The sequence below is a fragment of the Triticum aestivum genome, chromosome 7A (assembly GCF_018294505.1).
Source record: "Triticum aestivum cultivar Chinese Spring chromosome 7A, IWGSC CS RefSeq v2.1, whole genome shotgun sequence".
Taxonomy (NCBI): Eukaryota; Viridiplantae; Streptophyta; class Magnoliopsida; order Poales; family Poaceae; genus Triticum; species Triticum aestivum.
Window position 1 is genome coordinate 387771572 of NC_057812.1, and position 72089 is coordinate 387843660.

General features: G+C 49.5%; 1 protein-coding gene across 1 annotated transcript; it reads right to left on the reverse strand.

Annotated features, from left to right (window-relative positions):
* Positions 1-24661: 24661 nt before the first annotated feature.
* Positions 24662-39375, reverse strand: LOC123146968 (cingulin). The gene is made up of 3 exons (XM_044566224.1): positions 38996-39375; positions 26515-26640; positions 24662-26405 (listed from the first exon to the last, which is right to left on the reverse strand). Exons 1-3 carry the CDS (start codon positions 39284-39286, stop codon positions 24885-24887), a joined length of 1938 nt encoding a protein of 645 aa, XP_044422159.1. The 5' UTR covers positions 39287-39375; the 3' UTR covers positions 24662-24884.
* Positions 39376-72089: the final 32714 nt, after the last annotated feature.

The following is a 72089-nucleotide window of genomic DNA, read 5'->3' on the forward strand; positions in this document are numbered from 1 at the left end:
ATCATAAGATTATTCATGCTAGAAACTTCCGTGTGCAGCCACAAGCTATTATGAGCTCTAGTATAGTGGAGTTAGCTGCATGACCTCTTCTAGTGGTAGGCTAGCAGATGTAGGGGATGTAGGTTGGTACGGTCTACCCGGGGTTAGAGTTAATGCTTCTGAAAGACTGTGTCTTGGTCATCCGTTTCTCAAACACTATGTAGTGCGAGAAATCCAATGGAGGAGGTCGAGTCTTGTGGGGAAAAGTGCGCAAACCTCTGCAGAGTGTACAAACTAATCATGATTAGTCGTCTCCCCGGTTATGGACATCTTGAGTATCTGGTTCTTGAATTATCATGTTGATCTCATCACTTTACTTAATTAATTTGTTGGGTTATAACTATTACTTTGGGATTGAGTTGGAGGAACCTTCTCAATAATTTTCAACCAACTTTGTAGTTAAATAAAATATATTCCTTTGTTGTAGGGAAAAATTGGCTTTTCGCAAAAACATGATAACCATAGAGCTTTTCTACCAGCCAAATATGCATGTAGTGATAGCCATTAGTCAGCATTTCTCTACGGTGTGAATTTGCCAGTACATTCAATATACTGACCCTTTGTGGCTGCAACGTCTCATGTTGCAGGATTCTTACGACGAGTAAGTGGTACGTTAGGGTTACGATTTCTACACTCAACTTTGCCGTTGGTGTTGATGGGAATCCACAACCTTTGTTACTTCCGCTATATGGATTGAGGTAATAGTATTTACGTTACTTTATACATGTGATTTACCTCTGTTATAAATCCTCGAGTATTGTGTGTGTCAGCATACCGATCCAAGGATGACACTTAAGCATAGAGACTTGACCGTCTGAGGTCGGGTCGCTACATTAGTAGTTAATGGTCAATAACATCATTCTAAGACTGATCGTGCTACCTAGTCCTTATTTTCGGTGCACTCTTCGATCAATGAGTTAGGATTGTGTCAATCCCTCGCTCCCTTGATCATATCGTCTTGCCCTGAAAAGCAGGATTGATCTCGAGCTTAGTAACATATCGGTGGTTCGTGATTTTCTGAATATCTTCTCAGAAGTATTACCAGGTTGTCCCTTGACCGTTATGTTGAGTTCGTGATCAAGTTGGTCTTCTTATAAACCACCCTTTCTCCAAGGATCTGTGTTGGATACTCCTGAACTAGTTGGATAAGCTAAACAATAACTTGGAGAGTTGGAAGATAAAAGCTTTGTCTGACTTAGTACATTCCAAAAGGATATCCATGTGTTTGTGTGTGTCGAAGAAAGATGATATCTTCATCGATCGATCTTCGTGATCAGTTGTTGGATCTATTGTCTGATGTAAACCTTGATTTGAGGATGGGCTATCGTCAAATCAAATCAGAACTAACGATGCATGTAATGTTGTCTTACTCGCGGTTGTCCCACGAGCATACACCATTATATCTTTTGGGTCTGACCAATACTATCGCCTTGTTCACATAGTTGTGGAATTCCATATTCATGGAAATCTTGATGACTTGTTGGTGATCCCATCAGCAGCATTTTATCTTCTCCATGATTCATGTTGAACATTAAGCTAGTGTTGGAAACTTGTGTAAGCATTTTCTTCGTGTCCCGTTCATGAAGATTATGCTTGGATGGAAGAAGTGACTTCCTCAAATTCATGTGCATTATATGCAAGTTGCCGCCGTGAATCCGAGAAAGATTGTTTTTGCTTCCTCTGGAATCATCCCAAGTTAGTCACGCATATGTGCGAAGTACTCTATGGTTTGGTAGGTTGGCCGCCTCCATTCCATATGTGTTTCCTAGCACACCAAGCCACTAATTGATTTTCTCAAGGAAAAGGAGTCTGTTGTGTTAATTCTAGGTCATGCACAAGACTCCGGTATCCTCAAAGATGGCTCCCAACCAGGACTCGGTAGTGTTTTGCTGTAAGACTTCTATGTGGTCACGCTTGTTTTGAACAATGTGTTCACATGTATCTTACAATCCAGCTCATGTTTGGAGCTTGCTATCATAGTTCATTTCTTCAGAATCTCGCAACATCTTCCTGTCGATTTGTGTTGCAAACTTTCTTTTCCAGACATGTTGTCTGAAATATCCTATTACCAACCACATCTGAATCTCAAGCAGATATGATGGTTGGAACTTTTCCAAGATCTATGATGTAGGCTCCGGCAAGGTTGATGTTCTGGATGACACACCTAGCCGGAAGATCTATTGTTGTGGTATATTGAATCAGCAATTTGACCATCTTCTCCATGAGGATTTCGTATGATCTATACTAAAAGTTGATCCTTATGGATGTTTGTGCTCCCGAAGTCTAACCTTTACTTGATGACCTTATTGATGATGCTTTTAAGCATGATTGTGGTGACTAGTACATCACGAAGAACATTAGAAGCGACGTGCTAAATGTCTCTTGGTCGATCATCCAGATTTCATTTCCTTGGCCAGTCAAGGTGAAATCCGAGAAAGTGTTGTCTTCCTTTGCATCTGCATTCTCCCTCATTATTCATCGTGGTAGTATGATGTGTTGACAGGATCCTTGGCACGGATGTTGGTAAAACCCCGATGAATATGGAAATGCTCAAGTTCTTGAAAGCATGCTCGAACACTAGGTTATACCCTTGGTATCAATTGGAATGTACCTTCCGTTTGCTGAGTTGTCCTGTAACTCTAGTTTCCTTCCAAACTGAGTATGCCATTCCTTCGGACTCCCTCAAATGATCGTTTGTGAATTGCCTTAGTCTGGTATGAAGAGGTTCAATGATCTCTGTATCAAAAGCAATTCTTTTTGCCACTTAAGGGAATAATTCTACAAGTCATCCTCCCTAAGGTGCCCCGTTATGGAATCATGGCAATTAACTCCTCGCTACTTTGAAACCATGCACCATCTTACTCAAGCGTGGAATTATTGCCTACCAAATTGAACCCTTGTCATCTGCTTTTTTCCATTGCTCCAGATGTGTGTTTTGTGTCTCAACTCAAGAGATGTTATCATGTCTCATTCCATGAGTTGATCTTGAGTTGCTCGATCTTCGAGAAGATCGATTCCTGTAGAGTTTCTTTCTGTCGTCATCGTGTTGGACAAAGATCTCGAAAGCAAAGATGTCAAGATCAATATGGTGCAACGAATCAACATTTCCGAGAAGGGCAGTTGGATCATGAAGATTGTGTAGTTTTGTGTCCCCTAGTCTTCTTACCTTACATCTTGAATCTCGGGACGAGATTCTTGTTTAGTGGGGGTGAGTTGTGACAACCCTAGATTCATGTTTGTAAATAGTGGCACTACATCCATGCATCATGTCTAATTTTATTTGAAATTTGAAATGGGGATTGATGAAACCCTAGCACCAAATCAAGCTAACTAGTTCAAGCTCGAAATATTTTCAATGAACCCAAAGTGCCCTTCAAAAATGTTCATTATTTATGAAAAAGGTGAAAACCCTAACCAGAGATGTTTCACATTTTTCTATGGCATTTATGGTCTCTGAATTAATCCAATAAGTATTTGCATTGGAGTTATAAATTCATATACTTATATTTTTAGCTCCAATAATTCTGAATCATTTTGTGGGTCGCTGGAATAATCCATTTAGCTCCCACAATAATTTTCAGAAGCAGAAAAACTGGTTTGGTTTGAAAACTAAATTCAAAACAAACTTGCAAAATAGGAAACAAAACAAAATTAGAAAAACAGAGAAGAGAGAGAGCTCACCTGGCACAGCCCACCTGGCGGCCCAGCTGGTGGCCCAACCCACTGGCCGAAGTGGTCGTTTTCAACCTCTGCCAGTACGCAGAGGCGTGTCGACGCCTGCGCAACCGAGGCCTCCACCTCCTCCCTGCCTGGCCTCCGTGCGCTGCCCTCTCTCGCCTGGGAAACGGGCAACATCGCCCCCCTCGCCCACTCCCTTGCCTCTCTACTCTCTCCCGCTCGCTCCCTTGCTCTCCCCTCATTGCCGAAGCCGCCATGGCGACCCGCCGAGAACCACCGCGGACAGCCGCTCCCTCACTCCATCTCCCGTCCCCGAGCTCTGTATCATCGCCATCTTCATCCTCGCCGAGCCAAGCATCGTCGGACGCCCTGCAACGCCGGCTCCATCATCTTTTTCTTCCACGGGCACCGAACGCTGTCGTCGTCGATTCGTCATCTCCGGTGCTCCCCCGAGCTTGTGGTGACTGTCGCTCAATCCTGTGTGAGATCCTCCTTGTTTCCCCCCAACCCTAGACCATTTGCTCACCGTTTCCATTGGATTCGTCAAGCCCGATACCTCACCGCCGTCAGCCATGACGCCGCCGTGGCTAGAGCCCACCCGCACCGCGTATGAGCGCGTCACCACGACCACAACATCTGTAGGAGCCCATAGCACCCAGTCGTTCTTGCTCCCATGCACCACAGCGCCATTCCCGAGTCCATCCGAACTCCGGCCGCCGCCTGCCGTCGTTGTAGTCATCATTTCGGGCCTCCTCTCGCCCAGCCTCATGCTCCGTTGGATGCGGCGCATGTCTAGCAGCCCGTAGGGCCATACCGCGAGTCGAACGGTCGTCGAATGGCGAATCCTGAGCGCCTCCACCGCTCTGTTTGGTCGCCGGCGGCTAACTGCCTGTGCGTCTAATGTGGAACAGTCATTGGTGGATAATGACGCCCTAACTAACCCCCTAGAGTCACTGATAGTGGGCCCTAGTGCTTGTTAATTAGATTATTTAGGTTTAATTAAACCCTGTTAGCCACTATGTGACTGACATGTCGGCCCTAGTGTCAGGTTTGACATGGACCGACCCTGTTGACTTGCTGATGCCACACTGTTGTCATGCTGACGCGGTAACCTATTTCTGGAATTTAACTAAATCTAAATGATTTATTTATTTTTCAGAAATTTGCCTAATTTTCAAAAATTCATAGTAAATCAACTATAAATCGAATTGAAAAGATTTCTATATGAGAAAATAATCAAAAAGCCAATCTTTCCATCTGTACCATTATCATGCATGTTTCAACAACTAATACTCACTGAATTGTACAATTCCTTAAATGGCATTTTAAATGCTTTAAGTGAACCTTACATTTGAACCTTTGGTTCAAATGAGTTTCTTTCAACATTGCTATTAGTTGCATTAGCTCAAATCACAGCATATTGCCATGTCATGACCATGCATCATATTGTGCATTGCATTGATTGTGTTCCTTCTCTGTTTGTCGGTGTTGTTCCCTCTCGGTAGTAGACAATTCCGACGTTGCGATCGATGACACTGATGAAGACACAATGCTATCATCAGGAGTGCCAGGCAAGCTAACCCCCTTTGAGCATTCCGATACAATCCCACTCGCTCGCTTCTGCTCTCTTTTACTGCATCAGGACAACAACGATTCAACTGTTACATGTTGCGGTAGTTGGACCCATTCCTCTGCATGACCTGTCTTACCACAGTAAATAGTTGAAACCCACTAGCATGAGTAGGAGTTGTTTGAGCCATGATGTGCCTACTCATTCATGTTTGCTTGTTATGCCTGGTATGCTTAGAGTTGTGTCAGGTCTGATCCATCTGGGATGGATTGGATGGTGATGAACATGTCCTACTGTTGAGAGCTAATTTGGTAAAGGTAGCGATGAGAGCCATGTAGTAGTACATGGTGGGTTGTCTCATTGAAACCGTCCTCAGGAACTGAGTTCTGTGTTTGTGATCCAAGGCAGTTACTACCACACATTGGGCTCCGGGCACTCCAAGCTCTCTCGATTATTCATTACCTTGATCTCTATCCAGGAGTTGCAACTAGTTTCTGGTGTTTGTAGGTTGTGTTAGTAGTCTACCAAGTGGCACCCGGCCAAGTGGGCTTGGGACAGACTAGGCACAGTGGCATGGTGTACCAAGTGGCACCCGAATGGAGGGCCTGGGAACCCTGCTCACATCGTTTGGGGCCGTAGTGGAAACCCCAGCCGGACTTCCTTGCGGATGGAACTCGAATAAGCGATAAACCTGGACTAGAGACTTGTGTGGTTAGTCAGGTCATGGCTGACACCCTCGCCGGGCTTCTGCTTGAAGGTTGTCGAGTACATGTCGTGTAAACAACGATAAATGGTGAGAGCGTGTGTGAAGAAGTACACCCTTGCAGGGTAATATGATTTATTCGAATAGTCGTGTCTGCGGATATGGACTACTTGGAACGCTTATATGGTTCATAGATAACTTGAAGTGGATACTCTAAAATGCGCAAGATAGGCGTGAGTGCTATGGATGGCCTCTCGTAGGGAGACAGGAGCGGATTCATAGTGGTGTATTGATATGGTGAATATCTGGACTCATGTGCGCCACCTCAAAAGAGTTACCAACAGTCGTAGTATAGGATAGCCACTGAGTCAAAGCTGGCTTGCTGCAGTTAAACTTCACCACCCCTTTGTTGATACTCATGCATATGTAGCTAGTTCTGATGTAAGTCTTGCTGGTACATTTGTACTAACGTTTGCTTAATTTATATTTTCCATAGGAGACTTCAGTCTTGCTAGTAGTTCCGCGTGGACTTCGACGTTCAGCTTGTTACCTCGGCTACGATCTTGTACCCTTGTGAGGGTCTCGCAGGTCTTCTCAGCCTTTTTCATTTGTAGTTGTCTGTACTCAGACTTGTTATGCTTGCGTTGCTTGTATGCTCTGTATGTTGGGTCATGTGACCCGTGTTTGTAATAAATGCTATGTGGCTCTTCTGGGCCTTTATCTATATGAGATGAGTTATGTTGTGATGCCATGTTGTACAGCACATACTTGCATATTATGCGCACTTGTAACGTGTATTGCTATGTGTGGGATCCGACACCTGGTTGTTTATTCTTCGTACCCTCTCTTATGGGGAAATGTCTCCTAGTGCTTCCACTAAGCCATGGTGGCCTGCTACTGCTCCAGAACACATGGGATGATCGGCATGTGTCCTTCTTTGCTCCTGTGTCTGTCCCTACAGGGAAATGTCACGCGGTGCTTACCGGAGTCCTGCTAGCTTGCTACAACCCGGTTTCACTCGCTGCTGACCGACACGTGCATTGTTGGGTCATGTATGTCTGTCCTTGTAAGTTTGTGCCACCTTGGGTTTATGACTAGTCATGTCGTCCCGAGTTCTCTGTCATATGGATGCTAGCGACACTATCATATACGTGAGCCAAAAGGCGCAAACGGTCCCGGGCCAGGTAAGGTGGCACTCGTGGGGATACCGTGCGTGAGGCTGCAAAGTGATATGATGTGTTACATGCTAGATCGGTGTGACTTAGGATCGGGGTCCTGACACTACCATGGCAGGGTGCCACTGGCAACAAGTGATTGTGGATGTTTCTGGTGGAGGGATATTTGCAAGGTAATAAAGAACTTCAGGGACTCTTCTTAGGCCTAGATTAATGAGGGGGATACTGCTCTTTTTTGGTCTGATCACTGGAAAATTGGTGAGGAGGTTACTACCATGCAGACCAGGTATCCTAGGCTGTTTTCCTATGTTAAGGACCCTTGGATCACTGTCAAAGAGGTTTTTGAGACTCAAGATACTTTTGGAAATTTTCATCTTCCATTGTCAGAACAAGCTTATGAGGACCTTAGCATTTTGCAGTCTCTGATGGAGAGTCATGGTAGAGTGGCAGGATTGAAGGATGTATGGTCTTGGAAAGGGTATACAAAGGAGTACAAACCCAAGATGTTGTACTCTCACACTTATCTATCTCAATCCTTTAGTCCCTTGCTCACTTGGATATGGAAATTTGCCTGCACCATGAAAATAGAAGTCTTTGCCTGGATGCTCATTATGGATAGACTAAACACTAAGGATATGGTGGAAAGGAGGCATTGGCATATGGAAGATGGAGTGAATTGTGTGCTCCTCCCTCCGGATACCAGAGAGACAAGGGACCATCTACTCTTCAAGTACAATTTCAGTGTGAGGGTGTGGAACTATCTTCAGATAGATTGGTCATATGGTGACTCAATGAATGAGCTGGTTATTCAGGCCAGGAGAAGTTTTGACAAGCCTTTCTTCACTGAAGTGGTTTTCATTGCTTGCTGGAATATCTGGATTATTAGAAATGGCAGAGTGTTTAGGAATGAAAGGGCCAGGTTTAATAAATGGAGAAGTGCCTTCATTCATGACATCACCCTTATGCAGTACAGAATTAAGTCTGCAATCAAGGATGAACTCTTGAGATGGATATCTTTTCTGCCTCCTTGAGGTCTGATGACCCATAAGTATAGGGGATCAATTGTAGCTCTTTTCGATAAGTAAGAGTGTTGAACCCAATGAGGAGCAAAAGGAAATGACAAGTAGTTTTCAGTAAGGTGATGTCTGCAAGTGCTGAAATTGTAAGTAGCAGGGTAGTTTGATAGTAAGATAATTTGTAACGAGCAAGTAACAATAGTAGTAACAAAAGTGCAGCAAGGTAGCCCAATCCTTTTGAGGCAAAGGACGGGCCAAAACAGTCTCTTATAGTAGGCAAAGCATTCTTGAGGGTCCATGGGAATTTCATCTAGTCACTTTCATCATGTTGGTTCGATTCGTATTCGCTACTTTGATAATTTGATATGTGGGTGGACCGGTGCTTAGGTGTTGTTCTTACTTGAACAAACATCCTACTTATGATTAACCCTCCCGCAAGCATCCACAGCTAGGAGAAAAGTATTAAGAATAAATTCTAACCATAGCATTAAACTTTTGGATCAAGTCGGTCCCTTAAGGAATAGCGCATAAACTGGGGTTTAATCTTCTGTCACTCTCGCAACACATCATCTAATTGCTACTCCACAATGCATTCCCTTAGGCCCAAATATGGTGAAGTGTCATGTAGTCGACGTTCACATGACACCACTAAGGGAATCACAACATACATACTATAAAAATATCGAATACATATCAAATTCACATGATTACTTGCAACTTGATTTCTCCCGTGACCTCAAGAACAAAGGTAACTACTCACAAATGATAAACATGCTCATGATCAGAGGGGTATTAAATAGCATATTGGATCTAAACATATAATCTTCCATCAAATAAACCATATAGTAATCAACTACAAGATGTAATCAACACTACTAGTCACCCACAAGTACCAATCTATAGTTCCGGTAACAAGATTGAACATAAGTGATGAACTAGGGTTTGAGAGGAGATGGTGTTTTTTTTTGCGAATAAGAGAGGAGATGATGTTGTTGAAGATGTTGATGGAGATTGCTCTCCCCAAGATGGGAGAGTTGTTGGTGATGATGATGACGACGATTTCCCCCTCCGAGTGGGAAGTTCCCCCGAAACTTCCCACTCGGAGGGGGAAATCGTCGTCGTCATCATCCGAGTGGGAAGTCCCCCCGGCGGAATCGCTCCGCTGGAGGGCAAAAGTGCTCCTGCCCAAGTTCCGCCTTGAGGCTGCGGCGCTTCATCCTAAAAGTCCGCTCCTCATTTTTTTCTAGGTCAAAATGACTTATATACCAAAATATGGGCACCAGAGGTGGGCCGAGGAGGCCACAACCCCCAGGGCGCGCTAGGGGGCCCTGGCGCACCCAGGTGGGTTGTGCCCACCTTGTGGGCCCCTCTAGTAGTTATTTGCTCCAATAATTATTATATATTCCATAAAAAATCCTCGTGAAGTTTCAGCTTATTTGGAGTTGTGCAGAATAGGTAGTCTGACGTAGTTTTTCCAGGTCCAGATTTCCAGCTGCCAGAATTCTTCCCCTTGATGTGTACCTTGCATATTATGAGAGCAAATGCATTAGAATGACTCAAAAAGCATTATTATGCATAAAAACATTATAAATGACAGTAAAAAAACATAATGCAAAATGGACGTATCAAGGTCCTTTGTTGCTTTTATTCTCTTTTCTAGTTCCTTACTTTAGTCCCCCTGGTTACAACTTGTAATCCTTGTATTTGTACTTGTAATTCCTATTCTATTTGTACTTGTAATGCCCCACAGTTCCAAGCCAAAAAAATCTTATCATGACATTCTTTTTCTCGTGCCAATTTGTACAACTTTGAAGTTTTCTTCTATATCAACATGCCTAACCTGAAAGAAGAATTTTTTTATAAAGGGCGTTTTTATTGATTCAGAATGTAGCATCAAGAGGATAGAAAACACAATGAGTAACACTGGCCTCTGCATAGCAAAGGTGCACACAGCCAACGTCAATACACACACATAAAGAAATACACCGCTTAATAGCAAAGTCATATAAGACCGAAGTTATGTTTAGGCGGAGAAAAAGGAAGAGAAAAATAGAGCAATGGTGATCCACGTCGAGCAACTACTGACCAAAACGAAGATGATGTGTACGTCCATGATCCGGACTTTGGACGGCCGCCTAGAGTAGTCTACAGAGCCAAGAACCAATGCCACTCGTGTGACGTAGATCAACTGTTGAAAGAGGTTGGCACTGCCAAAATCCCATATTGAGGACGCTTTGACGGTCCTAGTCCTTTGTCGCAAATGTACATCAATGATATAATGTGTGCATGGCCATTGGCCCCCAAACAATACACCATGAACTGACACTGCACCGCCATGGCTGCAACTTGCCTCCGTAAGCTCCGTCATGGCCTGACCATCTGCACCTCCAGCCTCAACAACACTGTCGTGGCGCACCATCTCCACTATGATGTAACGCTGCCACAAAAGATCACCGATGCCTGCCATCACCTCCATGCCTCATCCACCCACATCTAGGCACCGGAGAGACAAAGAAGCTGCAGCAACGGTGCATACCACTGGTCCCATCAACCAATCCATCTCCAAAACGATGCCCTCAAGATAGTCACCACACAAGAGTGACATCATCGTCCGCTCCGAGGGTCCTAGGGGTTCCCCTAGAGAAATACAGTTTGAAAGAAGAGAACGACCGCATTGACGCCTTCAACAAGGCAACGATATGCCCAGAGACGCCGTCGTCAATGGCCCGGACCGCATCCGAGCCCAACTTTCGCTTGTCGTCTCACCTCCCAAACACATAGGTCGGCTGACCCATGTACCACCACCCATGCCATCATCCTCGCAGCAGAGAGGGCTCACACCAGGGCCGTCGGCCGCGGCGGTGGCGCCCATCAGATCCAGACTAGTTTGGTACTGGCCGCTGCAGGAACGCCAACATGCCAAGCAGAGCCGCTGGGGCGCGTCACAAGCCGAACACTGAGGAGAGTCTGCATCAGGCCTGGCCGAGGGCCGGTGCTCGTCGGATCTGGACTTCCATATCGTAGGTGGTGTGCTACCTGTGTCATGGAGAGGGGTCGATTGCCACCGGGACTAGCATGGATGTCGGGATCGGACCCCAACACACACACCTCAGCAGGGCATGTGATACCGCATCTTAGCGGGGGACTCCGGCGATGGGAACCGCCGCCGCAACAGCCGAGAACCACCGGGGAAAGGCGCCACGTGTCGTGGTTCTAAGCCTGACAGTAGAGTGGGGGGTAGGTATGGAGAGGCAAGGTCCTAGCTATGGAGAGGTTGTAAGCACAAAGGATGTACGAGTTCAGGCCCTTCTCGGAAGAAGTAACAGCCCTACGTCTCGGAGCCCGGAGGCGGTCGAGTGGATTATGTGTATATGAGCTACAAGGTGCCGAACCCCTCTGCCTGTGGAGGGGGGTGGCTTATATAGAGTGCGCCAGGACCCCAGCCAGCCCATGCAGGAGAGGGTTTAAGGTGAGTTAAGTCTGGGGCGTTACTGGTAACGCCCCACATAAAGTGCCTTTACTATCATAAAGTCTACTTGATTACAGGCCGTTGCAGTGTAGAGTGCCTCTTGACCTCCTGGTGGTCGAGTGAGTCTTCGTGGTTGAGTCCTTCAGGCCAGTCGAGTGAATCCTCGTTGGTCGACTGGAAGGCGACCTCTTCTAAGGATGTCCTGGGGTAAGTTACTTGGATCAGGTCCATGACCCTACCCTAGGTACATAACCCCATCATTAGCCCCCGAATGGATTGAGGCTTCGAGTGAAGAAGGAGTTGATGTCGTTTCCGATTAACCTTTGCGCTCTGGTTGTGCGCTGTTCTGGACCAAAGAATCTCTTCGTCGACAGGAAGCAACTTGCCTTCAGTCGACTCGATCCATTCTGTTTTTTGCGTCGAGTGATCTTTCAGGCTTCGACGATCTCCGAGCGACGGATCGCTGGAAACGCCGCGCCTGACAGACTGATTTGCTGTTCGCGGATTCCGCGGGATGCGAAATTTGGGGACGCGCGCGAAGCGGGGCGGACCGCGGCGTTCGGATGGGACGGGGCATGGACGCCTCGATCTCCGCGCCGCCCTTTTTCGCCACGTATCCCGTCTGCATAACTGCTCCAGATATGATTAGATCGACCGGGCCCACCTGTCATCCACTCGGAAGGGACCTTATAAATGCGCCCGGCGAGGATTTCTGTGCTGCGCCTCAGCATTCTCTCCTCTTCTCTGTTTCCTTCTTCTCCGCCCAGCGTGCTCGCTCTCGCCCCCGCACCACTTCCCTTCGCGCATCTCGCCGGCGACCATGGCCAAGGAGAAGACGGCGGCGCTGGAGCGTGCAAAGAAGGCGTCGGCGTCGGAGAAGGCGAAGGGGAGATCCACCAGCCGCGGAGGGTCCTCGTCCAGATCCCGCCTGCCGAAAGGCTGGGTCCAAGGAGACTGGATCCAGTCGACCATCACAGAGAATGACCTCCTCGACATGGCCAACGAGGGCTTGATCCCCCACGGAGCTGCGAGGCTTCCGGGGAAGGAGTGGCAGCCTCAGCCAGAAGAGGGTGAGTGTGTGCTTTTGGCCACCCATGTTGATCGTGGGTTTTCCTTGCCGCCGAGTGTTTTCTTTCGTGGCTTCTTGAATTTCTTCGGAGCGCAGCTCCACCACTTTACCCCAAACTCCATTGCCTATCTTGCTGCGTTCGTGTCCATGTGTGAGGGTTTCTTGGGCTGTCGACCGCACTGGGGTTTGTTCAAACATATATTCACGTGTCGCTCTCAGACCGTGAAGAAGGCGAGCCCAGGCGACGAAGAGACCCGAGTCGTCCAAATGTGTGGGGGTTTGGGGATCCAGGTGAGGAACAAGAGCACCTTCCCGCCCATGACCTTTCCCGAGTCAGTCAGAGGCTGGCAGTCGACCTGGTTCTACTGCCGGGACCAGTCGACGCCGGGACAGTCGAGTGGACTCCCACAGTTTACCATGGACCGAGTGAACAAGCCCTCCTCCCTGAAGTTGATCCCGGAGGAGAAAGCTGATGTGAAGATGTTGATGGAGCGCGTGGTGCAGTTGGTTCGGGAGGGAGTGACGGGCATGGATCTCCTGGAGGTCTTCCTCAGGCGTCGCATCCAGCCCCTTCCAGTTCCGGAGCCACTGCATGTGGTTGTACTGTGGGACCGAAGACGAGACTAGAGTCCATCCAGAAGCAGTCGACGATGTCACTCTGGAAAGATGGATGGCAGCCGTCACCGGAAACAAGGACAACCCACGCGGAGCTAGAAGGATTCCTCCAGTCGACCACAACAGCGATCCAAATAAGGTACACTTGCCCTGCTCTCCACTGCATTCTTGTCGCATTCATCCCTGTCTACTCTGCCGACTGGTCGACTGATCATTGTCTTGATATCTGCTAGGCCCTCACCGAGCTGTACTCGATGCCCAATGGGGCACAAACTCCGACTGAGGAGGGTGAGGCGAGTGGGGGCGAGAGCCAGGACAAGGAGGAATGGGACTCGGACGTTGCAGGGGACGACGACGACGATGATGACGACGACGACGATGATGATGACGCCGAAGACGAGGAGGAAGAGGAGGAGGTCGTGCCACCGCGCTCGGAAAGGCGGTCGAAGCTCGTCCACGACCCTTCGACTGAACGTGGCAAGGGGGTTGCGACGCAGTCGACCAAGCGCCCTAGGACCACCTCTCCAGCACTGACTGAAAAGGCGCCGAAGCAGCCTAGGGGGGCTCCGCCAAAGCCGACCAAGCTCCTGCCGAAGATGAAGGTGTCCATCCCCACCATATCAGGGTGATTGTGTCGTTTGAATCTTCTCATTTTGTGTGAACTTTGTCTCTGGTCGACGCTAAAGCTAGTCGACTGATCCTTTGGAGTTGCAGTGCTGCTACTTCTGAAACCTCTGCTCGGGCTGATGACCACGAGATGGAGGACGCAGCGACTTCGAACCCAGGTACTGTATTCTTGACGCCGTTCTTAGTCGACTGACTCGCGATCTCTGATTCTGATTCTTCTCCGCAGCTCCACCCAATACTGTTATCAATCTTCCTGATGATGACGAGGATGAAGAACCACTGGCACGCAGGAGGAGTCGGAAAGCGTCCGCCAGTAAGGTGCTTCAGGATGTGACGGCGCCTGAGATTCTGACTGTGGAGGAAGAGAACACCACTCGACACACGGTGTCCTTCGCAAATCCGCTGACGAGTGCTCAGCAGCCCTCCCTCTTCACGACGCACCACGTCCCAGAGGACCAAGCTGGCGCAGCGAAGGAGGCAATACGCCAGGCGGGACTCATGATGGAGCAGCTGAAGACCATCCGGGATGCGAGCCAGGCAGCTTATGACGCCAGTTCTGCCCTCCAAAGCAATGTCCAGGTCAGTCGACCGCTGTTTGTTCTGTTGGATATGCTACCAAAAACTTTTCTTTTCCGGAATTTATAGTAGTCACCCACTGGGTGTGTCGAATAAACTCCGTGTTAGCGGGGGCACGCTGAGTGCACCCGCTGGGTGTAGTCCCCAAGGCTAAGGTCGACTGCTGGCAGTCGGCCTTAGGCTTTATGATGTCGATCTTTCTGTCAGTCGACTGGTCGACTGGATTTCACAAACCGGTGGGGGCACGCTGAGTGCACCCACTGGGTGTAGTCCCCGAGACTGTGGTCGACTGCTTGCAGTTGATCACAGTCTTAGAGAATGCATCTCGCACTTTTTTTTTGAGGTCGACTGGTCGACTTTGTCTTCAACAGGATTAGTGGGGGCACGCTGAGTGCACCCACTGGGTGTAGTCCCCGAGACTACGGTCGAATGCTTGTATTCGGCTGTAGTCTTAGAAACGTGTGTTTTTCCCTTTTTCACTCGGAAGTGAATTATATTTGACATTTAGTCGATTGGTTCTTCGCAGAACTCTTGTGATCTTGTGGCTCGCTACTCAGAGCTGGAACACAAACATACTCAAGTCGAGCTGAGCTTGAAGCTGGTTCAGGAGAAGCTGACAAAGGCAAAGGAGGAGACCGAAGGTATGTTTGGTGAGACCCTGACGACTGCTTTTCCCTTGCTTGTTTCAAAATCTGATCTTGCTGCAACTTGCAGGTAAGGTAAGGGAGGCCCAACAGAAGAAAGACCTTGAGCTAGCTGAGAAGATCAAGCTTGCTGACGAGAAGTTAGCTTCAGTCACCAAGCTCGAACAAGACAATACCAATCTGAAAGCTGCTCTTGGGATTGCCAACAAGGAGATCAGTCGACTGAAAACTGATAAAGCTGCCCTGACCGACCAAGTCAGCAAATTGACTGGGAAGAAAACTGATCTGGAGGCTTTCCTGAGTGGGCTTGCCAAGAAGCTGTTTCTTATGCTTGAAGGTAAATCTCTATGCTTGGCAGACGTTTCCAATCGTGATTTTTCCATTCGACCATCCTCTTGACTTAGTGATCACCCTTGCAGAATTTTGTCAAAACTTTGAAGAAGAAACTAACCGACTGGAGCCAAACCTCGACCCCGTCAATTCTCCGGTGAACGACGAAGTCGCCATGGATATTTTCCGACTGGAGTCTCGTGTTGCAGCTGTCGTGGACTATCTCGCAAGGCTGAAGGCCGCCACATCTCGCATCGACTCGACGCTCTGGCCTGAGGAGACACTTCAGAATGACCTTGAGTCGCTGATGGCCCGCTTGAACACGATCCCTGGTCGAGTGCAGGAGTGGAAGAAGTCCTCGGCTCGGTGTGGTGCAGATGTCGCTCTGTGTCTGGCCCGAGTCCACTGCAAAGACGCGCGAGAAGAGAAGCTGGCGGCCCTTCGGGTGGCCAATACCAAGAAGCACGACTTCAGGTCCTTTATGGAAACTTTCCTTGCAGCTGCCACTCGGATCGCCGACGGAATTGACCTTGATGAATTCGTTGCACCTTCCAGCCCTCCACAGGAGGGGTAAAAAACTTCTTCTGGCTCGATACTTTAAATTTGCCTCGGTATGCCGAGTGGGATTGTAACCGACAAACCTTAACGGGCTTGAAGCCTGAGCACTTTCGGTTCCTTTAGATGTCGATTCAAACTTGAATTTGGTGCTTGAATACGATTGTCTTCGGCTCGAGATGTCTTTTGCAGGTTCAAAGCAAGGCGCCTTTATTGCAATCGACTTATCCTGCGGTCCACTTAGGCGAGCACTGGGCCGCAGCTAAGCCTCCGAGTGGAAGTCGGGCTTACCACTCGGTAGGATTTTTATAACTTAGGCGAGCACAGGGCTGCAGCTAAGCCTCCGAGTGAGGGGGTCGCTCTTCACTCGGTAGGATTTTTATAACTTAGGCGAGCACAGGGCTGCAGCTAAGCCTCCGAGTGAGGGGGTCGCTCTTCACTCGGTAGGATTTTTACAACTTAGGCGAGTGCTTGGACTGCAGCTAAGCCCCCGAGTGAGAGGGTTGCTCTTCACTCGGTAGGATTTTTATAACTTAGGCGAGTGCTTGGACTGCAGCTAAGCCCCCGAGTGAGAGGGTTGCTCTTCACTCGGTAGGATTTCGATAACTTAGGCGAGTACTTGGACTGCAGCTAAACCCCCGAGTGAGAGGGTTGCTCTTCACTCGGTAGGATTTTTATAACTTAGGCGAGTCCTTGGACTGCAGCTAAGTCTCCCGAGTGAGAGGGTTGCTCTTCACTCGGTAGGATTTTTATAACTTAGGCGAGTGCTTGGACTGCAGCTAAGCCCCCGAGTGAGAGGGTTGCTCTTCACTCGGTAGGATTTTTATAACTTAGGCGAGTCCTTGGACTGCAGCTAAGCCTCCGAGTGAGAGGGTTGCTCTTCACTCGGTAGGATTTTTACAACTTAGGCGAGTCCTTGGACTGCAGCTAAGCCCCCGAGTGAAAGGCTGGCTTACCACTCGGTAGGATTTTGATAAACTTAGGCGAAACGGATTCGCGGCTAAGCCTCCGAGTGGGAGTCTGGCTCACCACTCAGTAGGATTTTTACAAACTTAGGCGAAACGGATTCGCAGCTAAGTCACCCACTGAAATAAAAAGTGACAAAAATTATGGAGGGACTATGACACTATTATTTTGAGGTCCATGAACTACAGAAGTACTTTATTGCAACTCATCCGAGTGATAAAACTTAAGTGTAGAATGGGCGGAGTAGCTCCGCGTTCCAAGCTCGGGGCTCGTCGATATTACGCTCGACGTTGTAAAGACGGTACGCCCCGTTGTGGAGGACTTTGGTGACGATGAAGGGGCCTTCCCAAGAAGGAGCAAGCTTGTGTGGTTTGTGCTGATCCACTCGGAGAACCAAATCCCCTTCCTGGAAGGCTCGACCTCTCACATTTCTGGCGTGGAAACGGCGCAAATCTTGTTGGTAGATGGTCGACCGGATCAGAGCCATCTCCCTTTCTTCCTCTAAAAGGTCGACTGCGTCCTGCCGCGCCTGTTCAGCCTCTGCTTCGTTGTAGATTTCAATTCGAGGAGCATTGTGGAGAAGATCACTCGGCAAGACTGCTTCAGCTCCATAGACCAAGAAGAATGGAGTTCTTCCGGTCGACCGATTAGGTGTGGTCCGCAGTCCCCAGAGTACAGATGGAAGTTCGTCGACCCAAGCTCCAGCCGCGTGTTTGAGATCACGCATCAGTCGAGGCTTCAATCCCTTAAGAATCAGTCCATTAGCTCGCTCTGCTTGTCCATTCGACTGCGGATGGGCGACTGATGCGTAGTCGACCCGTGTGCCCTGGGAGTCGCAGAAAGCTCTGAATTCCTCTGAGTCAAAGTTCGACCCATTATCTGTAATGATGCTGTGCGGGACTCCATATCTGAATATTAGTTCCCTGATGAAGCTAACAGCAGTACCGGTGTCAAGGCTCTTGATTGGTTTAGCCTCGATCCACTTGGTGAACTTGTCGACTGCCACCAGTACATGCGTGAAGCCACTTCGTCCTGTTCTCAAAGGACCGACCATGTCCAGCCCCCAGACTGCAAAAGGCCAGACGAGTGGGATAGTCTTCAAAGCTGACGCAGGCTTGTGCGACATATTCGAGTAGAACTGACATCCCTCGCACTTATCCACTATCTCTTTTGCCATCTCATTCGCCTTTGGCCAGTAAAATCCGGCTCGGTATGCTTTGGCCACGATGGTCCGAGAGGACGCATGATGACCACAGGTCCCCGAGTGGATATCTTTGAGGATGAGTCGACCTTCTTCTGGTGTTATGCACTTCTGACTGACTCCAGTCGCGCTTTCTCTGTATAATTGTCCTTTGATTATGGTAAAGGCCTTAGATCGACGGACGATCTGTCGGGCCTCTTCCTCATCCTCCGGAAGCTCTTTCCTCAAGATATATGCGACATACGGAATCGTCCAGTCGGGAATGACCACCAAAACCTCCATGATCAAGTCGACCACCGCTGGGACTTCAACTTCAGTCGGATCTGTGGCACTCTTGGGCTGTGGAGTTTCTTCGGTGAAAGGATCTTCTTTGACTGACGGAGTGTGTATATGCTCCAAGAACACACCACTCGGAATGGCTTCTCTCTTGGAACCTATCTTTGCTAGATCATCAGCTGCTTGATTTTTCAGTCGGGGTATATGATGGAGCTCCAACCCCTCGAACTTCTTTTCCAGCTTCCTCACTGCACTGCAGTATCCAGTCATGGCTGGGCTTCTCACGTCCCACTCTTTCATCACCTGATTGACCACTAAATCCGAGTCGCCATAGACCATCAGGCGACGGACGCCGAGTGAAATGGCCATGCGCAACCCATATAAGAGGGCCTCATATTCTGCCTCGTTGTTGGAGGAATCAAAGTGAATCTGGAGCACATATCTGAGCTTATCTCCTCTGGGGGAAACCAGGACAACCCCAGCACCGGAACCATTCAACATCTTAGAGCCATCAAAGAACATGGTCCAATGCTCCGAGTGAACTTCAGTCGGCTGCTGCTGTTCAATCCACTCGGCGAGGAAATCTGCTATTGCCTGGGACTTAATGGCTTTCTTTGCCTCAAACTTGATATCAAGGGGAAGAAGTTCAATCGCCCATTTAGCCACTCGACCAGTTGCATCTCTGTTGTGCAAAATCTCTGATAGTGGAGCGTCGCTGACGACTGTGATGGAATGGTCAGAGAAATAATGAGCAACCTTCTTTGTGGTCATGTATATTCCATACACAAGCTTCTGATAATGAGGATATCTCTGCTTGGATGGAGTCAAGACTTCAGACAAATAATACACTGGGCGCTGAACTTTGAGAGCTTTTCCTTCTTCTTCCCGCTCGACCGTTAGCACAGTACTGACGACTTGTCCTGTGGCTGCGATGTAGAGCAACAGAGGCTCTTTGCTGATTGGAGCAGCAAGCACCGGCTGGGTGGAGAGCAGAGCTTTTAGCTCGGCAAACGCTGCATCAGCTTCTGGAGTCCACTCGAACTTGTCTGCCTTCTTCATCAGTCGGTAAAGAGGCAATGCCTTTTCACCGAGTCGTGAGATGAATCGACTTAATGCGGCCAAGCATCCAGTAAGCTTCTGGACATCGTGCACTCGCACAGGGCGTTTCATTCGGAGAATGGTGCCAATCTTCTCTGGGTTAGCGTCGATTCCCCGTTCGGAAACGAGAAAACCGAGTAACTTGCCACCAGGAACTCCAAATGTGCACTTTGATGGATTGAGCTTGATATCATACCTTCTGAGGTTGGCAAATGTTTCGGCGAGGTCAGCGAGCAGGTCGGACCCTTTTCGTGACTTGACAACAATATCATCCATATAAGCTTCCACATTCCGACTGATTTGAGTGAGTAGACACTTCTGAATCATTCGCATAAATGTGGCTCCGGCATTCTTGAGGCCGAATGGCATGGTGATATAGCAGAAGCACCCGAATGGAGTGATGAAAGCTGTTTTTACCTCATCGGGCCCGTACAGACGGATCTGGTGGTACCCGGAGTAAGCATCTAAAAAAGATAACCTCTCGCATCCCGCGGTCGAGTCAACGATTTGATCTATGCGAGGGAGAGGAAAGTGATCTTTCGGGCAGGCCCGGTTGATGTGCTTGAAATCAATGCACATTCGGAGCGACTTGTCCTTCTTAGGAACCATGACGACATTAGCGAGCCACTCGGAGTGGTATATCTCTCGGATAAATCCTGCCGCCAACAGTCGAGCCACTTCTTCACCAATGGCTTTTCTCTTCTGGACGGCGGACCGCCGAAGATGCTCTTTGACTGGTTTGGCAGATGAGTCGACTCTTAAGCGATGCTCAGCCAGCCCCCTGGGAACACCTGGCATGTCAGCGGGCTTCCATGCAAAAATGTCCCAGTTCTCACGGAGGAACTGGATGAGCGCTTCTTCCTATTTTGGGTCGAGTGTCGTGGAGATGCGGGTCGGAGCTGCTTCGGGGTCGGTCGGGTGAATGTGAACAGGCTTCGTCTCACCGGACGACTGGAATGCAGACTCTGTGGCGGGCTTCTTGGATCGCAGCAAGTCACTCGGATCTGCGTTTTGCTTGTATTCTTCGAACTCGACTGCTGTCACCTGGGAATCGGCAATCTTGGAGCCCTTCTGAAAGCACTCTTCTGCCTTTTTCCTATCACCGGTGACAGTGATCACACCTTTGGGACCGGGCATCTTCAATTTGAGGTACACGTAACATGGTCGAGCCATGAACCGTGCATAGGCTGGTCTCCCCAAAATGGCATGATATGCACTCTGAAAATCCACGACCTCGAACGTCAACTTTTCTTTGCGAAAATGCTTCGAATCACCAAACACCACGTCCAAAGCTATCTGGCCGAGTGACTCGGCCTTCTTCCCTGGTATAACTCCATGGAAGCTCATGTTACTAGTGCTCAGTCGGGACATCGGAATGCCCATACCTTTCAATGTGTCTGCATACAATAAGTTCAGCCCACTTCCACCATCCATCAGCACCTTTGTCAGTCGAGTGCCTTCGACAACTGGATCGACCACCAAAGCTTGCCTCCCAGGGGTGGCAATATGAGTCGGGTGATCAGATTGGTCGAATGTGATGGGTGTTTGAGACCACTTCAGATAATTTGCCTTTGCTGGGGCAACCATGTTCACCTCTCGGTTAATCACTTTCAGTCGACTTCTGCTTTCCACATCTGCAAAGATCATCAGAGTGGAGTTGATATGCGGATATCCTCCCTCACTGTCCTCTTGTCTTCGGCCTTGTCCGACTCCTTCTCCTTGTCCTTAGACTGTTTTCCCTGAAACTGCTGGATCAGGAGTCGACATTGGCGAGTGGTGTGCTTTGGGTAAATGATATTCCCCTCTTCGTCTTTCTTCGTGTGAATGTGACATGGCATGTCCATCACGTCGTTCCCTTCTTTATCCTTTACCTTCTTGGGGTTCCAGGATCCTTTTGGTTTCCCCTTAAACTTTCCTTGAGTCACGGCCAGAGCCTCTCCAGGAGCTGCCGGTTCAGCCTTCCGCTTCTGTTTCCGACTGGTGTTTCCTTTTTCCGACTGACTCGGCTTGTGCTTGCCGCTTCGGAGTCGGTCTTCTTCTTCGCCGTTGGCGTACTTGGTAGCAATCTCCATCATCCGACTCAAGGTCATGTCACCGGTTCGACCAAATTTCAAACTCAGTTCTCTGTTCTTGACACCATCTTTGAAGGCGCAGACTGCCTGATGATCGGACACATTCTCCACAGTGTGGTGCAAAGTGATCCACCTCTGAATATACTCTCTGAGAGTCTCATTAGTTTTCTGCACGCAGACTTGCAACTCTGTCAATCCAGCTGGTCGCTTGCAAGTCCCTTCAAACGTTCTGATGAACACTCGGGACAGATCTTCCCAAGTGTAAATGCTGCTAGGAGGTAATTGAGTCAACCATGCCCTGGCAGAACCTTCCAGCATGAGAGGCAAGTGTTTCATGGCCACCTCGTCGTTCCCACCACCGATCTGAACTGCCACTCGGTAGTCTTCAAGCCAAGTTTCAGGCTTAGACTCACCAGTGAACTTGCTGACTCCTGTAGCCAACCTGAAATTGGGAGGAATAACTGCGGCTCTGATAGCTCTGCTGAAACATTCAGGACCAGAAACATGCAGTCGACTGTTTGTGGGTACATCTCTGTCGAGTGCACCTCGATGGGCTCTGTTCCGGTCGACCAACCCTTGCACGATAATGGACCGCGCGTCGAAGCCTGGTTCTCTAGGGTCAACTGGAACCCTACGCCCTGTACTGTACTGACGCCTATCATCTGGCTGCCGAGGAGCGTAAGACCCACCCCTCGGAGGGGAATAGGGCACTCGACGCCTATCATCTCGGTCGAATCTGTCGCCATATTGATCTCGCCGATTCTCGCGCCCTTCGTGCCGCGGAGGCGATCTGGGGCTGTGAGCCGACTGAACCGTATTCACAGTGACGGATCGACTGTGAATTCTGTTGCGCGACTGAGACACGGCTGAATTCTGATCTCCTGCTGCCCGGAGCAGATCCCTGATCTGCAGCAAACCTCTGCCAGCTTCCGACTGCGAAGGCTGGATGGACTCTGCTATACGGGCCGCAGCTGCTAAATTCTGAATTGGGGTTCGATATACCTGAGTCGGCGGGAAGAGTTGACGTCGACTGGTGTCGGGAACTCGTTGCCGCGCGCGCTCGTCGAGTGCTCGCTGAAGGTTCTCCAGTCGAGTGCGCTCGGCCAAATTGGCCAGACGCGCCTCCTCCAAGGCACGAGCCTCGGGGGTTTCTCCTGCGATGGGAATACGCAGGGGATCCTCGTTCCTGCGGCGAAGTTCCTCTCTTTGCAGAGAGTCGAGTGGCTCGGGCTGGTACTCTTCGTAGCCTCGTGCAGGGTCGCCGCCGTCACCTGCTCCACCACCACGGGCGAAGCCAGGAGGGCTGTGGGGCCCGTCGACCATCAAGATTTCCGCCGCTGGATCACTGCTTCCGCACTCGGATGCAGTCTCTACGGAGCCAGTCGACTGATCGAACAAGCCGTAGAGAGATTCGTTGGGCTCGATTGCCGCAACTTGGGTAGTGGCCGATTGGCGAGCCACCGCGTGACTCACCCATCGCTGAAGCCTCGACCGGCCTGAGCGCTTGCGCTGGCGGGAGACCGGGAGGGTGGACGATGGAGGAGCCGACCGATACTGGGTCGACGGTTGCCGCAGCAGAACGCCGCGGACACATGCGCGAAAATGCGTCGCACCGCGGACGGGGAGCGCATCTACGTCGAGTGGAGCCTCCTGGAGCCATGCGGAGTCGTCGGCGATGAAGGTGAGAGTGCCGAGACGGATCTCTTGACCCTCGACCAAAACTCCAGCAGACACCATGATGAAAGTACTCGGAAGAATCGCAACTTCTCCACAAAATCGCTAAAACACCTGCCCCACGGTGGGCGCCAACTGTCGTGGTTCTAAGCCTGACAGTAGAGTGGGGGTAGGTATGGAGAGGCAAGGTCCTAGCTATGGAGAGGTTGTAAGCACAAAGGATGTATGAGTTCAGGCCCTTCTCGGAAGAAGTAACAGCCCTACGTCTCGGAGCCCGGAGGCGGTCGAGTGGATTATGTGTATACGAGCTACAAGGTGCCGAACCCCTCTGCCTGTGGAGGGGGGGTGGCTTATATAGAGTGCGCCAGGACCCCAGCCAGCCCACGCAGGAGAGGGTTTAAGGTGAGTTAAGTCTGGGGCGTTACTGGTAACGCCCCACATAAAGTGCATTTACTATCATAAAGTCTACTTGATTACAGGCCGTTGCAGTGTAGAGTGCCTCTTGACCTCCTGGTGGTCGAGTGAGTCTTTGTGGTCGAGTCCTTCAGGCCAGTCGAGTGAATCCTCGTTGGTCGACTGGAAGGCGACCTCTTCTAAGGATGTCATGGGGTAAGTTACTTGGATCAGGTCCATGACCCTACCCTAGGTACATAACCCCATCACCGCGCGCCGCGAGAGCTACCCCACCACCGCCGTCCGCGGCACGGGCTTAGCCTGGCCGCTCCTCCGACAGCGGCGAGGGGTTAAGGAGGAGAGGGGAAGCTGCACGGTGCACCGGCTAGGTTTGGTCAGTTTCTCGACCAAAGAAGATAAATGGAGGCAATATTTAGTCGAGTGTCAGTTTCTCGACCAAAGAAGATAAATGGAGGCAATATTTAGTCGAGTGGCAATCCACCGTCGCGCCCTCCGTTTTGGACTGGTGCCAGAGTGCCTTTTAACTTAACTGTACCCTTCTATCAATGAAAGATAACCAAGCTTTGCATATTCATGAAAAAAAGCAAGTTGACAACAAGAATTTGCACGGAGATCCCATTTGCCAAAATTGCCATCCCTCTTGGACTCTGATTAGAGCGGCGAAGAGGATGATGGGTGAATAAAATCCAAACAGGCCGCAGCCAAGAGAGGGATGGAAAATTAGAGCGGTGAGGGTGGAGAAAGTGGAGCGCTGTTGGCCCTCGCGCGCGACATAGAGGAACAAGGGATGGAGGCGGAAGAGTCTCTCCCCTTCACCTCTTGCTCCTCGTATCTCTCCATCTCTCTCACATTGTGGGGGTGGCAAGGTGGCCGAGCCTGAGCAGCTAACAGGAGTGAGGAATGGAGGAGGCCCTGACCTCTCATGACGTCGTTAGATCACACATCAATGACGACGCATTACTACAGATTTGTTTCAAATGTAGTGGCACTTGAACTAGGGCTAGATGAGCATAGGAATCTACCGTAGGGCTAACTGTGTAGTACACACGTTACAAGAGATGGACTTATTTCATGGCGTAGATTAAATGAAATTGCAGGTGACGAGTTCTTGGCAGCTTCAGGTTGTATGGTTGAGCACGCGGCGAAGCTGGATCTTCTGGCTCTCCATCCGAGCTTCTAGAAGCTTTGCTTTCAGGCTGTGCCTCTGGACCAGCTCCATGCAGCCTCTGAAGCCACGGTTCATCGAGTCCGGCGACGGCGAGCTCCATGGTCCCATGCTCGGGGAGCTCTGTCCCATACCCCGATCTGCAGCTTCGCCAGCGTCATAATACATACGTCTGTTCAACGAGTTTATTAGATCCACCTCCACATCCACCTGGTGGATTTCATGGTTTTCCCGAGGGCAAGGCCTCGAGAACTTTGATATTGCCGACTGTTTCTTCTCGTGCTCCACAACTTTGATATTGCTCAGGTCATTCTGCCAGACCTCCTCCGAATTGTCTCCACTCGTCCAGGAAATTCTGTCACATACATTGTTGACTGAAGGTTCGCTTCCATTCCCGTTCCGTGAAAAGCTTGAACCCTGAAAGTCTTGGTGGCTTGTAGTCTCCCAGCTGCTCCCATCTTCTATTTCACTGTCTTGGCAAGGGCTTCTATTGGTTAGGTTCTCCAGGCATACATCAGCCATTTGGCCGCTAGCTTGTTGAATTTCTAATTCATCTAGTGAAGACCTCTGCACCTTGCATCGTCCGAGCTCTTGGCTCGGGCGGATCTCCTTGAATATGGCTAATATTTCCTCCAATGCTGCAGGCGGCTCATACTTGAATTGAACCTCCAGGTCCCTCACCAAGCTAATTTCCCTTATAATTTTCTCTGCTTCTCGTACTAGAATGCTGCTGTCTCCCTTGGCACAACCCAAAGAGGCGACAAAGGCCTCAACATCCTGTTGCAATTTGCTTAGCTCACCGTATTTGTCTTCCAGAGTGAGCCTTGCATCCACAAGTTTCATCTGCACCCGCTCTTCCCGCCACACATCGGCCATCTGTAGCAACTTTCTGTCCTCATCCACCTCCTCCCGCAGTTTCACAAAGTCCCGCTCCAAGACTTCAATATCGGATTTTTGTTCCTCGACCTCCCTCACCAGTTTGTTGCACACCTCCTCAGTCATTTCCCGTGTCTTCCTCTCCTTGTCATACTCCTCCAACAGATTATTGGCTGCCAATTTGACCTCCTTCAACTCATCAACAAGCTTCAAGTTAATATTCTCTAGTTGCCTCCGGTTCTTCTTCTCATGGTCGAGGTCTGCCTTCATATCCTCAAGAATGGATTGGGCCTTCTTGTGTTCTCTCCTCCGCCAGGTTGCTTTCTCCTCCCTCAGTTTCTCCAACAAGCGGTCAAGCTGCTTCTTAGCTGAAACACGCTCAGCTTCTAGCTTGCCCACCCTATCTTGTGCACACTGGAGCTCCATCTGGATTATATTAGCATGAGTTTGCCCTTGCTGTTTTTCAATGAGATCAAGTTGGTTGGCAATCACATAGGCACCATCCAATTCACCCCCCTTTACGCTCTCAGATTTCCAATTCGTTGCATTCTCCAAGCCGGTGATCGGCATCAAACCTGAGGCGAGATGAAGTTTAACCTACACAATTAAATCCACAAAATTAATTATACACCAGTTTAGGTGCCAGTGAGCAAGCCGCGAATGAGTCAAAGCCACAGGAGCTTAACGAAGTAATTTCTAGCATTACTTTGTGGAGTTCTCCGCTGTGTTGCTCCAAAACGGAATTGGGGCTTGAAGTCTCAACCTTCAGACCATGTTTGTGACCAAGATGATCCTTCCTGAGAAGCTGGACTTGCAGATGTCTCGGTATAAACTGCCATACAAGTAAATGTGACCAAGAAGTGAGTACAGGAGCAACGAATTGTCAAAGTCTAATGAGCAATCATCCTTCATTTTCATTCGGTCAGAGCAGCAAGATGTTATATGGCTAAATGAAAAAAGATCTAAGATTTATCATAACTTCTCAGTAAAGAAAACACATAGCATATGAAGACAACAGTTATATAAAGATGTGCCGATAAAACTCTAGCAGTTCCACTGTTTGGGATCAGCCAGACTTTTTCAGCAAAGAACAGTCTCAGTGCACCGCATAACACCCTCCGAATTAAATCAGCATGAGCCAACCCACTCATCAGATATTTCTGAACCCCAACAGACAAGGAAGAATGTGTTGCTCACTTAATCGACTGCAGCAACATGGTAGCTGAAAACTAGATATAGTTGGCAATTTACATAATTAACTAACTGGACCATGAGAAATTTTGTACTGCATTGTAAGAATTAGGCACTTCACTTTAAAATACAACATGAGTGGAGAAAATGGTAGAGGAAACTTGTCAGCCAAACTTTCTCTTTGTCACAATCACAGAGTAGTACTTTACACTAAACCACCTGGTGAGGTGATAGCAACCACTAAGAGCATGGTTAATAGTATAGCCAACTGCTGGCTATACGATCTTGCCACATCATCTATAGTCAAGCTTATAGCCAGCAAGTACAATAGTTGCATATGAATATGTACTATTTTATTGATACATTGCCCACTTCCCATTTTCACAAAGTGTTTAGGAGCGCGTGCTACAGCCGGCTGTTAATCGGTAGCCCGCTTCTCTTCTCTCTCCTCCATCTCACCAAAAATATAATATTTAAGAGTTAAATACACTGCGGGTGCCTTAACTTGTCCAGTGCGGTCAGTTTGGTGCCCAAAGTTGCAAAATACACAAAACTGGTGCAATAACTTGTCCTTATGGTGCAAATACGGTGCCTCATGGCTCCCCTCCCTCCCCGCTCCTCCTAGCCCCCCCACCCTCCAGCCCAGCCGCCGGCGAATCCCCGCCGTCTGCCCACCCAGCACCTCCCCTTGCCATGGCGGCCCCAAGTGCTGACCCTGTCGAGCCCCGGGCGACCCTCTCCGACGACCGCGTGTCCTCCGGCGACCGCTGGTACGATTCGGAGAGCGAGTCCTCGGCCCGCTCGTACAGCGACGTCGCACGCACACCGCCGGCTATGCCCGCGCCGCTCGCTCTCCTCGCTCCAACACACGCCGTCGACCAGCCTCGACTGCCCGTTGCGAGCCGCATCGGCCCCCGCTCCGAGGTGCACCGTGCCCCTGGTGGCGTCCAGGTCGATGCCAACGGCTTCCAGCAGCCGCTGCGCCGGAACCGTCGCCGCCGCCCCCGCCAAGACGACGAGCCCAACACGACTCCATGCCAACGGCGCAGCCCATCCCCGGAAGAGGTCGCCGGACTCTGCTTCCGCTGCCTCGACCCTGGTCATCGTGTTCGGGACTGCACCAACGACATTCGCTGCCGCCGATGCCTGGAATCCGGCCACGACTGGCGCTCCTGCCACCCACAGCGCCGGAGAGCCGTCCGGGCCGACCCTGACCGCGCTCGCCTTGCTGCTCGGGCGCGGGCGCCCCAGGCCGCGCAGCCACCTCCGCCTCCTCCCGCCGCCTCGGCTGCTGCGCCCTTGCCGCGCGCGCCGGAGCCGGTGAGGATTATCATGTCGCATTCTGTGGAGATGGAGGAGGCCGAGGAGGTCCTGTCCCGTGCAATGGTAGCCTCCATCACCGGCAACAGGCCGACCGTGTCCGCTGCCGAGGTGGCTGATGTGCTCCTGACCTCCCTCGAGCTCGAAGACGGCGACTTCACGGTACACGCTCACCACCCCGAGGATTTCCTGATCCTGTTCAGCTCGCGCACGACCATGCGCCGCCTCAATGGAGACCATTTCATCCGCGCCCCGCGGTTCAGCCTCTCCGTCCGGCCGTGGAGCAAGCTGGCGCATGCGGGCTCTGGCCAGTTCGAGTATCGCGTCGAGCTTGAGCTTCGGGGCATCCCCGCTCAGGCCTGGCATCTATCGACTGCTGAGCACATCCTGGGGGAGAGCTGCTGGATCGAGCGGCTTCATCCCAACACGCGCTCCAGAGAGGACATGGCCACATTCCGGCTGGCAGGGCGCGCGCATGATCCGGCCAGCATCCGCCGCGCCGCTGTTCTTGAGATCGTGGAGCAGATTCCAGCAAGGGTACGTTCGGAAGCGCCTACCATCAGGACCCTCACCTACCCAATCTCCATCGCTCTTGGTTGGGCGGAGAGGATCGGAGCCCCTGCGCCTAGCAATCAGGGAAGCAATGGACCTGGCGCTGGTGACGGAGATGGCACCGGAGGCGGCGCCGGAGACGGCCACGACCATGCCCGAGGCAATGGTCCGGGCCGGGCGCGTCGACGCGGCCGCAAGCGCCGGCGTACGGAGGCGCCACTTGTCGGACGCGCGGATGGCATGACCGTAGACACCTTGGGCTAGCGCGCTAGGGGCCGCTCCGTGCGCGCTGATGGCCTGTCCGTCGCGCATGCATGGCCGGTGCCACCAACCGTCACTACGCCGCCGTCCGTACGGGTTGGGAGATGCTCCATGGGCCCATGGCCAGGTCAGCACGGTCGGGCGGATCAGCAGGGCCCCTCCAACCCACGTCAACGTGCCAGAAAAGGAAAAGGGAAAGGATGGCAAAGGCAGGCTTTGGCCGCGGGCCAGACTGGCCCTGCCGCAGCCGCTGATGGAGACGCCAGGAACGGGCAGGAGGGGACAGCGGGTGGCCCCCAGATCGATGCGTCCGCGCATCCCACCAACGCAGAACCCCGCCATGTGTCCAGCATGGCACTCCCATTGGCGGCAAGCACCCCAGAAGGATCAGGAGATTCAAACACCGCCCCATCCCCCGTGGAAGATTGCGTGGATCCCGCAACTAGCTCGCAGGATCCGAGGGACTGTCGGGACCTGCCCGATCTGCGCGAGGTGCCAGACTCGCAGCCCGTGACGGCTAGTTGGTCGGGGCAAAGCGGCTGCTCGCCAGCTGCGCCACCTGACGTGGCCACGTCTGCCCCCGCGGACCGGTCCTGCGGGACCCACGAGCGCACTACTGGGAGCGCGGATGCATGCCCCGCCACGAGCGCGGTCCCCCCTGCAGAGGCAGCCAGCCCACCACCCCCGATGATAATCATGCAAAGGCCCCAGGCCCAGCAGGCCCTGGCAAGGCCCAGCTCAGAAGTGGAAGCCCGCACGCCTGCCTCCAATGGTCGAGGCCCAATCACTCCCGCTGAGGGGCGCTTCGCTTCCCCGCCGATCACCATGAGACGATCACGGGCCCGTGCCCCCGTGTCGCAATCTTGACGCTGGGTGAATTCCTAGCGGCTGCAACCAAGCACATCGCCGCAGCCTTGCCGACGCCCAGGAGGAGGCCGCGCGGGCCTCTGAACTTCGCCCCACGCCGCGGCCAATTCATCCCCGACGGCGGCGCCCCCTACAGCCGAAAGACGCGCGCATGTCCAGATCTTGCGCACCCTGGGGATCATTGGGACGAACCAAAAGATTTCATCCGCCGAGATGCAAACCTATGAGGGCATGTTCGCAACACCCATCCCGCTCGCGGTGCTCAAGGCCATTGCTGCCCTGGTCGATCGAGAGATCCTGGAGGGTTTGACCAGCCTGCCGACCACACCGGCACGGGTCGAGGTTGCGTGTGAAACCTAGGAGTGGCGCACGGTTTCGCTCGTCGATCCAATATTCATGGATCACGGCCTCAGGATTGTAGTGTGGAATGTGCGTGGCCTTAACGCACGCGCTCGGCGCTTTGCCGCCTGCTCGCTGTTGGACACCACGGCTGCCTCCATTGTATGCCTATAGGAAACAAAGATGGAATTGCTCTGCTCGTCTGTTGTGCTCGACACCCTTGGCTCGGAATTTGATGATTACACATACCTCCCGGCGAATGGCACGCGAGGCGGCATTCTTCTGGCTTGGAAGAGCAGGGTTGTATCTATCACGCACCCTCTGTTCACCACAAACGCCCTCACCGCCACGGTGACCACGGCCACGGGCGTACCCTGGTGGCTTTCGGTCGTGTACGGACCCCAGGATGACGCGGACAAAATTGCGTTCCTGCAAGAGCTCCGGGACATCCGTGCGGCTTGCCCCGGACCATGGATGCTATGCGGAGACTTCAACCTCATCCTACATGACGAGGACAAGAGCAATGGCAACTTGAATAGGCGAATGATGGGCAGGTTTCGCCACCTTGTCAATGATCTCGCCCTGAAAGAAATTTACCTCAATGGGCGCCGCTTTACATGGTCCAACGAGCAGTCCCCGCCTACCCTGGTGCACCTAGATCGCGTGCTCTGCACCTCGGACTGGGAAGACGCACACGGCGAGTGCCATCTCCGCTGCCTTGCGTCCGTCGTCTCGGATCATTGCCCGCTGCTGTTAGACTGCGCACCCATGCCCACGGCGTACAGGCGCTTCCATTTTGAGGATTTCTGGCTCAGGCTAGATGGATTTCAGGACACGGTGGCCGCGGCCTGGGGCTCGGTTTTACGACCCGGACCCCTTTCACCGCTTGATGTTGCGCCTTCAGGCCACAGCCCGTAGACTCACCAGCTGGAGTGCCAAGTCTACTGGCAGCTGTTATGGCCGGCCGGCTTAGGCCCGCAAGTTATCTTAGTTTTTATTTTCAGATTAGGCAAGTTATCTTAGGCAAGTTATCTTAGGTTGATTCTTCTACAAGTTATCTAGGATATAAATATAGGTTGTAAGACTCTTTTTGAGGGCAAGCAATAAGAAGAATATTATCTCCTATTGCCCGGCTCCCTGAGGAGCCGGAACCCTAGCCGCCAACAGCCCTAGCCGCCGCCGTTCTCCTAGCCGCGACGGCGCCCTGCCGCCGGCGCGCCCGATCCTCGCCACGTCTCCCTCCATCCTTCCCTTACCACCTACGCCCTAGACCTGGTAGAGTACTTGATCCTACCAATTTGGTATCAGGTAACCGGGTTTCGACCATGTCTCCGCCAATTCCACCGCCACCACCACCGCTGCCCGCCAACTCCTCCACCACCGCCGCCTCTGCGCCGGGCGTCACGGCCTCGCTCTCGGCGGGCACCACTGCGTCGCTCTCAGCGCCGGTCCTAACGGCACCCGGCACCACGCCGGGCCAAGGGCAGCCACAGGCCCCCGTCCAACACTCGTCGCCGCCATCACCTCCCCCGCAGCCGCAACAGTTCACGCCGGAGGCCATGGCGGGCGTCCTCAACGACCTCGTCACCGCGGTTCAAGGGATCCGCCTCTACCTGGCAGGTCCGTACGGGCCGCCCCCACCACTCCATCCAGCCATGGCCGCGGGTCAGCAGGCGCTTCCGTGGTACTCGGCATCGGGGGCCATCACCGGACTCCATCCAGCCATGGCCGCGGGTCAGCAGGCGCTTCCGTGGTACTCGGCACCGGGGGCCGTCACCGGAGGCTACCCGGCGCTCCTCGCCCCAGCGGCCGCACGGCCGCCTTGGGCGCAGTGGCCGCCGCAGATCGCGCCGGCAGCCCCGCCACTTCTCGCCACCACGGGGCCGCAGTGGCCCACATGGACCGCGCCGGCCGCGCCGTCCTCCGTCGCGCCCTACCTTCCAGCGGCCTCGGAGCAGGGTCCTCCACCGGCCCCGCCCAGCCCTAACCTGGGCACCGGCGCCTCGGAGCAGGGCCAGACCCAGCAGCTTCTTCCGGCGTCACCGCCGGCCCCCACGCCGCAGGCGCCGGTGCAGCTCCACCAGGCGCCGCCGCCATCGACAGTACCACCACCCGCGCCTAGGGCTACGGGTCGGCCCCTGCACCAGGTGCAGTTTCCACCGTCACCATCGCCGATCCCCGCTTGGGCGACCGGCTCGTCTTCGGGGCTGGTCTACTCCACGGCGCCGGAACACCCGACGCCCTCCCTGCGGTTTGATCACCCCTCCAGCTCGGCGAACTACGCCCCGGCGCTTCCCGACCCAGCATACGCGCCGGCGGCAACTACGGCCGCCCCCGGGCACGGCGGGCCGACACCCCCTCGCTTCGCCAAACTGGACTTCGCCACCTACGAGGGCACGGAGGACCCCCTCAACTGGCTCAACCAGTGCGAGCAGTTCTTTTGAGGGCAGCGGACGCTCACTTCGGATCGCACCTGGCTCGCGTCCTATCATCTTCGAGGCGCAGCGCAGACCTGGTACTACGCCCTCGAGCAGGACGAGGGCGGCATGCCACCATGGGAGCGCTTCCGGGAACTCTGTCTCCTCCGGTTCGGGCCTCCTATCCGCGGGAGCCGACTGGCGGCCCTCGGCCGCTTACCCTTCACATCCACGGTGCAGGACTACGCCGACCGCTTCCAGGCCCTGGCGTGCCACGCGCCGGGCGTCTCCGCAACTCAGCGCGCCGAGTTATTTGTGGGCGGTCTACCGGACCATATCCGTGTGGACGTGGAGCTTCGGGGACCCCAGGATCTCCAGTCGGCCATGTATTACGCCCGCGCATTCGAGCGCCGCGCGGTGGCCATCCAGCAGGAATCACCGTCCCAAACTGCTGGGTCGCTACCCGGACCGGATTCCGCGCAGGGTCGGCCTGTGCAGGCTTCTGCGGCACCCCTCGCCGGGACCGCGGGGCGCCCGTTCCGCCGGCTCACCCCGGCTGAGATACTCGAGCGTCGCCGCCAAGGGTTGTGCTTCAACTGCGACGAACCCTACAAGCCCGGCCACGCCTGCCCGCGACTCTTCTACCTGGAGGTGGCAGACTACATTCCGGAGGACGCCGTCGCCGCCGACCTGGCCGCCCCAGATGTCGAGAAGGTGTTTGACGCTGGTTGATTACCTCAAAGAGTTCAAGCAAGCGCTTCCCCACCTTACAGCTCGAGGACGAGCTGTTTGTGCAGGCGGGGAGAAGTGTTATGGCCGGCCGGCTTAGGCCCGCAAGTTATCTTAGTTTTTATTTTCAGATTAGGCAAGTTATCTTAGGCAAGTTATCTTAGGTTGATTCTTCTACAAGTTATCTAGGATATAAATATAGGTTGTAAGACTCTTTTTGAGGGCAAGCAATAAGAAGAATATTATCTCCTATTGCCCGGCTCCCTGAGGAGCCGGAACCCTAGCCGCCAACAGCCCTAGCCGCCGCCCTTCTCCTAGCCGCGACGGCGCCCTGCCGCCGGCGCGCCCGATCCTCGCCACGTCTCCCTCCATCCTTCCCTTACCACCTACGCCCTAGACCTGGTAGAGTACTTGATCCTACCAGCAGCATTCGGGACCGAATGGCCATTTCCCGCGAGCTCATATCACGGTTCGACAAGGCCCAGGAGGACCGCGCTCTATCACCGCCTGAAGACTGGCTGAGGAAGCACCTCAAGATCACATACCTTGGCCTTGCGTCCCTGGAGCGCACCATTGCCAGGCAGCGCGCGCGCATTGCCACGATCAAGGAGGGCGACGCCAATACAGGTTTCTTCCATCGGCAATGCTCTTTTCGCCGACAGAAGAATCGAGTATACAGCCTCGCAGTGGATGGGCACATACTCACAGACCAGGACACGATGGCGCGAGCTGCTTTTGAGCATTTTGACAGGATACTGGGCTCGGCTGCAGACAGGGAGCTCACGTTGGAGTTGGACCAGCTCATCGAGCCTTGCGACCTCTCCAGCTTGGATGCACCATTCACCGTGGAGGAGGTCTGGGACGAGATCAAACGCCTCCCCGCCAGCAAGGCGCCGGGACCTGACGGGTTCACCGTCGAATTCTTGCGGGCCTGCTGGACAACTGTCCGACACGACTTCATGGATGTATTCCAGCAGCTGTTCGAGATGAGAGGCCGCGGCTTCCACAAGCTGAACCAAGCCCTGATGACCCTGCTCCCCAAGTGAGCCGATGCCCAACAGCTAAGCGACTACCGGTCGATTTGCTTGATACATCTTGTGGCCAAGCTCTTCGCCAAGGTCCTCTCGTTACGCCTCGCCCCGAGGCTAGATGTTCTAGTCAACCGGAACCAAAACGCATTCATCCAGGGCCGGAGCCTCCACGATAACTTTATCCTGGTCAAGCAATCTCTACGGATGCTACACCAGCTAGGGGCTCCCCGGATCATGCTGAAGCTCGACTTAACGCGCGCCTTCGACACCATATCATGGCCATTTCTTTTTGAGGTCCTGCGACAATACGGGTTCGGAGACAGATTCATGGAGTGGCTCGCAATCCTGCTTTCGACAGCGAGCACTCGCGTCCTGCTGAATGGAGAGCCAGGCCCTCCCATATGGCATCGCGCTGGCCTGAGACAAGGCGACCCCGTGTCCCCCCAGCTCTTCGTGCTCGCCGTGGACACGCTTGGCAGGCTGATGCGCCGGGCTATGGAAGCCGGCATCCTGCGGCAGCTACATCCCAGGCGCCCCATCCCAGCGATCTCTCTCTATGCGAATGATGTGATGCTATTCTGCCACGCCACACCGGAGGATGTTGCCGCCATCAAAGGAATCCTAACCTTATTCGGCAAGGCGAGCGGGCTGCTGGTGAACTACGCCAAGAGCTCGGCCACCACCCTGCATGGCGACCCGACGGCCGATGAGGCGACCTCCCAGCTTGGATGCCCGGTAGCGCAGCTCCCCATATCTTACCTCGGCATTCCGCTGACGACACGTCGACCCACTGCCACCCAGCTGCAGCCCCTCGTCGACTCGGTGGCTGCCAGACTCCCGACTTGGAAAGCGTGGCTCATGAACAAGGCTGGGCGGCTCGCCCTGGTCAAGTCCGTTCTGTGCGCGATTCCCGTGCACCAGCTGCTCGCGTTAGCCCCGCCTAAGAAAACATTGAAGCAGCTGGAGAAGATCCTGAGAGGTTTCCTGTGGGCCGGCCGCGCCATTGCCAATGGCGGACACTGCCACGTCAATTGGCGCCATGTATGCAGACCCATCGAGTACGGCGGCCTCGGGGTCCGTGACCTTGAACGCGCTGGGTTGGCACTGCGCATACGATGGATGTGGCTTGCCCGCGTGGACCCTGACCGCGCCTGGCAAGGGCTCGACATGCAATTCACTAATGAGGAGCGAGCAATGTTCTCTACATCAACCACCATGAGCATCGGCAATGGTTTGACGGCACTGTTCTGGGAGGATCGCTGGATCAACGGGCAGTCTGTCCTTGACATCGCCCCATTACTCCACCAATGCATCCCCAAGCAGCGACGAAAAGCACGGACGGTTGCCGATGGGCTAGCTAACAACACCTGGGCGCGCGATATCCAGGGGACACTGGGGCTGCATGAGATAGGCCAATACCTGCTCTTCTGGCATGCTGTGAGCCACACCACCCTTTCTAACGAGCCGGACCGCTTACTCTGGAGGTGGACGGCCAACGGCCGCTACTCGGCGCAATCATGCTATGCGGCAAGTTTCCAGGGTTCTACACGATGCCCCTCATGGCAGCTGGTATGGAAAACCTGGGCACCACCAAGGGTGAAGTTCTTTCACTGGTTGGCAGCCCAAGATCGCTGCTGGACGGCCGAAAGACTCGGCAGGCGTGGGCTGGATCATCACCCCAGGTGTCTCCATTGCGACCAGGCAGTCGAAACGCTACAGCACCTGCTCCTGGCCTGCCCTTTTGCACGCCAGACATGGCACACCATTCTCAACTGGCTCCAATTGCCGGCCCAGCCGCCTGATCAAGAGCCCAGCGTCATGGAGTGGTGGCGGCGCGCAAGGGAGGGAACACCACCGGCGCAGCGCAAAGCCCTCAAGTCTATCACTTTGCTCGTCCCATGGATGATATGGAAGCACCGGAATGCATGCGTCTTCGACAATGCTACACCATCCATCGCAACACTAGTGGATAGGATCAAAGAGGAGGCCCGATGTTGGGCAAAGGCAGGCGCCCAGGGGCTTCGGGTTGTCCTGCCCACAACCTGGGATGTACACTGACCAATTACAAAAACATGTAACGACACACCTCCTAGGAGGCCTTCCATCTTTTCAATGAAATGAAACGCAAAGGCTTTTTGCGTTTTCTCGAAAAAATACGGTGCCTCATGTACGTATCCGGGTGCATCAGTGTATGTTCTGCCTGTGTGGCATGCCAGTGGGTGAGCGATGGATGTCCCACGCATGAGGATTTTTGACAGGAACCCCTCATATTTTTACAACTGCCATTGGCTGGCAGTGGGCCGCGATTTGTACAGCCCACCGAAGATTACCACCAGGTTAGACTCTACTTAATGAACATATTTTACCTAGACACTATATATCACATCGCTACTTACCTCTTCAAACGTTCCTCTTATATATTTATTTAAATATATGGCGCTCTTATGGGCCCGTACATGTATTTTCCATGTTTATTATTTCTGTTTGAAAAAAAGAAATGTAAGAAAATATTACAACTGCCATAAACTTAAAGAAAGTGTTAGTGCATTTCAAAAAAAAGTTCAACGTATCTTTCAAAAAAATAGGTGTATTAAGAAATTGTAAACTTTTTTTTCCAATAATGATCATCATGCATTCAAAAAATTGACAACATCTATTTCAAAATGATGTCCAACATGTATTACAAAATTATTGTGTAAAATTATTCTTACATTTCTACAAACACGTTTAACATGTTTTAACACATTTATAAAACTTTTTACACATTGATTTTTAATACTCGTTGAACAGTTTTCATAATACAATTTTGTCAATTTTTAATAATTATGTATTCTAAAAATACAATGAAGATACACACTATCTACGTGCTTGTGGTCCTGACTGAAGATATTTTTTTACAATATTTGATTATATACGTTGAACTATTTATATCGACATAAACTTTGAAAAACGTTCATGTTTAGCTATTTAAACTACACAATAACGAAAATAGAATAAAGATTTAAATAGACAATAATGACATATTGATAATTATTGTATTTTTATATGAGAAATTTTACATATCATAAAAACCTAAAGGTAACTTGAAAAAAGCGTAAATAACGTGGATTGCATAGCGAAAGGTAGAAGAGCTATATAGGTTTCCAGGGAACAGTTGGTCACAAAGTATTATTCGGCCTGGTGGCTAGTGTGCAGGCAATTTAATGTATTTAATCATACTGATATGTGGGACCTACGTTTGTCTTTCCCACATAGCTAATTAAAATATGCGGGGGGGGGGGGGGGGGGGGGGGTTCTGAAAAAAAAACGCATGCGCAAGTCATCCAGCACCTCACCGGCTGCCTGCCACTGACGTGTGGGCCAACGTCAGGCATGGTGTACACTCGAATACGTACGGAGGCACCATATTTGCATAATAGGACAAGTTATAGCACCAGTTTTATGTATTTTATAACTTTGGGCACCAAACTGACCGCACTAGACAAGTTAAGGCACCCAAAGTGTATTTAACTCAATATTTAAAGTCTTATAACCCGCCTACATCATCCTATTGCACTTGCTCTAAGACTAGTCACAATGGGAGTAACTTAACTAGTAACATCACACATTTCAATACAAGATTGTTTATGTGGCAGCTAATTAATGAGGAGAGAGGGGTTTGTGGTAACTTAGCTAGTTACTGTAACATCACGCATTTCAAGGCATAATGAGTCTATAGCCTAATAAATGAACTCTTCATGATACCACTCATATGTTACTACCCACTATGGAGGTAGTAAGATAGACTAGTAACATCGGCAAGTTACTACTCTATGTTACTCCCCACTGTGAGCAGTCTAAGCACCCAATAAAGTGATGCACCAATAAACACCAGGAGACAAACCGATAACTCCTACTCCCTCCGTTCCGAATTACTTGTCTTAGATTTGTCTAGATACGGAGGTATCTAGCACTAAAATGAGTCTAAATACATCCGTATCTAGACAAATCCAAGACAAGTATTTCGGAACGGAGGGAGTACATGAAGAACCTTGCAAGGACAAGGTACATGCATACACTAATGTTCAATGCCAGACGCGTAGGTGTGAGGGGCGGGGGGTGGGGGAGAGGGGAAGATCACATGAGCAAGATTAGCTCACAAGAAATGCGCCCATGGACGGGCGGCCAATTAATGCCACTCCCAACGATCGCTCGCATAGCTAACACCAATAAATGTGGGGATCTATGCTTCGATTTGGTAGCACCCGACGCCTCAACGGCCGGCCATTAACTGCTGCCCACCACGAGCAAGAACGGATGGTTGTACGGTAGTGCACTAGATAGCGCGCTTTAATGCGGGCATCGGCGTCCCAGATTCACCTCCGGTACGCCAGATTAGCGACGACATTAGCGATAATTCAAGCATACAGTTGGCTATAATTCATCCAGGGTTTAGCATTTTCTTCATTGGAGAAGATGTCATAGGGATGGCATTATGTACCTCGAGGCCGACACGAGATTTTCCCTGGTGCTCTGCGGCGGGCGCCTCCTCCGGCGGCCACAGGCGCCACACCGCGGCCGCGAGCCGCCTCACGGACGAAGCCCTCGGCGCCTTCTGCTCGTTGACGCCCTCCTGGCTCTCCCTGACGCTCCATCGCAGCTTCGGGGTACAGGACCCGCCTCGGCGACCGCTGGTAGCAGAGGAGGAGTTGACGGATGCGGGGGCGATGGGGTTTTCCAGAAGACGCTGGCGGCGGCTCGGAGCGCGGAGCGAGGTGGCGGGACGCGGCATTGTGGGGGTTAGGGTTCCGGCGGCGGTGTAAGCATGGGGGCGGAGAGGAGAGCCGTTGGAGGCAGGGCCGGCCCACAGCTATACTGGGCCCAGGGGCAAGTCAAGAATAAGGGGCCCTTCTTCACACACAAAGTCTCAAAAAAATTGTAGTACTTCATATACATAACTATTGACCGACTAAGAGCACTGTATGAGATATCTAAAGCTAATGCATAACCTGACATTTGTTTCTGGATTCTCTCCATTCTGCCATGTTCTTCAACAAAAAACGAATAACTCATCTTTTCCAAACTATCCTACAGAAGGCATAGTAAAGCAATCTGAGTATTTCATGTTTATACCAATACCATGACGATCAGAACTTAACATGATACTAGCAGAAAAATACTTAGACATGTAACTAAACAAGCTGCATTAAAATATTTAATACAGATAACAAAAGAATGTGGAAACAGATTAATGTGGATGTACTACGTAGCTAGCTTGATCGGCAGGCCACAGCAGTCAGCACGAACAAGAAGATGATACCATGAAGTGAATAAAATTGCTCCCTTATCCTAAGGTCCTGAGCAAGAGCAAAAGAAGATCCATGCAGATATGGTCGATGTGATATGTGGAATCTTTGAATTGAGGAACAAGATTACAGGAAATAAGAACACGTACCATCTCGGTCTCTCCAACATCTAGTTGATGGGGAGTGAGCAGAACGTTGAGAAGGAATGAGAATTGACCGGGGAATGGATTCACGCCTTCTGTATCCATTAATAGGTAGATGAGACCTTGGAATCGAAGAGGAGTTTAAGGGGCGGCGCTGTACTAGGAGTTCGCGATTTGAGGAAGCAGAGGAGTCCAGGAGTAAACAGAGGAGAATGATGGTCATGGGTGCAGTGCAAACGGCGGACTCTCATTAGCCATCGATTCCTTCATGGGGCTGGCGAGTTGGGCCTTTTTTCCCGCTGTTTATCAATTACTGAAGGAACATTACCTGGGCTGGGGCCCCTGCCTGCTCGGGGCCCAGGGCGGGTGCCCCATTTGCCCGGGCTATGGGCCGGGCCTGGTTGGAGGAGGCGGCGGCGAGCGAAATGAGAGGAGGGGCTGTGGGACGGAGTGACCGATGAAAAGACAGTCAATGAAGACAGGACCACGGTCTAGTTGGGACTTTCTCTAGGAAAGACATTCAATGAAGAAAGGACCACTGTTTAGTTGGGACTTTCTCTAGTTGGATAGTTTTGTTGTGAGCCTCCTTGGCATATATATAGAAGTACAATCATCTATTTAGAGTACAAGATAAGGCAGAACAAATCCTAGTCTATCTTATCTTTCCTAATAAACATTATACTCAACACCCCCCGCAGTCACAACGGTAGCGACACAGACGGTGAGACTGGAGAAGAATCCAAAGGCAAGACGACGGACACACCCCCACAGTGTCGATGCATCGCGGAGTTGTGGCTGGAGTGGAAACCGACGAGGTTGCTCAAGCAAGGCGGTAGCCTTTTGTGTTGTTTGTCGATGTAGCCGAGAGCGTGGGTGGTGTAGCCGTAGTCGAGGTAGTCGTGTGAAGAATTCCATGGTCGATGTCGAGTCGGGGTGGCCAGTATCGAGGAAGCCGCTGTGAAGCCGCGGGCGCAAGGGGACGCCGAGTTAGCATGGGTGTGGTGGTGTCGAAGTAGTGGTGCGCCGGGAAGAAGATGTGGTTGACGACGCGTTGCGGCGGGTTTGCCAAGCCCGGGGACACATCGTGGACGAAGGCATGCACTGGTGTTGCCAACACCGGGCATGCGTAGACGGACGAAGACGAAGTTGACGAAGCGCCGACCAGGCTTGCCAGGCCCGAGGACACGTCGTGGATGAATGCGCGCATCGGTGTTGCCAGCACTGGGCATGCGTAGACTGGGACCTGCACGAGCTGTACACCATGTCGAAGCAGTCGGAGAGGCCAGCAGAGAAGGACTCGACGACGGTTGCGGCACCAATCGGCAAGGGGCCAATGTCGCCCGCGGTTGTCGGGGTAGATGAAGCGTTCGGGGTAGATGACGGCGACGCTGGTGACGGGCTGGTGCTGGACGAAGACGAAAGGGGTGGACGGGCGGCTGCGACGGCTACGGAGATAGCGGCGACGACGGCCAAAGAAGAGCGGTGGCAGCGGCCTGACGGCGGCAGCTAGGTTAGGAGTGCGGCGGCGGTGCTCAAAGTAGGCGAAGAACCCTGACAGTGTGACGAAGACTGGCGCGGACAATGGTGTTCCCGCGCCAAGGAAGATGGCGCGGCGCATACCACGGGAGGTCGACGCGCAATGACGGCGCAGTGGACCGCGGGCCACGGCGCTACGACCCGAAGGGGCGATGCAGCAGCGGCGAGCAGGTCGGGGCGACGATAGGAAGACCTTGGGGCGGCGGCGGGGACCGCGGGCCGCGACGCGACGACCTGAAGGGGCAATGCAGCGGCGAAGCACTGGTCGGTGTAACCGCGGGGACGGCCTCGAGGCGATGGCTGGGACTGCATATCGCGGCACTACAGCCCATAGGGGCGATGCGCGAGTCGATGCAGCCGCGAGGAGAACCACAAGGCGACGGCACTGCAGCCGGATGGGGCGACACAGCGACAACCCGTTGCTCGCTCGGCGGAGGGGCGCACTGAACTCAGGGACAATCTTCACGGGACCTGCAGAGGCACGCGCAGCCGATGGGCCAGGTTGGTCGCGCGACGTAGATGGGGGGATCGCGACAACGAGCGGGTGATCAAGCTGATCGCGCACGAGGTCAGGGACGCCGCTCGGTGGAGGCGTGGTGGCGGCGGAGTATGAGATGAGGCCGGTGACGACAGACGGCGTGGGACGTCGTGTGAACGAGCTTGTCAGCACCGACACCTGGGTTGCCAAACCAGCGCCGGCGCCCGGGCAGCGGCGCCCGAGTTGACGCAGCCGACGAGCTTGATGCAGCCGAGGATGAGGCCAGTGAGGTAGACCGCCGAGCCGCCGTGCAGATGCGGCGAAGACGGGTGACGTGGATCGATGGGCGGGCCGGCGCGCGAGCGACGGCTATGATTGGTCGTCGCATGGTGCGAGGCCGCCGGGTCGCGGCGATGCAGGTTTCCTGGTCGGAGTAGGGCGGTGACGGCCGGCGTAGGGCGAGGAGCGGACCGACACGCGGACGACGGCTGGCCTTGATGGGCCGCCTTGGCGCGCGTGGACGTCGGGTCAGAGGAGAGGCCGGCTGGTCACACCAGGGTTGGAGTAAAGGTGCACGAGGGTCGACGCAAACCGATCAAGATTAGATCGGAAAACCGAAAAGAGAAACGCCGATCAGAACGACCGGCGAGAGAGCGAAAAAAACCGAAGCAAGGACTCAGAAAAAAGACTCTTGTGACGCCCCCGATTTAACCGTACACTAATCATACACGTAAACATGTACGATCAAGATTAAGGACTCACGGGAAGATATCACAACACAGCTCTACAAATAAAATAAGTCATACAAGTATCATATTAGAAGCCAGGGGGCTCGAGGGCTCGAATACAAGAGCTCGATCATAGACGAGTCAGCAGAAGCAACAATATCTGAGTACAAACATAAGTAAACAAGTTGCCATAAGATGGCTAGCACAAATTGGGATACAAATCGAAAGAGGTGCAGGCCTCCTGTCTGGGATTCTCCTAAACTACTCCTGGTCGTCGTCAGCGGCCTACACGTAGTAGTAGGCACCTCCAGTGTAGTAGGAGTCGTCGACGACGGTGGTGTCTGGCTCCTGGACTCCATCATCTGGTTGCAGCAATCGGTTATAGAAAAGGGAAAAAGGGAGCAAAGCAACCGTGATTACTCATCCAAAGTACTCACAAGCAAGGAGCTACACTATATATGTATGCATTGGTATCAAATGAAAAAGGGATAGCATATGTGGACTGAACTACAGAATGTCGGAATAAGAGGGAGATAGCTAGTCCTATCGAAGACTACGCTTCTGGCGGCCTTCATCTTGCAGCATGTAGAAGAGAGTAGATTGAAGTCCTCCAAGTAGCATCGCATAGCATAATCCTATCCGGCGATCCTCCCCTCGTCGCCCTGTGAGAGAGCGATCACCGGGTTGTATCTGGCACTTGGAAGGGTGTATTTTATTAAGTATCCGGTTCTAGTTGTCATAAGGTTAAGGCACAACTATGGGTCATCCTTTTACTGAGGGACACGGCTATTCAAATAGATCAACTTCCCTGCACGGGTGCACCACATTTTCCAACACACTCGATCCCCTTTGGCCGGACACACTTTCCTGAGTCATACCCGGCCTCGGAAGATCAACACGTCGCAGCCCTACCTAGGCACAACAAAGAGGTCAGCACACCGGTCTAAATCCTATGGCGCAGGGGTCTGGGCCCATCACCCATTGCACACCTGCATGTTGTGTGGACGGCCGGAAGCAGACCTAGCCTCCCTAATACAAGAGAAGGCGTTCCAGTCCAATCTGGCGCGCGCCTCTCAGTCGCTGACGTCACGAAGGCTTCGGTTGATACCACGACGTCGAGTGCCCATAACTATTCCCGCGTAGTTGGTTAGTGCTTATAGGCCAGTGGCCAGAGTCAGATCAAATACCAAGATCTCGTTAAGAGTGCTATTTTTGAAATAACCGCGGACGCCGACCAGGGCCAGACCCACCTCTCTCCTAGGTGGTCTCAATCTACCCTGTCGCTCCGCCACAAAGATTCACTCAGAGGGCCGTCGGGACAAGCGTCCTTTCAGAACCAATCTGCGAATCACTCGCGGGTACTCTTCGAGCCGACCCGTCTTTAGTCACCACAAGTATCATATATTTTGTATAAGTATATACCTGTGATCACCTCCCGAGTGATCACGACCCGATAGTATAGCATGGCAGACAGACAGGAATGTAGGGCCACTGATGATAAACTAGCATCCTATACTAAGCAATTAGGATTGCAGGTAAGGTATCAATAACTGTAGCAACAATGACAGGCTATGCATCAGGATAGGATTAACGAAAAGCAGTAACATGCCACACTACTCTAATGCAAGCAGTAGAGAGAAGAATAGGCGATATCAGGTGATCAAGGGGGGGGGGGCTTGCCTGGTTGCTCTGGCAAGTAGGGGTCGTCAACGACGTAGTCGATCGGGGCACCAGCAGCGGCGTCAGTCTCGTAGTCTACCGGAGAGAAGAGGGGGAAGAAACAATGAATACAATGCAAAAAGATGCATATCAATGCATGACATGACAATTAACGGTGCTAGGTGCACCCTAACGCAGTAGGTGGTGATACCGGTGAAGGGGAAAAACAACCGGGAAAATATCTCCGGTGTTTCACGTTTTCGGACAGATGAACCGGAGGGGGAAAGTTGTGTGTTTGCTATGCTAGGGATGTGTGGCAGACAAATGAGCTGTGTATCCGGATCCGTCTCGTCATTCTGAGCAACTTTCATTTACAAAGTTTTTCCATCCGAGTTACAGTTTATTTTATATTGATTTTAAAAGATTTAAATCATTTTAGCATTTATTTAATTATTTTAATCCAACATTATCCAGAATAGTGTTTGCTGACATCAGCATGACGTCAGCATGACATCAGTAGTCAAACAGCCAGGTGACTAAGTCAAACTGACATGTGGGTCCCACTGTCATACTCTGATTAATTAACTAGCAGTTAATTAGGTTAATTAGTGATTAGGTTAATCTAATTATGATTAATTAAAAATATTGTAATTATTATTTATTTATTTACTATTTTTAAATGTTTAATTAATTTTTTAAAATGTTCTGGGGTCGGGCCCCACATGTCATTGGCACCAGGGGGCATAGCGGGTGCGGGCTACGGGCGAAGGGCGTGCGGGCACAGCCCGAACATGGACGTTGCGGGGCAGTTGGTGGGAGCGAGCGCCAGTGCGCCGGCGTGGAGCTCCGGCAGGCTGCAGCCGGGCGGAGCAGGGGGCACAGGGGCGACCGGTGGTGGTGGGAGAGGCAGGAAGGCGACGGGCGGCCAAGGGCGCGGCCAGAGGCGATGACTGGACCAGGCGACGACGGCGACCAGGCTGGTGCAGGACCGCGGTCGACGGTGATGGACGAGCACGAGGGAAGGGGTCGGGGCGGTGCGAAGTGGGGGTCGGTGGTGGTCGACCGCGGCCACGGCGAACGCTCGCGAGGCATGTGGGGATAGAGCGAGTAAGGGCCATGACGGGGAGGTCGGGGCGTGAGATGGGCGAGGTGGACAGCGGCAGGGCGCGCGTGGTGCGCGACGAGCACGGCCGGTCAGGCCGTGGCGCGGCCAGGGCGTGCGTTAGCTAGCGGGGGGAGCGATAGCAGAGGGGCGGGCGGCCACATGCGGGGCGCGGTCAGCACGGTCACCGGGAGAGCGGGGACATGGGAGAGATGGGAGAGATGATGCTCACGGCGAGTCGTAGGGTACGTGGCAGCGGTGCGCGGGGAGGTTGACGGGGACGACCGGGCGGCGGAGAGGCAGTCTGATGGGGAGGTCCGTCGAGGTGGCCTCCGGTGAATGGCGTTAAGAGACGACGGTGCGGGGCGGCATTGAGGTCGTTGCCCCTTCCCGGTCCAGATCGGGTCGGGGAAGAGGAGCGAGAGGGGAGGCGAGCCAGAGACAGGCGGCGGGGAGGAGGCCCGGTGACGAGCGTCGGTGACGGCATCAGGCGCGCGAGGTTCTTGGGCGGCGGCGGGATCGATCCTCCCGATCCAGATCCGGGGCAGAGGAGAACGAGAGAGTGGGGGTCATAGGGGGAGTGGGGGGTAGCGGGCTCTAGAGTTAGTGGGGGGCTTATCCAGGGGCACCGGGTGGGCCGGTGGGTGGCCGAGGCTCAGGTGGGGTTTGGGGCTTTTCTCTTTTTTTTTTGGTTTCACCTTTTCTTTTTTTCTTTTTTAATGGTTATAGTTTTATAAAATACTCAAATGGTTCCTAAATTAGTATTACTATATTTACTACTGCCACATTAATTTGGGTAGCTAAATAAAATAGTTTAACATCTTATAAAATACAAAAGGCATTTAATTAATTGATTCTGCTGATGTTTTATTTATTTTGGAGCATTTACACATTTTGTAAAAGTGTGGTTTCTCCACCATAATTACCTACACATTACTTGGCACAAGCCGAACATTTTAGTTTTATAGTTTGAAAACTTTTGTTGTTTGCCTTTAATTAAATTTGAATTTGCATCGTTTTGAACTAACGCAGGTTTATCAACCGTAACCGTGGTGATGTGGCAATATTAACGTGGGATTACTGTAGCTTAATTATCCGGGCGTCACAACTCTCTAGGGTAGCCGGTCAACACGGCCGGCGGACGAACCCTAGATACGGGCGGAGCGGCCCCCGGTGACGGTCATGGAGGCCGACCGCCCAGGAGGCGGCGCGCGGGTGCGGAAGCGTCAGGCGGCGGCTAGGGTTGGATCGATTAGGCTGATACCATGTTAGAAGGGAGAGAGGAAATTGGTGGAATAGTTTGTTGTATTGCTTGAGCCTCATGGGCATATATATAGGAATACAATCATCTACTTGGAGTACAAGACAAGTAAGAACACATCCTAATCTATCTCGTCTTTCCTAATAAACATTATACTCAACACACCCATTGAAAAACCTCAAACTTTAGAGTTTTTTAGAGTATACATGGTCATTTTTTTAGGAATAAATGTGAGGATCTCACTACTCAATTTCCCCTTGAGAAAATTTAAACTTTAGAGTTTTTTAGAGTATACATGATCATTTTTTAGGGGATAATTGTGAGGATCTCACTACTCAATTAACCCTTGAAAAACTTTGAACTTTAGAGTTTTTTAGAGTATAAATGATCATTTCGTAGGGGATAAATGTGAGGATCTCACTACTAAATTGACTAAATTCAGAGATTACAACTCATCTATGGAGGAACTCAATGCTAATCGATGGAATCAAAGGAGAAAAGTAGTGGAGGAAGATGAACAGTACAAGGAAGAGACGAGAACACACCCACACACACGCCTCGGCTGAAGCCGCCGTTCTGATCCAAGCCAAGTCTGCTCATAGTCGTCCGATGTATATATGTAGTTGATAACTTTGATAGCTTCTGCTTAGGCCCAAGGCCCAATAACGGTTCATAATCCAACCTAGGACAGGGGAAGTCACCGACAATCCATCCTTCATAACATTCGGCTTGCCCTCAAGTCGAATCCAAGACGAACCACCGGGATCCCAAGGCACTTATAGAGCAGACTGAACCCAATCAAAAGGCGTCTCCCAATTCAGTTGTAAGAATTGGAAGCCGCGGGTCTCATTAGAATGCACATAACAGGACATCGGCTCGACCCTGGAGACATGAAGAGATCCTCCTATCTCAATCACCAAGTAGCATATCATTGCAATTAACCATGAAGTCTTCCATTGTATAAGATCATAAGCTCCCTGAATAATATGACCACTAAGGCATGAGAGATACCAAACTTGCAAGAAGCCATCAATCACGAGCTCCAAACAATTAGAATACACCCTTAGCATTGCTTCAGAGTGTTGTTGTCTGAACATGTTACCACCATCCAAGTGCCTTACGGCCAAGAACAGATCATCCATAACTGCAATAAGGTTGCATTTCAAACTATAAGTACTATCTGCCTCAGGGTTGTTCAAACCTGCTCGCATCGGTAGTGGCCAAGGTGGTGCAGCACTTGAAAAGTACAATAGTCTCCACCACGCTTCGGCTGCACATGATGGCGACAGTCCAGTACACTGATCAGCTGCATTATAGACGAGATTAAGAAGAATGTCGACCAACAAACAGGCTGCCACTCCCAATGCACTGTCTTGAGAATAAATTGTCGTCATAATTTTCCTCTTACCAATATCCTCTTCATAACACAATGATGGCAACCATGGTTGTATATCAGAACCCGGACACCATGCAATTTACCACTATAAACTCTTAGAACCATATGAAGAATCATGTTCAGTATAACAAGACTGCAACCAAACACTCCCTGTTGCATGAAAATGTGCACAGGAAATTTTCCATTGCACTAATGGAGAACCCAATTTATTATTATCACTCAGCAGCAAAGATAGCTCCCAATAATGCGAGGGCTGCAACTCAGCCAGGCAAATGAAATACCGTTGTAGCTTATCAATCTTTAGGAACTTACAACAGAGACATGGCCGAGCAGGAAAACCTTGTAACAACTTCGACATAAAGGCCCAAGGAATGCAGAATTCAGTGAAGGTTCATATGCATGAGAACAATCACCAAACTCACCAAACCAAGAAAATGGACGTAACTTGGGCATTAGAATTATAGTCGCTAGAACTCCTTTGTTGAGCTGTAAGAATAATGGCCATGGTGGTTTCAATGGCAAGCCATCAAGAGTAAGCAGTGACACTGAGTCGACCAGATCGTGTATCAGGAGCTTCTTGGCAACAGTATGCTCTGGAACTTCATGTGGCTTCCCAGGAGAACATGACCTGTACCTATCTTGGATTGGGAACCAATACTCCGTTGATTTATTTATTGATTGTATTCCTTATGAGTGGCGGTCGGGGACGAGCGATGGTCTTTTCCTACCAATCTACCCCCTAGGAGCATGCGCGTAATACTTTGTTTCGATAACTAATAGATTTTTGCAATGAGTATGTGAGTTCTTTATGACTAATGTTGAGTCCATGGATTATACGCACTCTCACCCTTCCACCATTGCTAGCCTATCTAGTATCGCGCAACTTTCGCCGGTACCATAAACCCACCACATACCTTCCTCAAAACAGCCACCATACCTACCTACTATGGCATTTCCATAGCCATTCCGATATATATTGCCATGCAACTTTCCACCATTCCATTATTATGACACGCTTCATCATTGTCATATTGCTTGCATGATCATGTAGTTGACATCGTATTTGTGGCAAAGCCACCATTCATAATTTCATACATGTCACTCATGCATCATTGCATATCCCGGTACACCGCCGGAGGCATTCACATAGAGTCATATTTTGTTTTATGTATTGAGTTGTAATTCTTGAGTTGTAAGTAAATTAAAGTGTGATGATCATCATTATTAGAGCATTGTCCCAGTAAGAAAATGATGATTGAGACTATGATTCTCCCACAAGTCGGGATGAGACTCTGGACGAAAAAGAAAAAAAAAGAAAAAAGGAAAAGAGGCCAAAAAAGAAAAGAAAGAAGGCCAAAAAAATGAGAGAGAAAGAGAGAAGGGACAATGTTACTATCCTTTTTCCACACTTGTGCTTCAAAGTCGCACCATGCTCTTCATGATAGAGAGTCTCCTATGTTATCACTTTTTTATACTAGTGGGGATTTTACATTATAGAGCTTGGCTTGTATATTCCAATGATGGGCTTCCTCAAAATTGCCCTAGGTCTTCATGAGCAAGCAAGTTGGATGCACACCCACTTAGTTATTTTGTTGAGCTTTCATACACTTATAGCTCTAGTGCATCCGTTGCATGGCAATCCCTACTCACTCACATTGATATCTATTGATGGGCATCTCCATAGCCCGTTGATACGCCTAGTTGATACGAGACTATCTTCTCCTTTTTGTCTTCTCCACAACCACCTTTCTATTCCACATATAGTGTTATATCCATGGCTCACGCTCATATATTGCGTGAAGATTGAAAAAGTTTGAGAACATCAAAAGTATGAAATAATTGCTTGGCTTGTCATCGGGGTTGTGCATGCTTTAAATATTTTGTGTGGTGAAGATAGAGCATAACCAGACTATATGATTTTGTAGGGATAACTTTCTTTGGCCATGTTATTTTGAGAAGACATGATTGCTTAGTTAGTATACTTGAAGTATTATTATTTTTATGTCAATACTAAACTTTTATCTTGAATCTTTTGGATCTGAACATTCATGTCACAATAAAGAAAAATTACATTGAGAAATACGTTAGAAAGCATTCCACATCAAAAATTCTTTTTTTATCATTTACCTACTCGAGGACGAGCAGGAATTAAGCTTGGGGATGCTTGATAAGTCTCCAACGTATCTATAATTTTTGATTGCTCCATGCTATTATATTATCTATTTTGGATGTTAATGGGCTTTATTTTACACTTTTATATCATTTTTGGGACTAACCTATTAACCGGAGGCCCAACTCAAATTGCTGTTTTTTGCCTATTTCAGTGTTTCGCAGAAAAGGAATATCAAACGAAGTCCAAACGGAATGAAACCTTCGGGAACATGATTTTCTCAACAAACGTGATCTAGGAGACTTGGAGTGGGTGTCAAGAAACAATCGAGGAGGCCACGAGGCAGGGGGGCGCACCTACTCCCCTAGGCATGCCCTCCACCCTCGTGGGCCCGTCGTTGCTCCACCGACCTACTTCTTCCTCCTATATAAGTCCACGTACCCCACAAACATCCAGGAGCACCACGAAAACCTAATTCCACCGCCGCAACCTTCTGTACCCGAGAGATCCCATCTTGGGGACTTTTCCGGAGCTCCGCCGGAGGGGGCATTGATCACGGAGGGCCTCTACATCAACTCCATGGCCTCTCCGGTGATGTGTGAGTAGTGTACTTCAGACCTTCGGGTCCATAGCTAGTAGCTAGATGGCTTCTTCTCTCTCTTTGGATCTCAATACAAAGTTCTCCTCGATTCTCTTGGAGATCTATTCGATGTAATCTTCTTTTGCGGTGTATTTGTCAAGATCCGATGAATTGTGGGTTTATGATCCAGATTATCTATGAACAATATTTGATTCTTCTCTGAATTCTTTTATGTATGATTGGTTTATCTTTGCAAGTCTCTTTGAATTATCATTTTGGTTTGGCCTACTAGATTGATCTTTCTTGCAATGGGAGAAGTGCTTAGCTTTGGGTTCAATGTTGTGGTGCTCGATCCAGTGACAGTAGGGGAAATGACATGTATTGTATTGTTGCCATCGAGGATAAAAAAATGGGGTTTATATCATATTGCATGAGTTTATCCCTCTACATCATGTCATCTTGCTTAAGGCGTTACTCTGTTCTTATGAACTTTATACTCTAGATGCATGCTGGATAGCGGTTGATGTGTGGAGTAATAGTAGTAGATGCAGGTAGGAGTCGGTCTACTTGTCACGAACGTGATGCCTATATATGATCATGCCTAGATATTCTCATAATTATTCACTTTTCTATCAATTGCTCGACAAAAATTTGTCCACCCACCATAATACTTATGCTATCTTGAGAGAAGCCACTAGTGAAACCTATGAATCCCGGGTCTATTTTTCCATCATACAAGTTTCTAATCTATTTTATTTTGCAATCTTTACTTTCAATCTATATCATAAAAATACCAAAAAAATTTATCTTATTATTATTATCTCTATAAGATCTCACTCTTGCAAGTGGTCATGAAGGGATTGACAACCCCTTTATCGCGTTGGTTGCGAGGTTCTTATTTTTTTGTGTAGGTACGAGGTAACTCGCGCGTGGTCTCCTACTGGATTGATACCTTGGTTCTCAAAAACTGAGGAAAATACTTACGCTGCTTTACTGCATCACCCTTTCCTCTTCAAGGGAAAACCAACGCAGTGCTCAAGAGGTAGCACGGTCCGGGCCGCTTCATCCAACATTACCGCCGAATCAAAGTAAGACATTGGTGGTAAGCAGTATGACTATTATCGCCCACAACTCTTTGTGTTCTACTCGTGCATATCATCTATGCATAAACCTGGATCGGATACCACTGTTGGGGATTGTAGCATGCAATTTCAAAAATTTCCTACGCTCACGCAAGATGTATCTAGGAGATGCATAGCAACGAGGGGGGAGAGTGTGTCCACGTACCCTCGTAGACTGAAAGCAGAAGCGTTAGGTTAACGCGGTTGATGTAGTCGAACGTCTTCACGATCCAATCGATCTTAGTACCGAATGTACGGCTCCTCCGAGTTTAGCACACATTCAGCTCGATGACGTCCCTCGAACACTTGATCTAGCAGAGGGTCGAGGGAGAGTTTCTTCAGCATGACAGCATGGTGACGGTGATGGTGATGTGATCCGCGCAGGGCTTCGCCTAAGCACTATGACGCTATGACCGGAGGAGTAAATTGTGGAGGGTGGCACCGCACACGGCTTAGAGAACAATTGATGTGCTTTGGAGAACCCCTGCCCCCGTATATAAAGGAGGGGAGGAGGAGGCCGACCAACAAGGGGCGCGCCAGGGAGAGGGGAGTCCTACTAGGACTCCAGTCCTAGTAGGATTCGGTCCCCCCTTTTTTCCTTCTTTCGGAGGGGGAAAGGGGGAAAGGAGAGGGAGTAGGAGAAGGAAAGGGGGGCGCTGCCCCCTTCCCTAATCCAATCTGGCCTCCTCCTTTGTGGGGGTCATGCCAGCCCCTTGTGGGCTGGTTAGCCTCCCTCCTATGGCCCATATGGCCCATATCTTTCCCTCGGGGGTTCCGGTAACCCCTCCGGTACTCCGGTGGTACCCGATACACTCCTGAACCCTTCCGGTGTTCGAATACTACCTTCCAATATATCAATCTTTACCTCTCGACCATTTAGAGACTCCTCATCATGTCCGTGATCTCATCCGGGACTCCTAACAAACTTCGGTCACTAAAACACATAACTCATAAATACAAATCGTCATCGAATGTTAAGCGTGCGGACCCTACGAGTTCGAGAACTATGTAGACATGACCGAGACACCTCTCTAGTCAATAACCAATAGCGGAACTTGGATGCTCAATTGGTTCCCACATATTCTATGAAGATCTTTATCGGTCAAACCGCATAACAACATACGTCATTCCCTTTGTCATCGGTATGTTACTTGCCCGAGATTCGATCGTCGGTATCACCATACCTAGTTCAATCTTGTTATCGGCAAGTCTCTTTACTCGTTCCGTAATACATCATCCTGCAACTAACTCATTAGTCACATTGCTTGCAAGGCTTATAGTGATGTGCACTACCAAGAGGGCCCAGAGACATTACAAGAAATATGTCAACTTGCGACCATCACTATTGGTCGCTGAATGGTCATTGTTTTTCATTTGCGACCTTTTTGCGACCAAAAACAGATGGTCAAAAGCTGGCGGTCGTAAACTGAAATTAGCAACCTTCTTTGTGATAAGTAAAAGGTCGTTGGTTCCACGACCAAATTTTTGGTCACTAGCAACCTTCCCATGCCACGTAGGGATCCAACGTAAGCTGACGTGGATAAGAATCAGCCCTGTCCAATTCGGTGTTTTACATGGGCCGAGCCCAACAATTCAACCTATTTGTGTTTTTTCTGTCAATTTTTGGTTGGGTTCATGGGCCAAGCCCAATATTGCCGCCTTTTTATTGTTGGGCCGTGGCCTTCTTTCCATCAATTGATTTTCTATTTTTCAATCATTTTATTTTAGAGTTGGTCCCACTAGTCAGATGGGTCCCACATGTCAAAAATTTCAAAATTTCTCAGATTATATTCATAAGTGGGACATAAATTGGTCTCGCTAGTCAAGTTTCCATTTCACATATTTTTAACATTCATCATCACTATTTCAAATAGGACGGGACAAATATAATTCATCAAATAACACTACATTAGTCTTTTACAATATGTTACAATATTACAATTTACAGTCTACTACAGAACCAAAAAACTCTTTGGTAAGTAGGGCTTCACTGATTTGCACTTGGCTTCACGGTTCCTGATCCTTGGCTTCACGGCTTCACACTCCAAAAAAATTAGGCTTGGAGCTCCTGTAAAAGAGTGAACAACTTCAATATTAGTGTCTACTGCTGAGGCTAGAACCAAACAACTTCGATATTACAATAGAAAGAAGTCTCAGGTTTATGAAGCACAACAAAGCAGCAGTGTGACTGAAAACAAAAGAGGTCTCAGGTTTAGACTAAAAAGGAAGAGCTAGTTATGCATGATGTCCTGGGTTTAAAGAAAATATCAAGACCACAGTTTTAACAAGGGATATATAGTCAGTCCAATTGAACAAAGGCTGGACAGTAGCATTATGAGTATTTAAGTGGAGGTGTAGCAGACAATGAAATGAATATATTGTGGAGACGATGAATAAAATTAGGCAATCATCGATGGAGAGCGTCTAATGCTCCAAATCAAACAAACAAATATGTTTAGCCAACCAAGAAGGAAACACTAACAAAATAGTGACAATTTGAGGTGGTGAGCTAGATGAGGTACAAACCGAGATGACATTCAATCATCCAGTAGCAAAACAAGCTTACTAGCTAGCTAGTACACTAGAATGCGACCATCCAACATGCACACACGCATCATGCAGGAACATATATGAACATTTTCTGTAAGGGGGACATCAAGACCTTGTTTTGGAAGGACTAAAGAGCACTTGAAGGAGTTCTGGTCATCAGGTGCTTCTTCACCATCAGGCTCATTTGTTGCTGCTGCTCATCCTCCTACTCCATCTACATGGACAAGAGCAAGTTAGTTGTTTGCATGGCATTCACTTAATAAAACTGCATGTATATTCATCTACATTACTTCTTCAGTATAGTACAGTACAAAGGATGTATGGATTTGAGTTCAAATGTTTTCTTGCACGTGTACTACTCATATACTTAGGCACATGGAAAATCAACTACAAGCAAGAACACGATGAGCCAGAACAAGCTAGTAAGACACTAGCAGTAGAGCAACCATAATATGAAGCAAACAGAGGAATCACAAGGTAATTCTACTAATTTCATTAAAAGAATAGTGGCAATTTTAGGCAGTGTGCTAGATGAGGTACAAACTGAATACTAGTACAGATTAAAGCAGGTTGAATGTTGAGCGGCACATATAATATGATGGTAAGAAAATGATAGCATCAAACAGATTGACAGCAAGAATTTCCCATCTTGGGCACGGAGAGCTCTGTATAATTGAACCATTCAAAACTATACACTGCATAGAAAGCACTATACAGAATACTAGAAAGCATTTAATTTGCTTGTGTTTGATTGTTTGACAACCATTGTTAACAAGTCAAATTAAATCACAGCAGCATATGCAGTGAGGACAAACAATCCTGGAGACCGCAAACTACAGTGCTTCCACAGGAGTTACAAACGGTCTTTGTGAAACTAATAATTGTAGAATAGCAACCAAAGAGTGCCCCTGATAATAATATAGATAAGAGTCCTAGGTTATGTATGTATAGAGCAGAGCAGCGGCGAGGGTAATGCAAATCACTGACCAAAACAGTGGATTAAGCTGAAAATCAGTACCAGAAATTGCAGGATTGAGTATATAAAAACCTGTCAGCCATTGGTAACTCCAGTAAGAAAAAACCTAAAGCCTGATGCTACTAAAGCTAGTACTGCCATTTTCACTGTAATAAAATATAAAAAGCTATAAATGGATGGATCGTCCCAGCTTAACACAGACCAGCTGGACTGCATACACAACACATACCAAAAATTTCCCACATCTGCCTGATCAAAGTCATCACCGCCCAATCATATTCCTATACAGGGGCGTCAGCGATGATGAATTGGAAAATCGGAGACAGAGCCGCGATACAGAGAAAGAGAGACAAAGAGGGAGCTCACAAGGTTATTTTTGAGTAGATCAAGCTCAAGGCACTTGACGACGATGGTCCGGTTGGTCGGGAGGAAGATGGCGCGGTACACGATGGCATTGGCGCCGAAGCAGGCCTCCTCTAGGAGCCTGTAGTCGTCGGCCGACAAGGTGAACTCCAGCGCCGCTGGAGGTGGGGTCGAGGCGATGGGCCTTCTCGAAGGCGTAGAACCGACCTAGCACCATGCCAAGAGACATACATATTAATACATTGTGTGGGTGAGGCAAGGAAACAGATACTAGCACTCTGTAACACATCTAGAGAATTATGCCCACTTCACTTCACTTCACTTCACTTCACTTGGAGTTAATAAACTAGATGGATTGTCGCTAGTGTACAACTACCAGTGTTGTAGTACTTGAGGAAGATGAATATAATACAGCTCACACACACAGGTACAAAGTAATAGAATACAGACAAGTTACTAAGTGGAGTAGTAGTAGAAGGGACCTAAGCTAGTACCCAAGCCAAGAGACATACTACTAGTAAATTGTTGTTATGGGTGAGACAAGAGCATAGGTGGTGCTGCTAGAGAGGGAATTATGGGCACTCGGAATAAATTAATAGAGTTTGTCCATGGGCTGTCACGGGCAGCAACATAGCACTAGTGCTCTTGTGCTTGAGCAAGAAGAATATATATAATACACATGCAACAGAGTTGGTGCTAATAGAATACAACAGCAGCGAGTAGTAGTAATTAAGAGGCAACAGACTTGGTGCTAATAGAATACAGGAGAAGTGAGTAGCACAGTAATTCACAAAGAGAGCAGAGACGGATTGAGAGAAGGGATCTACCCTATCAAGAAACAAATAACCCAATCATCCCAACATAATTAAGCGAAGAGACAAACAGCAGCCTAGCAAGTGGGGAACAGTAATTGCTACACGGTGGAACAGGCAAGGAACTGGCTGGTAGGAACTTGCGTTAGTAGCCACCCACATTCAATTGTCTATCTGAATCCAACCCCTTGGTAAATCGATGGATCAACAGACAACATAGCCAAGGCTAGGCGTGATGTAGACCAAACCATAGGAAGAATCAAGGTGCTCAACCAGCAAATCAATCAGCTAGTACCCGTCGGCATTCACAATCCCATATCCGAACCCTACCCTTAATCAGTGAAAGAAATCCCTTACCTTGCCCGCGATCACTGCATCGGCGAGCTCCCCCGGCGTAGTTGCGAAGGGTCTCCCGACGCCGCAGGTGTCATTCCTCTGGTCGGTGGCGGATGCGACGACGACCGAGGCGGCGAGGTCGGCGGGGTAGAGGCAGAGGAATGGCACGTAGACGCCTGGACCGCGGAGGCGGAGGAAGGCCTCCGCCACTCCGCCACTAACTCCTCCTTCATCTGCCGCTGTGTGGGCGTGATTGTAAAGGAGGGTGGTGGTGGATCTGGGCACCGCCTTTACAGCTTGGGAAGGGGAGAGGGTGGGGGCGGCAGTGGTGCGCCGATGGGAGAGAGCCCGGGGTTGGAGAAGAGGAGGCCGGCGGCGGCGGGGTTGGGTGAGAGGAGTTGGTTGGCGGGAAGGCTGGGGCTTGGGTTGGGGAATCGGGAGAGGAGGAGGAAGCTGGGCGGGGTGGGGGCGGGATGGTGAGCGTTGCGACTGGGATGTGGAAAGAGGGGGTGGCGACGGAGGGACGTCGTCATTGATCTGGATTCTAGATCGGGGAGAGAGGGAGAGAGAGGCGGCGGCGGGTGTGTTCTCAGGGAGAGGGGGAGAGAGAGGCGGCCAGGGGTTGCTAGGGTTTTGTTTGGGCTGCTGAGACCAAGTGAGAGACGTTGGATTCGCCAAGTGTGGACGGCTCAGATCGGCTAAGGGGGTGATCCATAAGAACAATTCTGATTGGTTCGAAAAGTCTGTGATTTAAAATAGTTTCCAAGTGCTAAAAATAAAAGGATTTTGTGAAGCAGCTATCAAAACTATTTTGCAAAAGGGCACCACGCAAATGTTCACTAGAGTTAGACCACATTTAAGATGAGCACCAATTTGTATGCATTTCTGATCTTTCTAGCTATATTTAATCATTTTCCGAGTGGCAAAATGGGCTTTTTTTGTGAAGGACCTACCATATATTTGTTTCAAAATTGGACCAAATCAATTTTATAAAATACTAAGCCATATTTAATGCATAATTGACCAAATGGTCGGGTGTCAAAAGCCTAGATCCACCTCTGGTGAAAAAGACCAATTTCTGCTGATCAGCTGGAAGTGTGTCAAATTTGAACTGCAACTGCCTCATAGTTTGCTCTTTATTTTTCCCAAAAATCATTTCTAGGTACATAAGTATCTATTTAATCATAGGAACATCAAAAAAATTCCATGATTCAACCACTAGCTAGGAACGGTCAAGCCCGCCTTTTTGACCGCATTTTGAAACGGGCATAAAATTTTTGAAAAAAATCAAAAAATTGGAAAACCTTCACATTGTGTCATTATATGTGACCAAGATGCCAGGAAAAATAATAAACTTGTAATACAACAATTATTTTTAAAAAGTGTTCTCCAAAATGAGCTATCATGCGTGAAGATTCATGGCTTTCAAGCCAAATGATCAATCTTATGGCCACATTCATGGCATTGTTTGTTCAAATGATCTCATATTGTGCACAAGGGTGCATCTTGGAATTCCAAAAATGTTGCCTAAGGGAGTTTTCATTTTATTTGCACGGAAAATTCATTTTCCATTTTTCAAGTACCTGAAATGAGTTTTTTTTGTGAAGGACCTACCATATATTTGTTGCAAAATTGGACCAAATCAATTTTTATAAAATACCAGGCCATATTTAATGCACAATTGAACAAATGGCTGGGTGTCAAAAGCCTTGATCCACCTCTAGTGAAAAAGACAAATTTCTGCGGATTTAGAGGGAAGCGGGTCAAATTTGAACTGCAGCTGCCTCATAGTTTGCTCTTTGTTTTCCCCAAAAATCATTTCTAGGTACATAAGTATCTATTTAATCATAGAAACATCAAAAAATTTCCAAGATTCAACCACTATCTAGGAACGGTCAAGCCCGCCATTTTGACCGCATTTTGAAATGGGCATAAAAAATTCAAAAAAATCAAAAAATTGGAAAACCTTCACATTGTGTCATTATATGTGACCAAGTTGCCAGGAAAAAATAATAAAATTGTATACGACAATTATTTTAAAAAGTGTTCTCAGAAATGAGCTATCATGCGTGAAGATTCATGGCTTCCAAGCCAAATGATCAATCTTATGGCCACTTTAATGGCATAGTTTGTTCAAATGATCTCATATTGTGCACAAGGGTGCATCTTGGAATTCCAAACAATGTTGCCTAAGGGATTTTTCATTTTCTTTGCACAGAAAATTCATTTTCCATGTTTCGAGTGCCCGAAACGAGTTTTTTTGTGAAGGACCTACCATATATGTGTTGTAAAATTGTACCAAATCAATTTTATAAAATACTAGGCCATATTTAATGCACAACTGAACAAATGGCCGGGTGTCAAAATCCTTGATCCACCTCTAGTGTAGAAGACAAATTTTCGCCGACTCAGATGGAAGCGGGTCAAATTTGAACTGCAGCTGCCTCATAGTTTGCTCTTTATTTACCTAGAAATGATTTTCCCCAAAAATAATTTCTAGGTACATAAGTATCTATTTAATCATAGAAACATCAAAAGTTTTCCAAGATTCAACCACTAGCTAGGAACTATCAAGCCCACCGTTTTGATCGCATATTGAAACGGGCATAAAAATTAAAAAAAATCAAAAAATTGGAAAACCTTCACATTGTGTCATTATATGTGACCAAGTTGCTAGGAAAAATAATAAACTTGTAATACAACAATTATTTTAAAAAAGTGTTCTCAGAAATGAGCTATCATGCGTGAAGATTCATGGCTTTCAAGCCAAATGATCAATCTTATGGCCACATTCATGGCATAGTTTGTTCAAATGATCTCGTACTGTGCACAAGGGTGCATCTTGGAATTCCAAACCAATGTTGCCTAGGAGAGTTTTCATTTTCTTTTCACGGAAAATACATTTTCCATTTCTCGAGTGCGCGAAACGAGTTTTTTTGTGAAGGACCTACCATGTATTTGTTGCAAAACTGGAGCTAATCAATTTTATAAAATACTAGGCCATATTTAATGCACAATTGAAAAAATTGTTGGGTGTAAATTTTTTTGATCCACCTCTCATGAAAAAGACAAATTTCCGCCGATTCAAAAGAAAATGGGTCAAATTTGAACTCCAACTGCTTTATAGTTTGCTCTTTATTTTTCCAAAAATCATCTCTAGTTACATAAGTATATTTTAATCAGAAATACATGGTTTGTTGGCGATACATCAAGGTTTGGACGGGGGCCGAGGGCCCCAACTCTAGAGCGCGTAAACTCGCATGCCTGTCGCGTGGTCACCGCGTGACCATGGCGTTGCCATGCGTTCTGGGTGACCTAGGCATGTCTAGTGGGTTGGGCACTCCCCAGGTAGGTGCTAGGAAGAAAATTACAACATAAGATCTTCATGAGGAGACCGGACTATGTTCAAAGATGAATTAGCACCCAAGTGTTTGATTAGCGGTACGGGAAATGCACATGGACAATGGGCGTGAGTTTTGGCTGAGGATGATCATCTACTATGAAGAATGTCTTCACAAATTTTCAGCTCAAAAGGAGGATTCTAGGTGGTACTTGCTTTGCAAAGTACCACACTGGACAAAAATATGAATGTTGAAGCTAGGCTCAAAATAATGAATGGATTGAGCTGAAATTTGGTGGAGGATGGTTATTTGGGCATAGGAAAGCACTATAGAAAATTGATACCATTTGGACATGCCAAAGTGGTACTTCCTTCACAATGCTCTTCTCTGAACAGAAACTTGGGAAAATTAGCAAGAGAAATTGGAGAAATGAAATGAGCTCAAATTTGGTGTAGGTAATTTACATAGTTATGGTCATTCCCTGGTAAATATTCAGACCATTTGGGTAAGCGTAGCTAGTACTTACTTCACAAAGCTTCTCTTGAGATAGAAACTTTGGAATTTTTCTGAGAAAAATTTACCAAGAAAATGGAGTTGAATATTAACATGTGGCAATGATTTGGGTATGGAAGAGTGCCCAAAAAATTTGAGGGTAATAGGAGGGGTCTAGATAACACATGCTTTGCAATGTGCCAATCTGGCCATAAAATATAAATTGAACCTGGGCTCACATAGATGATTTGACTAAGCTGCAATTTGGAGGAGGGTGATAATTTGAGCATATGAAGGAACTGTATAAATTTCATGGCATTTGGATATATAAAAATGGTACTTCCTTCACAATGCTTCTAGGTGGACAAAAACTTTGGAAATTTGTCAAGGAAGATTTACTGGGAAAATGGAGCTGTATTTTGTCATGAGGCGATGATTTGGATAGGAAATGGTGCCCAAAATTTTTGAGGGCAATCAAGAATATATAAATAGCACTCCCTTCACAAAGTGCTGTTCTGAATAGAATAGGAAAATGAATATTGTTGAATTATTTTTGAACTAGGCAAGGAAGGATTTTTCCATATTTGATGAAGATATGACCCAAAGAATTTATGATATATTTTTTGGATTTTGGGAATGACAGAAATATAGGTTGCTTCACACTAGGGCAAAAATTCACACATGGACATGACACATAGGCAAAATTGATGAGGTGGCGCCTAGTCATAACAATAAGTACCAATGCATCCACGTTCACAACCTCATGACCATTTATATTGGTCGTAATTAGGTAGAAATAAGGTCATCGACCACTCTTGTCTGCTTTATGACCATTTGGTGTAAGGCAATTTCAGGGTTTGAGCCCTTCCAAGCGAAATGGTCATGGATTTACGACCAATTCAACTGGGGTCACTAAGAGAAGGTCACAAGTTGACATATTTCTTGTAGTGAGATACCTCTTTGATACTCGGAGTGGCAAATCCTAATCTTGATCTATGCCAACCCAACAAACACCTTCGGAGACACCTGTAGAGCATCTTTATAATCACCCGGTTACGTTGTGACGTTTGATAGCACAAAAGGTGTTCCTCCGGTATTCGGGAGTTGCATAATCTCATAGTCAGAGGAATATGTATAAGTCATGAAGAACGCAATAGCAATAAAACTTAACGATCATTATGCTAAGGTAACAGATGGGTCTTGTCCATCACATCATTCTCTAATGATGTGATCCCGTTCATCAAATGAACACATGTCCATGGTCAGGAAACTTAACCATCTTTGATTAACGAGCTAGTCAAGTAGAGGCATACTAGGGGCACTCTGTTTTGTCTATGTATTCACACATGTACTAAGTTTCTGGTTAAAACATTCTAGCATGAATAATAAACATTTATCATGATATAAGGAAATATAAACAACAACTTTATTATTGCCTCTAAGGCATATTTCTTTCAGGCGTCTGGTGCCGCACCGGTGTCTCATCCTGGGCTTGTCAAGCGGGTGGTGACTGACACGACAAGGGACGGAACGCCGCCTGATGCGTGAGCGACGACAATTGTGCTTGACACAAAGATGCCTGTGACCATTGTTGCTCAAGCGGGGTTGGAGGAGGAGGAAGCAACCTCCGACTCATGGGACCCGTCGGTAGTGATGCCGCAGCTCGAGACGTGCAGAGCATTGGTTGTGCTCATTGTTGACGAAGTCAAAGATGCCAGGTCAGGGCCGTGCTTGGCATCAGGAAAGACATGGCTTGCAGCCGGCGTCGATAGAGTAGGCGCGGTCGTAGTAGCGGCCATGATTTCCTTGGTGCACTCAAGATCATCGCGACCGGGGACTCGATGGCATTTCCGGCAGAGGTCGCCGAACATCGTCTCCACAGACTTCTTTAGCCTCGCATTGGAGGCATGAAGCTTCGGTCAGATCGTGAGCTAGTTGGGCCTTCAGAACCTCATGCTTCACCAAACCCTTCGGCGAGAGGCTCGCCAAGAGATCCGTGCACCATCGTGAGTCCATGGATTTGATTGGGGACAAGTTTTGGGTGAAACTTTGGTGCAAAATCTAGTGGCTCTGATGCCAATTTTGAGGATCTCACTACTCAATTGACTGAATTCAGAGACTACAACTCATCTATGGAGGAACTCAATGCTAATCAATGGAATCAAAGGAGAAAAGCAGTGGAGGAAGATGAATAATACAAGGAGTAGACGAGAACACAGCCACACACATGCCTCGGACCAAGCCGCCGTTCCGAGCCAAGCCAAATCTGCTTGCGGTCGTCCGCTTTGTATATGTAGTTGATAACTTTGATAGCTTCTGCTTAGGTCCAAGGCCCAATAGCGGTTCATAATCCAGCCCAGGATAGGGGAAGTCATTGACAATAAATTAGACCTCGCGGATCCCTTGTCAACATTAGAGAACTAAAAAAATAAGCACCACCACTCGACCGGCGACACTTTGCGGGATAGTTTTTGCACCCCTTCACAGTGTGTGACGCCCCCGATTTGACCGTACACTAATAATGCACGCAAACGTGTACGATCAAGATCAGGGACTCACAGGAAGTTATCACAACACAACTCTACAAATAAAATAAGTCATACAAGCATCATATTACAAGCTAGGGGCCTCGAGGGCTCGAATACAAGAGCTCGATCATAGACGAGTCAGCGGAAGCAACAATATCTGAGTACAGACATAAGTTAAACAAATTTTCCTTAAGAAGGCTGGCATAAACTGGGATACAGATCGAAAGAGGCACATACCTCCTGCCTGGGATCCTCCTAAACTACTCCTGGTCGTCGTCAGCGGGCTGCACATAGTAGTAGGCACCTCCCGAGTAGTAGTAGTCATCGTCGACGGTGGCATCTGGCTCCTGGGCTCCAACGTCTGTTCGCAGCAATCGGTATAGAAAGGGGGAAAAGAGGGAGCAAAGCAACCATGAGTACTCATCCAAAGTACTCGCAAGCAAGGAGCTACACTACATATGTATGCATTGGTATCAAATGGAATAAGGTTATCATATGTGGACTGAACTGCAGAATGCCGGAATAAGAGGGGGATAGCTAGTCCTTTCGAAGACTATGTTTCTGGTAACCTCCATCTTGTAGCAGGAAAAGAGAGTAGAAGGTAAGTTCACCAAGTAACATCGCATAGCATAATCCTAACCGATGATCCTCCCCTCATCGCCCTGTGAGAGAGAGATCACCGGTTGTATCTGGCACTTGGAAGGATGTGTTTTATTAAGTATCCAGTTCTAGTTGTCATAAGGTCAAGGTCCAACTCCAAGTCGTCCTGTTACCGAAGATCACGACTATTCGAATAGATTAACTTCCCTGCAGGGGTGCACCACATTTCCCAACACGCTCGATCCCCTTTATTCGGACACACTTTTCTGGGTCATGCCCGGCCTCGGAAGATCAACACGTCACAGCCCTACCTAGGCACAACAGAGAGGTCAGCACGCCAGTCTAAATCCTATGGCGCAGGGGTCTGGGCCCATCGCCCATTGCACACCTGCATGTTGCGTACGCGGCCGGAAGCAGAACTAGCCCCCTTAATACAAGAGCAGGCTTACGGTCCAATCCGGCGCGCGCCGCTCAGTCGCTGACGTCACGAAGGCTTCGGCTGATACCACGACGTCGAGTGCCCATAACTGTCCCTGCGTAGATGGTTAGTGCGTATAGGCCAGTGGCCAGACTCAGATCAAATACCAAGATCTCGTTAAACATGTTATCTTGAAATAACCGCTAACACCGACCAGGGCCAGGCCCACCTCTCTCCTAGGTGGTCTCAACCTGCCCTGTCGCTCGGCCACAAAGATCCACTCGCGGGTACTCCTACGAGCCGACCCGTCTTTTAGTCATCACATGTATCATGTATAAAGTATATAGTATATACACGTGATCACCTCCCGAGTGATCACGGCCCGATAGTATAGCATGGCAGACGAACAAGAATGTAGGGCCACAGATGATAAACTAGCGTCCTATACTAAGCATTAGGATTGCAGGTAAAGATAACAACAGTAGTAGCAATGACAGGCTATGCATCAGGATAGGATTAACGGAAAGCAGTAACATGTTACACTACTCTAATGCAAGCAGCAGAGAGTAGAGTAGGCGATATCTGGTGATCAAGGGGGGGGCTTGCCGGGTTGCTCCGGCAAGAGAGAGGGGTCGTCAACTCCGTAGTCGTACTGGGTAGCAGCGGCGTCGGTCTCGGTGTCTAGTGAGAGAAGAGGGGAAGAAACAATAAATATAATGCAAACAAATGCATGACCATGCATGACATGACAAAGCGTGATGCTAGGTGTGCCCTAACATGGTACGAGGTGGTATCGGTGAAGGGGAAAACATCCGGGAAAGTATTCCCGGTGTTTCGCGTTTTCAGACAGATGAATTGGAGGGGAAAGTTGCGTGTTTGCTATGCTAGGGATGCGTGGCGGACGAACGGGTTGCATATCCGGATTCTCTCGTCGTTCTGAGCAACTTTCATGTACAAAGTTTTTCCATCCGAGCTATGGTTTATTTTATACTAATTTTAAAAGATAAATCATTTTAAGGATTTATTTAATTAATTAAATCAACATTATCCGGAATAGTGTTTGCTGACGTCAGCATGACGTCGGCATGACATCAGCAATTGACCTGGTCAACCTGACAAGTGGGTCCCACCTGTTAGTGACACATTTAATTATCCAGTTTAATTAACCTAATCAGGATTAATTAGGGGGGTGGGCCCCACTGTCATTGACTAGTTAATTAACTAACATCAGTTAGCTTAATTAGTCATTTGGTTAATCTTAATCATGATTAATTAGTTTAATTAATTGTTTAGTTTAATTAATCAAGATTAATTAAGTTAATTAATCAAGATTAATTAAGTTAATTAATCAAGATTAATTAAGTTAATTAATCAAGATTAATTAAGTTAATTAATCAATTATTATTTTATTTATTATTCATTTTAAAGCCTCTTTTTTAAACGTTCTGGGGATGGGGGCCTACTGTCATAGGCCCGAGGGGGGGCTTAACGGGCGCTGGGTTTTCGGGCGCTGTTGCGGGTGAGGCGCCCATCGGGGCGGACCCGAGGCGACGGGGCGGGCGCGTGTGTGCGCTGGAGTGCCGGCGCCGGGCGTGTGGTCGCGGCGCGGCTCGCCGGCCGTGCGCAGCAGGTGGAGGTGACTCAGGGGCAGCAGCGCGCGTGCGTTAGGGCGGCGATGGCACGGCCGGACGAAGGCGAGGCGGGTGCGGGGAGCAGGGGCGCGGCCCTGAGCGGAGGCGGCCGGAGACGGACGGAGGCAGCATCAAACGAGCAGCAGCGACATCTAGCAGATCAGCCACTAGGAGCAGCAGCACGGGCGGCGCCGAAGCACAGCAGGGGCGTGACCACGGCGCGGTGAGCGCGCCAGGGCATGGGCGAGGAGGTGGTCATGGTCGCGGTGACCGCGGCCACTGGCCGGAACTCCGGCGGCATGGGGCGGCACAACGAAACGACGAACAGAGGGGGAGACGAGGGGAATTGGCATGGCGCTCACAGGGGGAGGCAGAGGTCGGGGCAATAGGCTTGGTGGAGGTCGGGGACGACAACAACGTTGGGGAGGAAGCCCGGCGAGGTGGCGAGGGCGTGGTGAGGACCAACGAGGAGAGGTGGGGATGGGGCAGTCCGGCGCGGCGGGGGTGAGGATGACGTGGTGCACAAGGGAGAGGAAGGAGGACGGGAGGTGCGGCGCCGGCGAGGTGGCGCCGCGGTGGAGGACCGAGGCGCGATGGGGCGGCGATGCACGTCGAGGCGATGGGGGGTCGGGGCGCCATTTTCCCGATCCAGACCGGGAGCAGAGGGAGGAGTGAGTGGCGTTCGTGGGGGAGGGAGTGGGTGCGGTTAGGGTTTGGTAGTGGGCAGGGGAGGATAAGGAGACGTTGGCTGGGCCACCCGGTCCATCGGCCACCTGGGCCAGTTGGGCCAGGGGGCCCTTTTCCTTTTCCCTTGGCTTTTCCTTTTATTTATACTTTTCTGTTTTTTTGTTCCCACCTATTATAGTTTCAATAATATACCAAAGTGGCACCAAAATTGGGGTTACCAATTATGCAATGCCACATCAATTTTCTACCCAAGTAGAAATAGTTTTGGTAATGGTTTAATATTTAAAAGCATTTAAATAATAGTTTTGTTGATGTTTTATTCATCTTTTATTATTTAAATATTTTATAAAAGTGTGGGTTCTCTATCATAATTACCTATGCATTATTTGGCACAATCCGAACATTTTAGTTCTATGGTTTGAAAACTTTTGATGTTTGCCTGATTTTGAATTTGACTTTGAATCGGTTTAGAACTAATGCGAGATTAGCAACAGTAACCGGGGTGACGTGGCACCAGTAGCAGAGTATTACTGTAGCATGATTATCCGAGCGTTACAAAACTCCTCCACTACAAGAAATCTCGTCCCGAGATTTAGGAGGTAGAGGGAAACAGTGCGGGGGATTCATCACGCAGGCGGTCCTCGCGTTCCCAAGTGGCTTCATCTTCAGAGTGATGTGACCACTGGACTTTGAGGAACTTGATCGACTTCTGACGTGTGCGGCGTTCAGCTTGGTCCAGAATGCGGACCGGATGCTCTTTATAGGAGAGGTCCTGTTGCAATTCGAGCACTTCATGATCCACTGCTCAGATTGGATCCTTGAAGCAACGGCAGAGCTGTGACACGTGGAACACATCGTGAACCTGAGAAAGGTTCGGCGGAAGCTCCAGTTGATATGCCACTTTTCCATGCCTTTCGAGGATAGTGAAGGGACCGATATAGCGAGGAGCTAGCTTGCCCTTGATCTTGAAGCGGTGAGCACCCTTCATTGGTGTAACTCGAAGATAAGCCTTTTCGCCAGGTTGATAGACCATGTCTTGGTGATGACGGTCATACTGACTTTTCTGACGTGACTGAGCAGTCTTGAGATTCTCGCGAATAATGCGGACTTGTTCTTCGGCCTGTTGGATAATATCCGGACCGAAGAGTGGACGTTCCCCAGTTTCTGACCAGTTTAGAGGGGTCCGACACTTTCGTCCATATAGCACTTCGAAGGGGGACATCTTCAGACTAGCTTGATAGCTATTATTATAAGAGAACTCGGCATATGGAAGAGATTCCTCCCATTTCTTGCCGAAGGAAACTACACAAGCTCGAAGCATGTCTTCAAGAACTTGGTTGACACGTTCAACTTGACCTTGCGACTGAGAATGAAACGCAATACTGAACGACAGATGAGTTCCCATAGCTTCTTGGAAACTTGCCCAGAATCTTGAAGTGAACAAGCTGCCATGGTCTGAACTGATAACCAGTGGAATACCGTGAAGTGAAACAATTCTGGACATGTAGAGAGTAGCAAGCTGACTAGCAGTGATTGTCTCTTTGACCGCCAGAAAATGTGCAACTTTAGAAAGCCGGTCAATGACGACAAGAATAGCATCATTACCTTTCTGCGATTTGGGAAATCCATTGACGAAGTCCATTTCAACATGGTCCCATTTCCATTCAGGAATAGATATAGGTTGTAGAGTTCCAGCAGGCCTTTGATGCTCTGCTTTGATAGGCGGCAAACATCACACTCAGCAACATAACGAGCAATGTCCTGCTTCATATTAGACCACCAGAATCTCTGACGGATGTCTTAGTACATCTTTGTACTACCGGGATGAATAGAAAAAGGCGTATCATGAGCTTCTTTCATAACCTTTTTAGTCTGATCCAGGTTCTTCCTTGAATGTGGTACCACTAGGTGGCCTTTGAAGTACAAGGCGCCATCATCGGCGATAGTGAAGAATGAGGGCTTTCCTTCTGCTAGATGGCGTTTAATCTTATGGACTTCCGAGTCATAACCTTGAATAGTCTTTATACCATCTACGAGATCTGGTACGACAGCCAGGGTATTTAGAGAACCCTTAGTAACAACACGAAGATTCATCTTCTGAAACTCTGGGGGAGGGGGGGCGAGTGCTCCAGGAGGAACAATATGAAGGTTCAGCTTTCTAAATTCTTCGACAAGCGAGGGCTGAACTTTGTGAACCTGGAGGTGGTTGCAGTAAGACTTGCGGCTCAAGGCATCAGCCATTACATTAGCATTGCCGGGGGTATAGGATATACCCACATCAAAGTCTGCAACAGTCTCCATCCATCTCTGCTGACGGAGGTTCAGGTCAGGCTGAGTAAACAGATACTTCAGACTTTGATGGTCCGTGAAGATCTCGCAACGATTACCGAGAAGGTAATGTCGCCACTGCTTCAGTGCATGAATGACATCAGCAAGCTCAAGGTTGTGAACTGGGTAGTTTTCTTCGTGAGGGCGCAGTTGACGAGAGGCATAAGCAATCACTCTGCGCTCTTGCATTAGGACACAGCCTAATCCTTGACGGGAAGCGTCGTAGTAAATGACGAAGTCCTTCTTAGTATCAGGTGGAGCAAGCACTGGGGCAGAAGTCAACTTGTCTTTGAGCGCCTGGAAACCTTCCTGACACTTGTCTGTCCATTCAAACTTGACACCCTTATGCAACAGATTAGTCAGAGGCCTGGCAATCTTGGAGAAGTTCTTGACAAATCGACGACAATAGCTGGCGAGACCGAGAAAACTTCGGACTTGCTTGACATTCCTCGGAGGAGTCCAATCGAGAATAGCCTGAACTCGTTCAGGGTTGATGGCAATACCATCCTTGGAGATGACATGCCCAAGATAGGTTACTTCGGGGAGCCAGAATTCACACTTGGAATACTTAGCATACACTTGATGCTCTCGAAGCTTTTCCAGCACAAGACGAAGATGTTCAACATGTTCTTATTTGTTCTTGTAAAATACAAGGATATCGTCCAAATAAACCACGACGAACTTGTCGTGGTAATCCATGAATATATAGTTCATCAGACGAGAGAAGGTGGCTGGAGCATTCGTTAAGCCGAATGACATGACAGTTTACTCGTATGATCCATACCGAGTCACGAAGGCGGTTTTTGGGATGTCCTCTTCACGAACACGGATCTGGTGGTAACCCAACCTCAAGTCGAGTTTGGAGAACATTGATGAACTAGCCAGTTGATCATAAAGATCATTGATCCGAGGAAGAGGATATTTATTCTGAATGGTACCTTGGTTTATAGCACGGTAGTCTTGGACTAATCGGTTTGTCCCATCCTTCTTCTTAACAAAGAGAGAAGGTGCTCCCCAAGGAGAGCAACTTGGGCGAATGAAACCTTTGACAAGAGATTTTTCGATTTCCTCCTTAAGCTCAATGAGTTCATGTGGCGGCATCTTGTAGGGTCGTTTGGCTATAGGGGTGGTGCCTGGTTTCAAGTCGATAATGAATTCGACAGCTCTAGCAGGGGGAATCCCTGGAAGTTCTTCCGGGAATATGTCTTGGAATTCACGAACGACGGGAATGTTTTCAATGCCCTCGAGTGGTGCAGCGTTCAACGCATTCAAGGCATAAAGTCGTGCCTCGGCATTTTGAACTAGATGAGCCTGGTAAGTAACTATTTCGTCGGAAGGATGTAGCAGATGGACGATCTTAGTGGCACAAACTATAGAAGCAGTATGCACTTTCAACCAATCCATCCCTAGAATGAGGTCGATGTTAGACGACTTCAGGATAATGGGAGAGGCATAGAATTCCAGCCCTTCGATTTCCACGAGGACGTCGATGCCAACCAGTGATGTTTGACATTGTCCCACAGGGTTTTTTACCAATACCGAAGTGTTCATCACCTCACATTTAACGTCATGCTTGTATGCAAAATCTTCTAACATGAATGAATACGATGCTCCCAAATCGAATAAAACAGATGCAGGTACTGAATTTACGAGGAGTGTACCCATCACAGTAGCAAGCTAGTCTTGAGCTTCATTAAGATCAACGTGGTTGGCATGAACACGACATAAGACCTGGCATTGTTGTTGCGAGGCTGGTTGTTTCCACGGCCAGCTGCGGGAAGGGCCACTTGATTCTGATTCTGATTGCAGTCTCTGGCACGGTGACCTGGCTGACCACACTTGTAGCAGAGACCATTATTGGGAGTGGGAACAATAGCTTGGGGTGGTGGAGCTAGAAGTCTTGGCTGCCTAGTTGGTGGGGGAGGCAGACGCGGTGCAACATAGGACTGCCTTGGAGCAGGTGCAGTTGGCTGATACATGCTGTTGGGAATCCATATCCTACGCTTCTGCGAAGACGGGCCCGAAGATGAGCCCGTGTCACGGTTGCGCCTGTGAGAGCTCTGGTGTTCCTGCAGACCAGTTTCGACATTGATGGCCTTGTTCACCAAGGTGGCGAAATCGGCAAAGTCGTGCACTAGAAGTGCGAGCTTGATATCAGCTTGAAGGCCATCACAGAACTTCTCCTGTCTGCATGCATCAGTTGCAATGTCTTCTTCAGCATAGCGGGACAAGTCCAAAATCTCCCGTTGATAAGCTTCCATAGTTTTGTTGCCTTGGGTGAGGCTGCGAAACTCGCGCTTATGGTCCATGACTCCCTGAGGAATGAAGCGAGTACGGAAAGCAGCTTGGAAGTCTGGCCAGGTGATGATTGTTCCAACTGGCAGAGTATGCCTGTGGCTGTCCCACCATTGAGCAGCGGGTCCCTTCATGAAGAAGGAAGCAAAGGTGACATAGCTGGTAGGGGCTACATCAGCCGACTCCATATCATAGGTGATGTCACGGAGCCAGTCATCAGCATCCAGAGGCTGAGTTGAGCTACGGTACACGGTTGGGTCGAGGCACATGAAATCCTGCAGAGTCACTTGGGTTGGCTGCTGGTTCATATTGGGGCGAGGAAACTGAGCCATAATATTCTCCATGAACTGGCGATTCAGCTCAAACTGTTGCATCATCCCAGCCATGTACTCAGGCGGGGGTGGGGGAGGGTTACCACGACCACGACCACCTGGTCTAACCATCCTTCTAATATATAACAGGAGTAGTTTAGCATTGAGAATTGTAAGGACAAGAATCATTCATGATGAAATATGCATAATGAAAGGAACACGATAGATACTACTTAGTAGTTGGCATAGCTTATAAAAGAGATCATGCATAGAGTTCGGTACACAGAGTTCAGTACACAGACTAAGAACATCATAGGCGGCACGCAGGCTCACGACGAATGCATCTAACACTAACAAGCAAGCCTACATCAGTCCCAGGAGGAACTGTGGAGGTAGGTGTAGCCTGACAGCTGGTAGTGACGCGAAGGGAAGACCTCCACGCGAGTAGCCTGGGGTCCGCGGATACTCTAGTGCGGAACCTGATGCATAGGTGGCAGGAGAGGACCA

What these genes read in the sequence shown, in the direction of transcription:
- LOC123146968 (XM_044566224.1), bottom strand. Translation starts at nt 39,286, where the DNA reads ATGCCGCGTCCCGCCACCTCGCTCCGCGCTCCGAGCCGCCGCCAGCGT. An exon ending in AATCTCGTGTCGGCCTCGAG is followed by an intron (nt 26,641 to 38,995) that starts GTACATAATGCC and finishes CTTGTATGGCAG; the next exon opens with TTTATACCGAGACATCTGCA. An exon ending in ACAGCGGAGAACTCCACAAA is followed by an intron (nt 26,406 to 26,514) that starts GTAATGCTAGAA and finishes TTAATTGTGTAG; the next exon opens with GTTAAACTTCATCTCGCCTC.